Source organism: Cupressus sempervirens, chromosome 8 (genome assembly GCF_028749045.1).
Source record: "Cupressus sempervirens isolate cs-2001-9-10 chromosome 8, ASM2874904v1, whole genome shotgun sequence".
Lineage (NCBI taxonomy): Eukaryota > Viridiplantae > Streptophyta > Pinopsida > Cupressales > Cupressaceae > Cupressus > Cupressus sempervirens.
This window is the reverse complement of record NC_143125.1, coordinates 514,899,877-514,971,965: the sequence shown is the minus strand read 5'-3', so window position 1 is coordinate 514,971,965 and position 72,089 is coordinate 514,899,877. Positions and strand designations below refer to the sequence as shown.

At 36.6% G+C, this 72,089-nt stretch overlaps 1 pseudogene; it reads right to left on the bottom strand.

Moving 5' to 3' along the window:
• Positions 1 to 35,576: 35,576 nt before the first annotated feature.
• On the bottom strand, positions 35,577 to 56,579 carry LOC149543459 (uncharacterized; annotated as a pseudogene).
• Between the last annotated feature and the right edge of the window lie 15,510 nt (positions 56,580 to 72,089).

Genomic DNA, 72,089 nt, shown 5'->3' with positions numbered 1-72,089 from the left:
CATCATACTTAGGAGGTGGACAAGATATAGGATATGGAGGGGAAAAATCTTGAAAGAGATGAAAGGGTGCTCGATCTTGATCTTTCTTGACATTTATAGCTTTTTCTTTTTGAGAGTCCTCTTGACATGGAGCCACTTCTAAGGAAAATGGAGAATGAAGAGTGAATGGAGTAGTGCTTGGATTAGGCATAGTAGTGCGTGAAGGTTGAGGATGTTTAGGATTAGTGGCATGGAAAAGGTTTGCAGCCAAGTGAAGGTTAGCTTGAGTTTCTTTTAGAGGTAGCCCTTGAGGGTACACATATTGCATATGGAAAGCACTAGGTTTTTTGTTTGTTGGAGGCAAGTTGGAAAGAATTGAAGTGTTGGGAGATGCATGAGTGTTGGAAGAAGTGGAGGTATCAAGGAAACCATCACTAGACATAGGTTCATTAATATGATCTTTCTCAAGAAACGTATCCTCATCACATGAGTCATTAGAGGTATCAATAATTCCATTATCAATAAGATTTTGGATTTTATGTTTCAGCTCAATGCAATCTAAAGTACTATGCTCATTATGTTGATGATAAGCACAATAGATATCCAAGAATGAGTTTCCATATGAGCTAGACTTAGGTAACCTGATGAGCTTGGTGCTAAGAAGTGTTTTCAAAGTGTCATCACAAGAATCTTCCAAGGGAGCAAAATTTCTATCAAAATTATGTCTAGAGTCCTTTTTTTGTTTCTCAAGTGAATGGGATGCATCCATGTCTTCATCATTATCTTGGTCAAAGATAGGTCCATCATGAAATTTTGGCATAGGCTCAAAGTAGTTATCACTTTCTTTCTCTCTAAGGAGGTCTTTAGATCTAGAAGATGAAGACATTTGATGTCTTGAAGTAGAGCACGTAGACCTAGAAGAAGAGGATGACCTCAAAGAAGGTGACTCACATGCATGTAAAGACCTTAAGGAAGATTCATGTAATGATGCAATCTTCTCCTCTAACCTTTTCTCAAGTTTAGACTTCATTTTTGTCATGCGCTTAGAGAGATGAAGGTAAGAAAGATCGTTTGTCTCTTCTAGTTCTTTATATTGCGCATATAGATCTTGAAACTCTTTAGTGACATGGAGGATATCATGATCATGTAGATTCAATTGAAGTTTGGTAGCACAAGGTTTAGATCCCATAGTTTTAGATGCAAATCCAAGCATAAAAGAGCCTAGAAGATAACTTGATGTTGAAACTATAGGAGGTAGAGTGTTCACTTGCCAAGATAGTAGAGCGAGATTAAAGCGACTTGTCAAACAATATGTCCAAGAAACTTACGACATGAATGACTCAAGTCAATAGCTAGGCAAGATGCCCAAATAGCCAAATAGATAGAGCAAGCAAGATGACAAGTGAACAACTCTCCAACCCAAGAGTGTAGTCAAGAAATCAAGGCAACCATTTCAACAAAAATATAACTAGCAAGTGGACATAGACCATGAAGATAGAAAGACCAAGAGCACCAAGACCAAAGAGTTACTTTAAGCATGTTCAAGAACTAGAGACATAAAAAATAAAAATCAAATGATGAGACTCCCCTTAGCAAGCAACACAAGAAAATGTTTGCATTTGATGTTTTGACTTGGTTGACAAAGTTTGACAATAGTTGATAGCATAGCAAGTTTGATGTTCAAAAGCAATTTCTTTTCAAGCAAGATAGTGACACATGGAGTATTCTTCAAACAATCAAGCAAGGGAGAAAGCAACCTTGCATGATACAAGAATATGTGATGTCTCAAAAGAATTCCCTAGAATTATTGTCATGTGTATGTTCAAAAGATTTTCACTAGTATACCACATTTGAGAACACATCAAGCAATATCTACCTAAAGGACATGGTTCATTACTCAACAACTTGGCCCACACTTGATGCTCCTTCACCTCACACCAAGTGGTTTCCCACAAGAGATATTGGATTTGTCATGGAAATTCCATAAGCATAACCAAGGGAACACAGATGGTGAGTGTAAAATCTTGGGGTGATCCGGGTAGTCCACTAGGATCAATCCTTGCACCAAGAAGTTGAGCAGCTAAAAAGAATAGTTACTAACTTAGGGTGTTTAGATAGGGCTTCTATTCATAGTTTTCCTCTTGCTCCCAATTACAGGACACCTCACCTTGCGATGAGTAACCGATCTCGTGACCACAAGAGTACCTTAAGAATTCTTGCCTAGTGATCTCCCTATGGTTGAAATCTCATACGCGATCACACTAGGCGAAGACAAACACTATGTCTACCAAGGTTTTGTGTCTTTGATAGCCTTGAGTTTATAGTGGGTTTGAAGAGCCGGGTAATCTGTTTGTCCCCACTTGGGTCGTTCCTCTCAGGTTGTTCGAGAGCAGGCCCTCTAAAGGATTCTAACTGCACAAAGTGTGGATCAACTTTTGGAAGTCAAGATTTCTGATTCACCACAAGGGTGAAGAGCATACTCTCCTATTCCAATCATTTTCTCTCAAACATGCTAGAAAGATTCAGTTACCTCTTACTCTTGAAATCAAATGGTAAGTCAAGATTTTTGATTCACCACAAGGGTGAAGAGCATACTCTCCTATCACCAAAAGATCCAAATTGTAAGTTTTGATGTGCCTAAAAATAAAAAAATAGTATATGCCGCACATGTAAAAGTAAAAAAAACAAGCAAAATTGGGTTTTTATGCATTGGGCAACCCTGCAAACAATCCTTAGTAGCCCTTGTGCATTTGAAGCTTTGACATGCGTTCTTTTTATGCAATGTTTCAATTTTTTTCACAAAGATGGCAACCTGCAATCACAACTTGTTAGCACCACAAGTTAGTATGAAATAACATTAAAAACTAAAATAAAAAGTGGTTATTTGCCTCAAATATCCAAGTTATCTTCCAATCAAGTGCATGCAAAGAAAGGGCAAACTAATCACAAATGCTCTCATTTTTACTCTTTGCTTTTGATCTAGTCAACAAGATTATACTTTTTTGCTATTATTTCGGATCCAAAAATAAAAATGAAAAGAAGAGACCCCTACTAAAAATCAGATAGCTTTCCAAAAATGCAAGAAATTCAAAAAATCCTCTTCATTTGCTCCCTAGAGACTAATTTTGTTAAAATAGGCCAAATTTATCAAATCAGATTTTTGATCCCTAATACAACCTCAAAAGTCAAAACAAAAAGAGAGTACCTCTCTTAGAATTCAAAAAAAATTTTGAAAATGTAAGTTTTTCTGAAAAATGTGTTGATTTGTGATCAGAAATGGCTTTTTATGAAAAATAAAGAAAAAATCATAACTCCCGCAAATCACATCAAAATGCTTTGAAAATCGAATTGAGACATTTTGAACACATACCCAATGTGAAAAAAAAATTTAGAACCAAAATCCAAGCTGTTTAAAAGATATGATCAAATCTTTAAACCAACTAAGTTTTTGGCCTTAAAACCAATCTACTTATGGGTTGGCCTTAAAACCAAAGTGATAATTCTAAAAAAGTACTTGATTAGATCCAATATGCTACTGTAAAAAATTAGAGATAAGAAATGAAAGCAAATGGAGCTAGAAACTTGATTCAAGCCCCACGATGGGTGCCAAAAATGTACACTCGAAAGTGTCCCACTCTAAACCCTTCTATCCAAACGATTCCATGAGTTTGGAATGCTTGGATGCCGGCTTAGAGCTCCCTATCCACGAAGTGTAAGAGAGTATATTTCAAGAATAAGAAAGCTCTCATATGAGCCTTAGAGATACTCTTCTTGCTAGTAAACCATGCAATGGGAGGTTCCAAAGACAAGATGCAAGAATGCAAATGTCCCAAGGAGTTCCTCAAGAATGCAATGCAACTAAAGATTAAACTAGAATGAATATGAAAAGTGCAGCTATTCTAAGCATGGATGAGAGTGTTGCAATCCAACTATTAGACTATATGATTTAAGCTACATGTAAAAATGAAAGCTAAGCTAAGCTAGAAGGCCATTGAGAGAATGTAGACAAGAAAGAGAAGTTCTCCACAAAGCTCCAAAGAAACCTGTTAGAAAACCTGTAGCATAACAATATTCAAATGATGGATGGATCCTTTGAGGGGGAAAGCTCTCTCCCTTTTAAAGTTGTATGGATGGTAGAGATCAAGATGAAGATGGTGGATGATCAACGGTGGAATTTGAAAAGAGGAGTGATCCATGTGCACACACAAGTCAACCAATAGAATATAAGTTGACTTGTCATATAAGACAAAAGTCACAAAGCCTTTTCTTTTAATTGCAAAATAGAAAAAGGACTTTATGTGTGCACTTTAAGTGGTGCACTTTAAGTGGGTTAGAAGAATGAGGTGTTTTATTTAATTAAAAGGGGACATGTTCTTTTAATCAAATAATGAACTTAGGATAGCATAGTCAAACTATAGGTTATAATCAAATAAATTGATTATTAGCAATTTGGTCTAGGTAAATGATTAAATTAGTTTAGCCAAAATGTTGAAAAGGGGGCTAATAGTCTAGATGACCATTTTTAGGTGATTATAGATACATGCTTATTATGTGACTTTTTAGCCAAAATATGTCAAAGATTCTTTGGAGAATGACGATTGGATCAAGGAAAAAAATGAAGAAATTGAGAAAATTGAGAAGAACGAGACATGGAAACTAGTAGCCAGACCAAAGTATAAGAATGTGATTAGAGCAAAGTGAGTTTTCAAAAATAAGCTGAATGAGAAAGGTGAAGTCACTAGGAACTAGGAAAGACTAGTTTGTAAGGGATATCCACAAGGAGTTGAGTTTGGTGAAAATTTTACCCCAGTTGCAAGATTAGGAGTGCAAACTTTTCTTGCATATGTTGCCTAAAAAGGATTCAAAATGTACCAAATGGATGTAAAATTTAAGTTTCAAAGAAGATATTTCTAGCATAAATTTTTGTTGATGATGTCATATTTGGAGGAAAGGATTCATTGAGTAAGTCATTTGCTAATCAAATGAAAAAGGAATTTGAGATGTTAATGTTTGGTGAGATTAAATTTTCTTTATTGCAAGTGTATCAGATGAATAAAGGTATTTTCATTACTCAATCTAAGTATATCAAAGAAATTTTGAAATTTTTTGTATGGAAGACTCAAGACTAGTTGGAACACCTATGGTGAATGGACACAAATTGTCAAAGAAAATTTATTCTACTAAGGTGAATCAAACATTATGCGGGTCAATGATTGGACAACTACAATATGTTGTTCATAGTAGACCTGACATTCCATTAGTTGTTGAAATTTTTCCTAGATTCCTCTACTAATCCCAGACAAAATCATATGATGGCAAAAAAGATGATACTGAGATACCTAAAAGGAACAAAAGATTATGGTTTATGGTACAAGAGAAGAGACAAGTTTGAATTGAAGGTTTACACAGATGTGAATTGGGTAGGAAATATTAATGATAGGAAGTGTACAAGTGGAGGACCTTTCTTCTTGGGTAGAAGATTTATTTCTTAGACAAGAAAGAAAGAAAATTCTATTTCATAATCTACAACAGAGGCTGAATATGTTGTTGCAGTAGTGAATTGTTCAAATATTGTATGGATCAAGAAATTATTGAAAGGAGTAAAGGAAGAGGTAACTAAACATGTTGTGATATATTGTGATAATAGAATGTTGCAAACTACAATTGGAGTCATTATTATGTTTTCATTGATGTCAAACCTATCGGTAAGACAAAGTGTCAAAACTACTAGAGAGACATTTCACTAATAGTGTAGAGTGTTATATCATTTGATTGATGGAGAGGATTTAAAAAGAAAAGATCATGAGATGACCAAGTGAAAGGTTGAATTGAGATGTGTTAAGTATCATGGGAATACAATGCACACTTGATAAGTTAGTCCTTGAAAAGATAATGTGTTATTCAATCAATACATGGAGCGAACAAGATAGTTGGATGAAGCTCAAAGTTAAAACAAGTCATATGGATAAGCTTGACTGAGTATCAACATTGCATGGTCAATGAAGGAGCTAAAGAAGAAGATTAAATAACTTAAGTAGAATCTGAATGAAATAGTTCAAGCTAAGTTTTAGTTATCGCCAAGAAAACGTATGAAAAAGTGTTAGTAGAGACTAAGCATAAAAATGACTAAGTGAGCCTATTGATGTCGAGTGAGAAAGTATAGTGTATGTTGATCTATATAGTGATGACTGAGCTAAAGAGCATGGTCATTATTGAGTGAAAAAAAAAGTTATAGTTTGAGAATGATTTAAATTTGAGGCTGACATAGTTGGAATTTTGAGATAGTCAAAGTGCACGGAAGATAGTGATTGATGAGATAGCATATTTAATGCATGAGAATGATTTGTTAAGTGATCAAAGGAAAGGATTTGATTAGAATTTTCTAGAAGAAGAAGGAAGGATTTGATGAATTTGGCCTAACCCTAAGATCAGTGTTGATGTTTAAGTGGAAAAAGATCAAAATTACCTGTTTGAGGGGGTATAAGGAATGAATTTGAAGGTTGGTTAGGTTTTGATTGGTTATTTTAAGGAGAAGTTGTGTAGAGAAGAACAAAATAGGTGAAGTATGAAGAGTTTGGTGAAGAGTGATTGCTTGAGGAGATGCCAAGAAGATTAGTGATGGAGATATAAATGGAGGCAAGTCAATTAACTAGCACATGAATGAATGAAGATCTAAAATTGCAAAGCATGTTGTACTTTACAAATCAAACCTATTGTCACAATCTAACAATTATTTCAGTAAAAATCCTTTAATCAAGGTTGACCTAATAGTCATTTTGTAAATCCTTTAAATAAGGTGACATTCTAATAGAATGTTCTAAAGTCCTCTAACAAGGTCACTCCTAATAGGGTGATTAAATCCTTTAGCATGTATCATTTAATAGTGGATTGTATAACCTTTAACAAGGTTAGCTCTTAACTAAGCTAACTTTAGAAGAATGAAGAATTGGTAGCATATTACTTAGTGGTTTTTCTCAAATTTGGGTTTCCATAAAATTTTGACCCAGGTTGGTCAAAATTTTGACAAAGTAGTTCGTGGTAAATTTTCTCATCAAAATTTCCACCAACCTACAGGTTGGTCAAAATTTTCACCAATATAGTCATCTAAAATTTTTAATTTTTGCTAGCTCTAACTTATCATTGTTGGTCAAAATCTCCAGCAATGTTTGGTCAAATTTTTTTAGAATTGGTGAAAATTTCAACCAATTCTTGGTAGAAAACTATCAAGAATTGGTTGAAATTTCCACCAATGTTTGGTCAATTTTTTTATAATTGGTGGAAATTTTGACCAAGTCTTGGTAGAAAACTATCAAGAATTGGTCAAAATTTCCACCAATGTTTGGTCATAATTTGTTTATAATTTATGGAAATTTTGACCAATTCTTGGTAGAAAACTATCAAGAATTGGTCAAAATTTACACCAATGTTTGGTCAATTTTTTTTTATGCTATATCAAGAAATTGTTTCTAATCCAAGCCATTTAATTTGCAATCTTTTAAACCTCTGCAAAGATAAAGTTGTAGCAGGAGAATTTTTCTTCTCAAAGGTGTCCTCTGATTGTAAAGCATCCATTCCATTATCTGTTGAACAATCAGATAATAGAATGGACACTTTACAATCAGAGGACACCTTGAGAAGAAAAATTATCCCACTCCAACTTTATCTTTGCATATATTTAAAAGGTTGCAAATTAAATGGCTTGGATAAGAAATAATTGCTTGATACAGCATGGAATAATTGGACATTTATGCATAGGGCACCATCAACTATGTGAGTCATGCAGATGTAGCCAAAAATTTTTGAATCAAAGCCACCAATTAATATAAGGTTTCTAATCTCCACGAGGTCGACATTGTGGTTGTAAGGGTTGTGCAGAGGTCAATTCTTCATTGTCTACTTCATCATTGATTAACTTGCACCACAGACTAATAGTCTTCGTCTTTGTTATGGGCTCCTATCTCCTATGTGAGTGTTGATGTAGAAGCCAAAGTGGAAAAAATAAGTGAAAGTGTGTTGAATAAGGTTTCCAATCTCGACTTTGTCAACATTTTTTATTTAAGGGCTATGGACTGGGAAATTCTTTAATGTCCAATTAGGGGTAGCATTACATCCTCTTTAACTATTACATGTATAGCCCCAGGAGGAAATAGGTTGTTGGCTACTTCTTCTGGCCTTGCACTTTCTTCTTTGTGGGTTTTTCTTAAACATAGCTCTACATCCACCCTAGTTTCGAGCGATTTAGCAGTGCATCTATTTGTTGCAAAAAAAAAAAAATACCCATTTCTTGTTTTAGTTTCTAATAGGTCTTGCTCAACTCTTTCAATTGGAGAAAAGGTTTTTGTCATGGCAGCAACACATAAAACATCTCAAGGTAAAACTAAAGATGAAAATGAATACAAGCATACAATTGACTTACCTCAGACAAGCTTCACCCTTAGAGAAATTCAATAGCATGTGAACTAGAAATATAGAAGTTGTGGGATGAGAAACAAATATTAAATAGTGTAAGAAAACTCAGCAACTATGCACAACAAGTAATATGAAAGGTAAACTTGGAAAATACTATGTAAGGAGCAAAGACAATCCATAGCTACAATTTGTTGATAATAAACAACAATAGTTCATATATTTAGGGAAGCATCTATGTTTACTACTAAAGGAAATATAATTTGTTGACCAAATTAGCAAGTTTGATTAAGTTACTTTAAGAAGCGTGATTTTTTGCATGAGACAAAATGGTTTGATGTGACTTCTACCATCATGCCTCCTAAAAACATATTAAAGAAGACTAAATTACTTCTCAAAGGACATCAATTGCATCTATTCATATTTACACACCATAATCAAGCCCTTAAGGAGCCTTGTTTCAGCCAAGAAGGGTCGTATTGATCCATAATTATCAAGATAAAGAAATGCACATGCATCTAGACTCAAACAGAGATAACGTCACAACAAGATCATCACATAAACAAGATGGACAATAATCAGAGATGGTGATAATAATATTTGTAGATTCATAAAAAGATTGCTATAAATAGAAATTGCATCAATAATTCATTTACCCATTCATACATTCTCAAGTTATAACATACTTCTCTTCAGATCAACCATCATATCAGGATTATTGTTTAGATAAAAAATTGTATTCATCCAATCCATTATCTGAAGTAGTCCAAATATAAGGTTTATATAGCTGATATTTGTTTGATCTAGATAACATCCACCAATGTTAAATAGTTAGCCTCTCATATGGGAGTCTTGGGTTCGAGTCTCCTTGAACCTAACACATAATAATAATTAATTTTAACAAATAATAAAATAATGAATAAACTAGACTTCATCCCATTACCTATAAAAGAAAATGGTTATATTATGACAAGTGAGGATATAGGACAAGTGTTGAAGTTCTTCAATTGTTTTACCTACCCATGTGTCTGCCTAAAGTATAAAATAATTACAAGGATGTATAGTTATGGCTACAACAAGTTGGCAAGAAAAAAAGTGTATTAAGATTTGATGATGTTGAAATTCTTCTTACTAAGGACATGATGAGGAAGAATCATGAAACTTCATTGGGAGACACTTTCATAAACAACAAATGGGGCGAATCACAAGGAGGTAATCATTACCAAGGAGAAATGTTTAGATGACTGTTCGACTTCACATTCAATAATAACCACATTATCTATCATCTCAAATCCATTTATAGAGTGTCACAATGTCTATATAGAGTGTCACAATGTATATATAGAGTGTCACAATGTCTATGACCTTACTTGTTTTTGAGAGTTTCTTTTCAAGAGTTAAGGAAATCCTATATATGTCTTACCGTTCAAAAACTAAGTTTTATATTTCTAAAACTTGATCTAGTGCCTTGAACAAAATAGGAAAAAGGGTGTTAGCTCCAGTAAAAGATAAAGTTGTATTCCCTTGAGAGGACTAGATCCAAAGGCCACAGTCAAGAAGTTATTATAACAAATGATGTTCAACAATGGCAACAAAAAAGAAATAGAACATAGAATTATTGCAACTATAGCTATGGTGTTCACAATTGATAATGTATGTACATATTTTTTTATCAGGTTTTGAATGGAAGGAAAATTGTAAGAGAGGATAATGTGTATGCAAATATAGAGTGATTAACAATAGAGAACAAGCACATGTGGCAATGCCACATGATTAATAAACCTATGGAAACTTTTTGAAATATCGAGGTGGCCTATTGGACCTTTACACAACAAAAGGCAGTCTGAACCTTACAAAATTGGGCTCAACCATACCTATAAATAGAAAAATTATAAGATTTTTTTGGCATCATGTGGATAAAGAGATTAGCTTAGCCCTTGAAAAAATTCTTCAAGAAAGCCCACAAAGGTGTAATAGATAGGGACTTATCTGAGCCTTAGTCTCTTTGTGGCTAGGGACCTTTCAATTTTTTAAAATTACAATACAAATAGGGTGATCTCATCAACCTTGGACCACGAAAACTATTATGTTCTCATTAAGTGATGAGATGAGATAGGTGGGGCTATTTCACTACAAATTGTATTGGTAAAGAAAACCACAAAAATTTGAGTAGAATAGAAGAAAAGTGATGAACTGGTTAAGCTAAAGAAATAGATGAATTCCCTACAGACTATCCATTGGTGATCAGGATAAAAATATTACATTGTTGGTAAGCAGCAACAAATATTACATATGCTTATATTTAGATGAGAGTACTTAGATGTTAGATAACCAGGTAAGTACAAAAAATAGAAATTTATTGTAAAAGCTAAGTTGAGCATATAAATTTCTTTCTATAGTAGAACTACCTCCAATTAGAATGCAATGAGAAAAAGATTTATCTATGATCCATAGTTCCTCTAGAATTTATATTCCTTACATCATCAAACAAGAGATAACACTAAGATAATAAATCTCATGAATCATGAAGAGAGATATGAAATCATAAAGTCACTGCCTTTACTTGAAGTGTACAGTAAGTGCTAAGTGAATACAAAAATTCCTCACTGACATTTTCTATGATTAATTTTGATATGGCTTTAGGATTCAGATTGAGTATCTACATATAATTGATTTGAATCATAATATTACAATCAAGTAGAACTTGAAAACCATCAAGAAATACTATCCTAATCATTTCAACAACTCTATAAGTAAAAACTACAATGATCCAAACTCTAGTAACAATAGGGAGTCAATCTTGCTCCTTTGAAATTAGTTGAAACAATAATGAAGAAAAGAAATATTATAGAATGTTAATTGGGTACCTATGGAATGTAGGCCACAATATGATCAACCATGATGTTGTGTTCTCTATAGTAAGATAAGAGATTTAATTCATGGAATTTTACCCTTTCAAGCAGAGTCTTCCCCTCATCATCATAAATTGGGAACCCATTCTCATATAAGGAGTTCAGATAGAAGTTTATCTAGGCAACTTTGATAGCTCTGGGATTAATATCAAGACCATAAACCTATAAAAGGAATAAATGAATCAATTACAAATATATTAGACATGCATAGGTGTATAAGTTCACATTATTATACACACAATATACATTTTTTTGTGCAACACAATAATCTCCAATACCAAAAAATCCCCATATGATGTTAGAATTTAGTTGCAGCCTAAGCAATAAGAAAAGAGAAGCATTTAACATAGGAAGGATTAACAATTTGAATTAAATTAGGTTTGTCCAATTAAAGTAAAGGTAAATTAGAGATCTCTAATGTTGTAACAATAAAATTGGTAGAAATGAGCATTCAATAGGAGCTTGCCTTCTAAGGGGACCACCTTTCAGTTAATGCAATGGATATCCATCCATTCCCACAACAAAGTTTAGTCATTGTTTTGTCCTTAAATATAGAATCAGGGTACTTGTTGATTCCTTCAAAAAATGTAAAGGACCAATCCTCTAGAATAAAAATACTTGGAAGCTCCATCATTGTCAACTTCTTCCTATTCTACTAAAAACCTAATTAACAAAAAATACTTTTTAGTTAAAAGATTTAATATTCTTTTTAAAGCAACAAGTGCTCACAATAGAGAATAAATGAGCAAAATGGACTTGATAGTTCTTGTTGATGACTAGTCAATGTCATTAATTAATCAACATCTATCAAGGCAATGGCATACCTCTAACAATCTTCCTCCAACCTTACCATTCAGTATAAATTCATTAGATCTTCAACCAACATCCATTTAATAAACATGATCTACCTGTATACACACATATTATTAGTGATAATTAACCTTTTATCATCATCCTTAGTATTTTCACATTGTCCTACACACAACACAAATATATTTGCATTATCTATACCCTACCCTTATCCTGTAATACAAATACACTTAGTAATCCTTTCTCTATCAACATCCATCTTACATTACTCTTCCACCAAGCCTTGTATGTTGCTCACATCAACAAGGACTCATTTACCATCCATATCAATATTTGGGAACAATCATTAGTTCCATCTATAAATATTGACCAAAATCATGAGAGTAGAGTTCTTAGATATTCTTCAATCATAAGACACATGCATAATAGAATCATACAACAATGATAGCCAAGAAGAAACCAATTCTGGTTCTAATAGTATAATCGATAAAGTCCTCAATCATTTCTGTTGTAAAGATCTTGTGTAATTTCTTATATGAGGAGTATTCATTTCCTTTGTTTAATATTGAATGTCTTAATCAATTAGCATTTGAATACAAATAGTACAGTCATAATTTGGTTTTTCATATGTTTAAATAAGGAGGGAGTTTTAGCTTGTGTATTCATGATTACAAACATCGAAATATTTGCTTCTTCTAGGTAATACAATTGAGTCACTACTTTTTGATGTCTGGTGCATGAAGTTGGATGAGATCTCTTTAGTTGTATAAATGGGATGCTCACTATCATACAGACCTAACTATAGGAGCAAGATCCTCATGGAAGGATGGACTGTCCCTAAGTAGTATATAGTCTCACAAAGTTCATTAAGGAATTTCAATAGAGGAGAAATGTGATCTATATGCGCAAGTGAAAAATGAGCATATTCTTCTTCCACTTCTGATGTGTGTAATGACTACTTGTGAGAAATAAGGGATAACTAGTTGGCAAAAATTTGATCCTTGTATCACATGAGACACCTAATAAGATCACCCTAATCTTGTGATGGTAGCCGAGGAGCTTTCTCCAAATATCTCACGACTGAAACAATTGTATTAGCAAGTTTAATAGAACCAGCTTGTCAACACACTAAAAGTAACACAACAATCAAAAGAAAATTAAAATATGGTTTGAATTGATATCAATCCTATCTTGTTTGAATTGATATTATAAATCTGCCAATGTTGGTTCTACTTCTTCTAATTTCTCATTTCAGGAAGTTAATGTTCGGATTTGAGGCCTTGAACTTAACACTGTTTCTTTCTCTTTAGACTCCCATTTTTTAGTTGCTCATATTGTCCATTTTTTCCTTTGTTGCTTTTCCCAAAGGCATTTACCATGGTGTGAGTTAACATAGCTAACAATTGTGCCAAATTGTGTTAAGTGTCTTCTTGCTCTGCAAATAATTGATCAACCTTTATCTTAAGATCTCCTACTCCACACATGTTTTTCTTGACCTTGGAGCTTTTTCTTGATATTTTGCACAAGTTTTAAGTTCTTTCAACTTTAGAGGATGGAAAGAATATAATATCTAATACCACTTGTAATGTCCCTTTTTGTTACAACTAAGGAAAAAGGGACAATTAAATTATTAACTTCAATTGCAAGAGACTTCTTTCAATGAAGTCTCTAGGTATAATATATATTTAAAATAATGATAATCAATACTTCTCAATATAAGAATGAAAGATTCAATACAAAATTGATATTGTTTATATTATATGATTAATATCAATATCACTGCTATGTCAGACTAATACTTAGATATATGCAGATGATTTCAATCTACATATCTGCACATACTACAATGCAATCAATGTGAAGATTATTACTGCTCTCTCTGATATGTCTAATGGTAATTATGAAATGATGAGATCTTAATGTTTAAAGAACCTAACACACAATGATGGATTTTATTTCCTAGGCATCAAACAACTTATACTCAAGGGATTCTAAGACTCTGTTTCGATTTTTGTGCTTCCAATACACAAAGTTCTTTCAAACTATTCCAAAGGCCTAATAGGTTGTCCAATAACCCTATCGCAGACTTAGGATGGCAATAACTTCATCTTCTCACCAAATACTTGACAATATTATAGCATTTCTAGACACCCTCTTTAGAGTTCTATTACATATCAAAAACTTTTGTACGCTTTTTTTGGATCAATATGCCTAACCATGACTGACCCTCTATTTTCAATGCATAAAAATGACCAATTTTTCAAAGGAAGTATCAACCAATGACCTCCTATCAACCCTAACTCTAGGAAAATGTCTTCTTATGTCTTCAATTTCTTAATTCCAAAAGGAATTAACTTCAAATGCTCTATAACCTAGAAAACCCCAAATTGTGCCCTCAAATGTTTGTAATCTAGGGCTTCCTCAATCTTTCAGTTCTCCACACTTATAATCCAAATTGATGATGTATTTACCATCAAATGAACATTTTACAATGTTTCCAATCACAAAATAGGTCCCTTGTTTGGGTAGAATTCTCACTACTATACTTGAGCATCCAATTTCAGTGCTTTCCTTATTGTTCTTGAACTGTGAGCACCTAAATCCCACTTGGATCTGCATATGCACAATTATAAATCTATAATTCATGTTAAATTAATTCATTCCATAAATATCAAGCCTTCATATTCATGGAATTTTCCCCATTATCCTAAAAATCCTATTGTGCCAGCAAAATAGTTAATAGAAAGCCACTAGTTTGTACTTAGCGCAACAGTAAGTTCAATCCCAATAGAAACTCATCAAATAGAAAAATGATTGGTTAACAAAGCTCTCTCTCTCTCTCTCTCTCTCTCTCTCTCTCTATATATATATATATATATATATATATATATATAGATTAACAAATTCAAATTTAGATTCTAGAACTGAATACAGTTACAGAAAACATGGAAAACTTTATTATTTAAATGTTTTCCAACTTATACACCAGTTCTTTGTTGTCCCCCATAACAGAGACTTCATTAGAATATATAACTTATTCAAAATAATCATTCCAACCAACTATCATCATTGAGTTGGAAGGTTAAGAATTAAAAAATAAAAAACTAAAAGTTTCTCTCAATTTCCTAAACTAGTCATTTGTTGTTTAAATATTTGAATATTTAAACAGCAACAATGTTTAATTAGAATGTATAACTCTTTCCTAATTGTTTCCTAGACTCATCCCCACCTATCTTAGACTCCTAGAGACTTTATTGAAAATATTATTGAAATTTGGATATCATTAGTCCATTACAACCAACTATTAGTCCATTAAAACCAACTATTTATCAAATGCATAAAAAGAGTTGGGCAGTTGGTAAAAAGCATTATTGAAAATAAATTGAGTTGGAAAAAGATGAAGAAATGAAGTCAAACATGATGAGAAGAGAGAATGCTAAGGGACAAAGAGAATCTCTACAAGCATTAATGAAGGAAGGTGAAGTAGACTTGAGAAGACATTTCCTTTTAATTAAAGATTTGATGGTTTCCTCAAGATTGAATCAGATGAATAAGAGGAATAAGGCACACTCAAGTAGAGAAAGAGAAATAAAAAGAATGGTTTTGGAATGCTATCAAGAAGAAATCAAGATAAACACATATGAAATGGCATTGCTATGAATATATTAGCAACGTGATTTTATTGTTGGAGCAGTAACATAATGATGTTTGACCAATTCTAGAAGATATTTAGAAGGAATATTGAATACTTTGCATTTCTAAATGATAAACAAATATGGAATGACATTGCTATGAATATATAAGCAACGTGATTTTACTATTGGAGTAGTAACAAAGAGGGATAATGATGTTTGACCAATTCTAGAAGATATTTGGAAGGAATGTTGAATCCTTTGTATTTCTAAACCATAGATTATGTAAAGCACTCCAACTCAACTCAACTTCTAAAACTTGAGTAATAATTTTGAAGTCAAAATATATGCAAATGTAAATAACACGATTAAAAAAAGTTCTAGTCACTGAGCTCTATGTAACATTGTTGAGCTTGTGTTATAGTGAGTTTGAACCATGGAATTTCTCTTTTCATTAATAAATATTAATAGGAAGGTGTTCTGAAGATGCTAGCTAAGAAGTGTACTATGTAGTATCTTTTTTCATTTGAAGTAGATTCTACAATGTGGCATGGTTTGATGGGCTACAATCTATACCTTTTGTCTTGTAGAATCATTTATGGTAAATTTTGTTGTCTGATGGTCTTAATAACGTGTTACCATGTAGTTCATAACTCTTATTCCAAATGAATTAGCAATGAAACTATCTGTCCTCTTTCAAGGAACTCCATACTAGAGACTTTTTTGTGTCTAAAATGTTGCACTTCATGCATCAAATAATTTATCTTCTTTCCAACTGTATTTTTTTGAAATTTTGTTGTTGTAAGTGATGCATGAGCATCCCATGGTGTAAGGGAAATTTTTCATTACCCAAAAAATTGTATTTCCTTTTGTTTTGTAGGTTTGTTTAGGTGTTTTGGAGCCCACGATGACACTTACAAGGTGTAGGACAGTTAGAAGTTTGAAACAATGTAAAAATCACCACCATTTTTAGTAAGTCAACCTATATGGGTATGTAAAGACAAGAAAATTAACCCCAAGAACCAAAATGAAGAAACCTCAAAAGTATGATGCCTATCTACATGCAATTGTGATAGTACATCTAAACTAGATACAACGTCATTTCACAAAACAGTCAAAAGAGAGATTCCTAACTAAATTTCAATGAGATCAAAATGATGGTGATAGATGGTATGCAATGCTAAGAGGGCTAGTTCAAGCTTGTCTAGTCACCATCCCTCAAAGCTTGGGATTTTTTTTAGAGGATCTTCTACAAACACATGAAGCTTTCATAAGCGATTAACATCTGCCACTTAAAAAAGTAGGTTAAACTGGGAATAGTCTATTAAACTTATAATATATTTGGCATAGAAGCCACTTTCAATCTTATGCTTGTATGAGAAGTACCATTTATGGGGCTTGAGTATTAGTTATCATCCTAACATTTGTTCCTAAAAATAAAATAGAACTAATCCATAAAGTATAAACCAACCTGAATAAGACAAAGGAGACTAAGGAGACCCCATTATACTTGTATTGCTAGTTAGCAACATTTATAGCTTTGGTATCAAGTAGAAACTATATTATCAAAACAAGATAGAAATGGGTAGGAAAGTAGCAAATACATAGTAGGAAAGAAGAAAAATCAACATAAAACAATATGATGAATAACTACTTTAAATAATAAAGACTTTAATTTATTTGCATAACAGATATGATAAGTGCTCATTGATCAGCACCCAACATTATCTAATTTCATTCTGGACTTGACCTAAACATCATAAACTTTGAAGAGAATCACTAGAGAGGGATGGGCACGGTGAGAGAGAGCGATGGAGCGAGCGGGAACTGCAATTCAAATCACGTTGTTTCAAATCTGGAGAAAGGCGGGAGACAGGAGAGCACGTCTGTAGGAGGGCATGCAGCAAGGCATGCAGCAAGCGCAGGGCAGGAAACGGAGGGGAAAGATGAGGATGCCTCAAAGGATGGGGACCCATGGGTTATGATGCCCCATCCAGGTGAGAAGATTCCCCCTCCCCCCCATGTGGGCAGTGGGCCGTCTGGGGCATGGGGACGCTGGTCGAATCTATTCGGGATAAAACCATCAGGTAAATCGTCTTTCCCAAAAGTCATTGACAAATCTGATAAGGAGAAAGGTATTTTTTCTCTGGAAATCCCTAGGGAAATTATTGACCACAATATCCTAAGCATGGCAAACACTCTGGTAGGAAAATTTGTAGGGCCAAGACCTAATATTGATGTAGTGAGGACATTTACCAGGAGAAAATGGGACCTTAAAGGGCATGTAGAAGTGACTGCTATGGCCAAAGGCTTCATGTCTTTCGAGTTCTCTTGCTCGGAAGATTTTTCCCGTATACTATGTGCTGGGAACTGGTCTTTGGGCAGATCCAACCTAATATTGCAAAAATGGACATCCAACTTGGATTTGAACAAGGATTTCCAATCTCAGGTTCCAGATTGGTTAAGACTTCCGGAACTTCCTTTGGAATATTGGCATGAGGATGTCTTTGATGGCATAGCCAGGACCTTTGGAGAGCTCCTCTCCATTGACCCTATCACAGCAGCTAAGAAAAGATTGAACTACGCAAGAATCTGTGTAGGAGTCATCGAAGGCCAGGACATGCCTCAAGTTTTAGAACTACAATCTCGTCTGGGAAACAAATCTCAAAAGATTGACTATGAAAGTGTGCCTTTTGCTTGTTTCCATTGTAAGAAGGTTGGCCACAAGGCTGGATCATGCCTACTTTTCAAAGGGAAGAGTACGGTGGGAAAGGCTCGTCCACAAGGGGGGATAAAAGATTCTCTAGATCCCAAAAAAAATGGAGGAAAAAAGCATCGCAAGTCAAGGCAAATGGAGAGGCAGAAGGAAAAACAAATAATGCTCCTAATGCGCCCCAAGAGGAATCAGGGCCTCCTCGGGCGAATGGAAACGTAGGAGGGGGAGAAGAGAAAGGAGTGAAAGATGATTCAACACCTCTCCCCAATGCGAAGGAATCTGAGAAGAAACCTGAGGAGACAGGTGAAAATATGACTCTTCCCCTTCTGGATTCTCAGGAGGATGACTTGAAACTATCCTTTGTCCCGAACTCCATGGAAGAACTAAAGGAGGGGGAACCCATGTCCCAGGACCCTAACTCGGTGTGTTGTCCCCCCCCTTCAATAGTAAACAGAATCATAGAGAGGCTGTCTGCATCGACAATGGAAGATTTGGCGAGAATAGATGCTTGGCTGGACAAAGGACTAGAGGGAGAAGAGAATCCCTAGACAAAAGTCAGGAGTAGAAAGAAGAAGAATAGCAGGGACCCTTCTCCGGTATCTCCCCCTTCTACTAGAAGCATGGCCAAGGCTGATCTCGGCCACAAATCTAACCTAGTGGGAAGGAAAAACAAGAATGAAATCAGGAAAGAGGAAGCCAGAAGAAACATTAAGGATGGTACGCAGCGCACCATCCAGGAAGCATGTTCAGTAGTTAAATCATGAAGATCTTATCTTGGAATATTCGTGGACTCAATGGAATCCACAAGCAAGAATTTATTAGAAATATGATAAGGGACCAAAGGCCTGATGTGTTTCTAATCCAGGAAACTAAAATGAAGAAGGAAAGGATGGAAAATATTAAGTTCAACAATAGCATGAAGGGCATAGCCTCTAACTCTGAAGGAGCGTCTGGAGGACTGCTGTTACTTTTCAATGATAAGTATTTCAATATAGTAGCTGAGTATGATGAAGATAACATTCTTTTCTGCAGAGTTCAACATTTGCACACCAATGATTCCTGGTTTTTAGTGAATATTTACGCCCCCAATAATAAGAGAGATAGAAAAAACTTCTGGACCAAAGTTGGTAATATGGTGCAAGATTGTGACATTAAGAAAGGTATAATCATGGGAGACTTTAACACACTGCTAGAAGATAAAGAGAAAAAGGGAGGTATGCCCCCGGATTGGGAAAGTAAACAGGATCTTTCTAACTTCATAAATAATTTGGCCCTTATGGACGTAGAGCTTAAGGGCAGATCCTTTACCTGGTCAAACAAGAGAAAAGGCCATGATTGCATTCAGGTTAGGCTGGATAGAGCTCTTATATCTTCGGACTGGCTTCAATCCTTCGGCTGCAGACTATCTCTGCTTCCCAGAATTGGTTCGGACCACTCTTCCATTTCTCTTTTAGTTTCCCCTCTGGTACACAGGAGATACCATCCTTTCAGGTTTGAGAAAATGTGGACCTCTCACCCTGACCTCCTGGATAATATCAAGAAATGGTGGGGGATAGAGGCGAGGGCTCAGCCATGTTCAGAGTCACCAGAAAACTTAGCAATGTGAAGAGGATGATTAAAATTTGGAACAAATCTGATTTTGGTCATATCTTCCATGAAAAGAAAGAGTTATTTGATAATCTAACTATTATCCAAGATTGCATTCAGAAGGAAGGTTACACTGAGACCAATAGGGTTTCAGAGCTCAAGACCCTGTCTGAAATTCATAACATTATTAATAAGGAAGAAAAATTTTGGAGGCAAAGATCGAGGATCACCTGGCTAAAGGAAGGAGATCGAAACACTAAGTTTTTTCACCTAACCACCCTCAAGCACCGTGCTAGTAACAGGATCTATGGTATCAGAAAGGGGCAGGAGCTATTAACTGAAGAATCTGCCATCTCGGAAGAAGCTGTTTCTTTTTTCTCTAGCCTTCTCTCTGAGGACCCATTGCTTTCCAATTTGGACCAGGAGGATTTGTTACACTGTATCCCTCAGCTCATTCAACCTATCCATAATAAACAGCTCTGTGCTATTCCTAATGCTTCGGAAGTTAGAGAGGCTCTCTTTTCTCTGCCTGCTGACAAGGCTCTAGGCCCGGACGGTTTTCCCACTTTTTTCTTCCAAAGGTTCTGGCCGGTGATCATGGGAGAGGTTGTTCAGGCTGTCCAGGAATTCTTTGGAGCCAAATCTATTCTCAAGGAGCTAAACTTGACTTTTGTGGTTCTCACTCCTAAATCCCCTGGGGCGGACTCGTTGGACAACTTTAGACCTATTAGTCTGTGCAACTCACTCTACAAGATCATCTCTAAAGTTCTCACTTTAAGAATGCTCAAGATCTTGCCCATGATAATCTCGCAGCATCAATCGGGTTTTGTTCCAGGGAGACAAATTTTGGATTCTGTCCAGATGGTGCACGAAGTCATCCACTCTCTTGAGGCATCCAAACGGGAAGGTATGTTTCTCAAATTGGATCTTTCTAAAGCTTATGACAGGGTGGACTGGTCTCTCCTTGGGAAGGTCCTCTCGACTTTTGGCTTTGACAGTAAAGTTTGCAAAATTATCTCTCAATTGGTGTCCACCTCCTCCTTGGTTGTTCTGGTTAATGGAGTCCCTTCTAACTTTTTCAAACCTTCCAGAGACCTCAGACAAGGAGACCCCCTTTCGCCCATTTTGTTCATCATTTTAGCTGAATGCTTAGGAAGGATTATAGACTATAGAAAGCGTGAGGCTTGTATCAAAGGGATCCTTCCCTCCTCTAATTGCGTTCCCTTCACTCATCAACAATTTGTTGACGATACTATCTTGGGGGGGGGAAGCTTCTGTCAAAGAGGCCAGAGCCCTGAAGAAGATTCTTGATACTTTCTCCAGTGGGACGGGTCAGCTGATTAATTGGAACAAAAGCTCGCTCTTTTTCATCAACACCTCTGAGGTTAGACAAAGAAAAATCGTCAGGATTTTGGGTTGTGGGGTAGGCTCTTTCCCCTCTACCTATCTTGGTCTCCCTTTGGGATCCTCACCCCCGAAGTCTTTTTGGAATGGTATTTTGGACAGATTCAACAGGAAGATGGCTGGTTGGAAAGGGGTCTCTCTTAGTCAAGCAGGGAAATGCCTCTTAGTCAAATCTTCTCTTCAAAATCTGCCAATCTACGCCCTGAGCCTCTTTGGAATTCTGGGGAAAATAGCTGAAAGAATGGAGAAAATCCAGAGAGACTTCCTTTGGAATGGTAATGAAGGGAAGAAAAGATACCCTCTTGTTGCTTGGGAGAAGGTTTGCCTCCCTAAGAGGTACGGAGGTCTGGGCATTAGAAAGATCACCCACCTCAATAAGGCTCTCCTAGCTAAACAAATATGGCGGATCTTCAGTAGCACCGGTGAATGGAGGGACACCCTGGTAAACAAGTACCTTAGAAGACCCACTCTTCTTTTCACCCTTTTTAATGAAGATATCCCAAAAGGATCGAACATTTGGAATGGGATCATGAAAGCCAGGGACCTGGCTAAGGCCAGGATATCATGGAAATTGGGAAATGGGAAGGACATCCAGTTATGGTCAGATAGATGGCTTTCCCAAGATCCACTTATCAATAACCCTGTTTTTGAGAGATGGATGCAAGCTTGTACTGATCAAATTGGGTCCAAAGTTTGTGATTATTGGAATGGCCAGGAATGGAGTGACCTATCCCTCATCTCTGAGGACTTGACTCCTATAATGCTTATGCTCAATTCCATGATTCCTATCAATTTGGGGGATGAGCTGGTCTGGAGGGATAATCCCAATGGAAGATACTCTGTTGCCTCAGGCTATAATTCCCTTTGGAGCTTAAAAGAGAAGGCCCCTTGGGCGGAGGCTTGGATTCCGGGTCTCACTCCAAAGATCAACATTTTTTACTGGCTGGCTCTTCAGAACAAAATCCTTACTCATGACAATCTCATGAAGCGAGGACATGTTATGCCCAGTAGATGTCCCTTGTGTAAGAATCAGGCTGAGACCGAAAATCACATTTTCATCTTATGTGACTATGCCAGGGAGGTGTGGAATGTCATCACACATGATAATGAAACCCTCTGGTGCAAACCGGATAATCTCATGGATTTTTTCCATTAGTGGAAAGGTCTTTGTAAGATTGCTAGTCGGCAGGATCACTCGGACTAGATTTTACCCCATTTTTGCTGGGGAATTTGGAAGGAAAGGAATAATAGAATATTTAGAGACAGAGAGGATCCGGCTATAATCCTTGGCAGGAAGGTCTCGAAGAATATAAAGGAAAATCTCCAAGTGCTGAAGGAGGAAGAAGAAGAAGAAGGGGACAGAAAGATAGCTAAAGAAAAAGACAGGAACCTCAAAAGGCAGGATGCTAGCTGGCTTCTCCCCCCAGATGGTTGGTCAAAAGCCAACTTTGATGGGGCTTCTAAGGGTAACCCAGGCCCTTCAGGTTGCGGTGGAATCATAAGAAATAGCTATGGGGAGGGAATAGCTGCCTTTGCTTCCCCGCTGGGAATCCAGACTATTCATCTGGCTGAAGCAAGAGCTGCGAGTAAGGTGGTCAAGTTGGCTTTTGAAGCCGGGATTACTAAACTCTGGCTTGAGGGGGACTCCAAAAACATTATTAATACCATTAATGGTATTTCCCCTCCCTCGTAGATGATTGCGAACATAATTGCTGAGACTTGTGCCACTCTCACAAAGTTCGATAAGGTCCACGTCACTCATGTTTACAGAGAGGCAAACCCAGTCATTGATTGGTTTGCTAATAAAGGGGTTAACGCCACCAATAATCTGACCTGGCATGCCGAAAAAGATTTTCCAGCGGAGGCAAAGTTGCTTATAGACCAAGATAAAATATTGGGAAGGACGGCTCAAATCCAATGCAATTATGGATAATAAAGATTGCTTAATAAATGGTAAGTGCCATTATTGGAATCGTGATTTTCACCAGCAAAAGGGGTTTCCTCTGACATTTTGACACGTTCAAAAGGACGATACCATTATTTTCAGAAAGGGGTATATTCACGAGTATCATAAAAGAAACATCACCATTTTTTCGAATGCAAATAACTTGCACAGTTCAGAGTTCATGAGAATTGTGGAAGTTGATCAGGTAAACATGACGGGTGAGAGGACCAGAAAGGAGCCGGTGGGGGAAGTTCAGAAGTGGAAGAACAAGGCCAAAGTTTGGAGAGAGCTGGAAAAGGGTGGGGTTACTAATTTCTTCGAGAAACTTCATGGCTCGGATCCTGAGATCACTAACAGCATGGTGAATTCATGGAATAATGGTAAGGTTAAGGTGAACGGGGTCTACTTTCAAATTACTGAGGATGTGGTTGCTGAAGTCACGGGGATTCCGATGGAGGGGCATAAATTCTTCAGAGACAAGAAGATGTCTTCTAATGCAATCAAGGATTTTGTGAAAAACACTGAAGAGCTGAACAAGCTGGGCAAGAAAGAGGCATTTTTTGTAACGGATACTATAAAGAAGCTCTGGAGGTATGTTCTCTACGCTGTCATTGAATATATAACCCTAGACCCTAGGTTTGATAGGGTTAGGACTCACCATTTTGTGATTCTGAATCATTTTTGCCATGGTAGTAAGATCTCCTTCCCGTATTATCTTTTTAACTCGATAAACAAGGCCATTTCTAGTTTTAAAAAGAAAGCTACCGTCAACCCGACCCTGCATGAGGGTCTTCTGCTGCTGATTCATGAGCATTTCCACGCTCAAACCATTAGCAAAAACCCTATCCAGGGGGCGGATGTTGACAAGAGCAGCTCCAATTTTTCCTCAGATTTCGACGATGTCGAGAGCATCAGCTCTGATGAGGTTTTTGAGCATTCAGGTAAGAAGACTAAAAGCCATAAGAAGGATTACCCCTCTATCAAATTACCCAGCAGAAAGAGCCCTAGAGGTCATACCCCAGCTAAAACTGGCTCTGCTGAGGTGGAGGAGGAAATGGATACTGATGATTCTGACAAGGTTTCGAAGGAGGAGCTGGATGAGGAGAAACTAAGAAAAAGACAGAAGAGGGAGGGAGAGAGCATGGAGCGCTCCAGTAGTCAGGGAAAGGATTCTCTGCCCATTCCCCTCTCCCCTATACATCCTCAGCCTCCTTTGGAGGAAAATGACAACTCTGGACAGATTGAGGGGGAAGTGCAAGTTAATAACAGAAGGAAGGCTTGGAAGAACTCCAATGTGAGAACGGCCACTATGGGAATCTACAGAGAGGTGATGAACCCCCAACTCCTGGTGGACGACCTCGAGAAGCCTAGACTCAATGAGCTAATTAACCCGGCTATGGTGGCTATTTCTGATAATGCAAGAGAAATGGGCATGAATCTGTTGAACAATGCCCGCAATAGCATGATCGACAACTTCAGATCAATTTGGCTTTTCCATGAGCTTGAGGATGTCAGAGATAGGGTTTCCCAAATGGAAAAAATCAAGAGCAAGACAGGTGCAGAAAGCCAAAGCGACCGGAACAGCTGGGAGACTCTGATGGAGAGGAGAGTAAAAAATATTGAGAACTACAATCACAACCTGGCAAGTCAAATGATCTCCCTCCTCGCTTCGATCAACGACAACATCCTCTCTCTCTTGGAAAATCTCAAAGACAGGAACCAGATGGAGGAAGATGATAAACAGAACAGAGACAAAGATAGGCTGGATGTGGATAAAGCCAAGGACAGTACTATGGAGCAGGATTTGACGAACGCCCAGGATCATAAGGCAGAAGAGCAACAAGAGTGCGCTGAAGCTGCCCAGACCATGCTCGAGATGGAGAAGTAGTCTGCTAGGTTGGGTCTCTGTCCTTTGGTTTTTGTTTCTCCTGGCTTTTGCTTTTTGTCTAGTCTCTGTTTTTCTGGTTGGTTCTCTGGCCTTTTTAGTGGGCAATTGTTTCGGGCTGGGCCTTTGGGCTTATTTTCAGCCGTAAGGCTTATGTTTTGGATGGGTGTTTTTTCGCTTATTTTCAGCCTTTCTTGTTGTTAAACTTATGGGTTTCAGGACCCCTTAAAACCTGTTTACCTTATCAAAAACATCATAAACTTTGAAAGTGTAAACAAGTACAAAGGCAATCCTAACCACTGGTGGTGACCAGAGCATGTAAAAATTTGCTAGTATGAACAATCATGCATTTCAAACAATAATCATATTCATGCTCAATTCAATTCCCAAGCTTACCACATAATTCAAAATATTGAAAAATGTCATTGGAGAAAGGAAACATTGTTCATTTACTTGTAAGGAAAGTTGTCCTTCAAAACACATAGAAAGTGCACTTTTCAAGGTTAACCAATTACTATGGAGGAAAGCCAAATCATTATTAATGTGGGCCAGTTAAATCAAAGCATACCAAATGAAAGATCAGATATTAAACAAAATGCACCATAACTAGGATGAGAGAAACCTTAGTAAACAAACCTGACTTCTTGCAATAGCTTCCAGCAATGCATCTTTTTCCTTGTAAGAAAGGAGGCTTTTTCAGAATTTTAGCATCTTCTGGCCTTCAGGCATTTCCTATATAATGAAATGATTTAATTCATCTTTCCACAATATAACCTTGTCATCTGTCACTTTCATATTATTCCATGTTCCAGGTTATGCTACAATAATATCTGAAAATATTGTATATCGAAATTGATAGGTACAATAATCTTCTATTTAAAACTCAACATAAAACCCAAAAATTATTGAATGCCAAACTTAATAGATGTTTTCATATTCTATTTATAACCCACAATCATTGTTGCATTTAAAAAACAAAACTACTAGTTCTGAGCTGATAGATTAGACCCCAAAAAAAGAGCTTATAAATTATAAGCCTACGTTGCCATAAAATAATGTGTGCAGTGATTAGCAAAACATAATTTGGGAAAAAGAGCTAATGAACAAGCTATCCCAAAATTTAGTCACATACTCTTTTGTCACTTCATTGCAGAAGTCATTTAAAAGGATTGCAACATTTGCAATGCTAAACCATAGCACAACCTGTTGGTCTGACTTTTTCTGCAGTAAAAAATTTTTCAGTTAAACCATAGAAAAGTCAAATGTTCTATGTCTAAGTGAAGCATAGGGTTTTGGATAAACCATCTATAAGAAATAATCGCCATATAAACCCTATATTCATCCCTATTCATAAATTGTCGGGCGCGAAATTTTGAAATTTCAAAAGAGGCGAATATGCTTTCATATTCCTTTTCCTTTCTCCCCGGTTACCTTTCTTCCTATTTGTCCCAACCGTCGGATCTGATTAGATCTACCGCTGGCGTTACCTCGCTATTGAGAGTTGCATGCTCATTAAGTATAGCGAGATAGCGAGTATTGAGTTTTTTAAGCGGTGGGACCATAAAGTGAAGATGCGGCGATCGGAGATTTGCTTATTAAATGTTTTATTGTGCAGGTACACTTTGCAATTCGCCATCCAAAAAAAGGAGAGGGACCCACTAGAATATCTGACATTAGAGCCGAAATGTTGATTTTTCCGGAAGTTCCGCCACCTCGCTATCAGAAAATTCAGGCACTTCACCGTTAGCGAAGTAGCGAGGCCACGTGAAAATCTAAAAATGATGACATTGCATCTTGCTTGTATCATAATTACACCAGGTGGCATGACCAGTCATAAATACCGTTGTCAGAATCAGTTTTAATTAACAAAAGTAATTACTGGGTAACCCTTGCATTTTCCAGCACGAAATCCTTTTAAGTGTCGGAGCTCGCTACCTCGCCATCGAAAAATTCAGGTGCTTCACCGTTAGTGAGTTAGCGAGGCCCCGTAAAATGGCAAAAGATCGGCAAGATCTTTGATGACGTGTAATGACAGATGACTGTGATAAATTTTGACATGTGCCAGCTATGCAGAGATTCGATTCTCATTAATACCTATCTGACTGAATGTACAAGAAATCTTGAACGTCAGCTTGAAGTGGATCAACGGAGCTCGCTACCTCGCTATGAAGAGTTGCAAGGAAGATAATTACAGCGACATAGCGAGTTGGGTCCGCCGCCTTCTTTCTTAAGAAGTCCTGTAGCGTATCTTTCGATCATTTCTTAATCCGATCAACGGTTGTTGCCGCCTCGCCATGGCAAGGTGCTTGTTCTTTATGCATAACGAAGTAGTGACATGCTGACACGTGTTCTCTGTCGTCAGTGGGTCTAAATATAAGCGCCATCAAAAGAAAGAATTCTATACGTGGCAAGTTCTCATTGGGTAAAATAACTGACATGGCAAATATAACTCCTAGTTGTTCTCTTTGTACCGCATGATCGTAGGATCTTTGAAGATCAACGGCGCAGTTTTAAATGAAAAATGTAGTGCCACTCTCTGTATTAATTAGACAAGAAAGCTTCATCCGTGAGGAAAAACAGAGTATAAGACAGAGAGATTTCATCAGTTTCGTTTCACGCGAGAAATGATTTGAAGCCATTCTTGTGCAGAAGCCATTACTGAAAGAAAAGCATGCCAAGGTTTGATAAAAAAAAAATTGTCAAGTTGTCTGTTTGCGAAAAATTTGCAGGAATACAGAGGAGAATTGAGACAGAATTCAAGTAAGTAAAACTACCATCATCTTCGTGAGCTTTTAAGTTTTAAAAGATAGCCCAAGATGCCTCCTAAGAAGGGATTTACAGGTGCAATAAACTACCTGGATAGAAATGTGCATGATGATTTGCTTGAGTTACTTCCTGAATCTACTGTAGAAACGGTGCAAGTTAAGAGGTTAACCTCACTCAACCCTAGGCTAAGGGTAGCTGATGGATTGTATGATAAGGGTAATTGGGTCCGGGATGCTCAAACTTCTCAAACTGGTTTGAGTTTATTCAAAAAATGGTTTGCGGAAAGGAAGTTATATGCCCCTCATGCCAATATATGGAATTTTGATCTTGGGAAGCTTGTTGTCCCCAGCGTGTTTATGGATTTCAACCTGCTTGAAGCTATAGCAAAAAACTATGACCAAGCCACTAAGGTAGTGAGAAGAATGGATGGTGAGGCTTTAGTTACCATCAGTCCCGAGGAGATTAGGAAGGTTTTCAGTCTAGGACCCCTCACCATGTATCATGTGCCCATTAATTTGATAGATTTAGAAAAAGAATATATATCCAAGAGGGATGTAGTTAGACAGGGTGCACTGAAAGCCCACATAGGCCAGATTGGAGGCCTCCCAACCATAACATCATCTTCTAAAAAACCATTCAAGAAATCATGCTTTAATGCCAGGGCAGTGGAGATATATAGGACCCTGTGTAGAGTCTTCGAAGAAGGCGAAGAAGATTTTATTCCGGTGAGCTTCATGTATATGATCACCCAAATCTCTTCTTTTGGTGTGGAAATAATTTTTGATTTTGCATCTTACTTGGCAAATGAGATTCATCAGGGATTGGTGGGGATTGCACAGGGCAAGGTGGAAAAGGTTTGGGGTCAGTATTCCTTATTGATGCATATGTTTCTTTTTAAAGGGGCCACTTATTTTGGTAAAGAAATGGTTTTAAATAGAGAACAAGAAGGGGAAGCACTGCCAGTCCAATTATGGAGTGCAGACATGACCTGGGAAGCAGAAAATGCTAGCTTCGTTAGATTTGATAGGCACTTTGCCTCCAAACTAAGGTGCCTCATATTGAGTGACAATCCCAGAATCCCTAAGGCATTAATGCACCTTGTCAAGCCTATGGAAAAAACCCATAATCTAAAAGTTTCACATAATTGGAGAGATATTATCCCATATTCAGTCTCAACAGTCATCAGGGTCTATGGATTCAAAGGAACACCCCATGTGTTACCCTATCAGGTACCTTTAAAGGTAGGGATAGCTGAATTTTTGTGGCAGTTGGGAGGAGTGGAGGAGGCCTTTTTGCACAAAAGGGGGACAGGATCAATTTTTCCTACTTGTACTATAGCCCACCAGTTTGTGATAACTAAAGAAGGGTGGGTCTTTCTCCATAAAATTTTGGATCAATATAAGATGGCAGTGTCTCACTCTCATTTTTGTGATACAGAAGGTTTCTTTAACTCTGCCCTTAGATTGAGAATCAAGCTTCATCCAGTTCAGCATGAATTCTATTTTCCTGAAGATATAATAAGAAATGAATACTCTCTCCATGAGCAAGAAATAAAGAAAGAAAAATGGAGAGTCTATTCAAAAGTTTTGGAATTCATTAATTGTTTTGACAAAGATTTCAGTCCTCTTAGTAATGCTGCAAACAATGCAGATAAAATACATAAGCTCATGAGTACTTTCTCTGAGATAATGGAAGTAATGAATGAGAAGAAACAACATTTTATTAATTCTTTTCCAGATAAAGCCAAAGAAATTATGAGAAAATTGGGTTTCACCCCCAACATTGGAATAGGTCCACTGGTGGTACGAAAGAAGACAGGATATACTATTGTCCGACAGCAGGTGCCCGTTGTACATAAAGAAAAATAGATAGTTGAATCCACTAGCACTGTCCTAGAAGAAAGACCCCCTGAACCTTCTCCCAAAAGAAGGAGAATAATAAGGGAGGAAGAATCCCCTGATGAAAGTTGCTCACCTTCTCAAACCCCAATAAGAATTGAGGAAGAACAGCTCACCAATGAGCAATTCGAACAAATGGGGTCACAAGGAGAAATTTTTGTTACACAAGCAGAGATTGATGAAGGGAACCCTCAGGAACCCCCTGTACCAAGTTTTGAATTAACTACAGCAGATTTCAGAGGAAGGGAATTGGACCTTGTTTTGGAACAAGCCAGTCAGCATTTTTTATCTGATAACAATTTTGTAAGATTTAGGGCTTTCCATCAGTTTGCGTGGAGAGTAAACATGCACATTTTTGAGCAAAGGTGTAATAATATGAAAGCAGAACATCCAGAAATGGATGAGACCTCCATTCAAAATATAATAAAGGAACAAATGGTGCAAGAGTTCCAAAATATAACCCCTAATGAGGGAAGACAGATGGTAAAAAATGCTAATGTTTTATTATTGCCCAATTGGGACATTGATGACGCATTAATTTTTAATTCTGTTTCAAATAATTTAGGACTCTAGGATCCAAATAAAGAGGAATTCTTGGGTACAGCGTTCAGCAATGATCAAGCTGCCCTTGTTATGTGGTCCCTGAGAAGAGGATCCAGAATTACTTCATCACAGCCTGATGATTCAGGATTAACAGGGAGTATCATTGTAAGAAGAGTTGCTGACACTTCAAATGTACAGGCAGCCCACATGAAAGTGGATTATTCTAAATTTGCCTTGCCTACTGTGGAAAGAGGAGAGAGGGAAATGATTGATATGCATAATAAATATGAAATAGTGGTGGAAGCCTATAACCAAGAGGTAAAAAGGAGAATTAAGTTAGAAAATAGGGTATCTCAATTAGAAAAGGTACTTGGAAAGAGAAAAGTGGGAGAATCCAGTACACTGAGAATTGCATATCCCCCACAGTCATCTGTGGGATTAACCCCTATTATTGAGATACCTGAAACCCCTGAAAGACCCCAATTCTATACTGCAGAGGAATTTGAAGCAGAAAAAACCAAATTACATGAGTGGCAGATAGAATTTAGAAATCAGCAGGAAGAGAAATGGAGGTAGGGTGTGACATATTTGAGGGATAAAATACAATGGTCAACTTTTTATGATCAGTTGACAAGGATTGTAACCCTCATGGATGAGTTAAATAAAGAAAAGGATGGACTAGATTCTCTTGCACAAAAATGGAGACAAAGAAACAATGATGTTACAATTATTTGTATATCTACAGTCCAAATGCCTTATCATCAGGTTGAAAGGATTTTTGATTTATTGAATCAATTAGATAATTTTGAGAATAAAAGAGATTCTTTACAGAGAAAATTGATACTCTGTTTTTCAAAATATCTTGCTAAAAAATTCACCCTATTTCCTTGTGCCTTAGAATCTGTTGATACAGTAAAGGAAAAAGACAAATGGAAAAAGGAAATGGATGAATTATTCGATAACAGAATAACAAACATCATCAGTGAGACTGGCCATTGGTTTTGGGCAAAGACAAATGAAGAGCTGGTAAAAATACAATTATATTATGCTGATATAAGAAAAGAATTCGATGATTTAGAAGAAAATGCCAATTCTTTAATAAAGATACAAAGAGAAACCCTAAGTTTTGATTGGCCAGATGATGATACTTTTAACAGATGGAAAAATCAGTTTAGTGAGCAGATGTCAGGAGACGATGACGAAGAAGATGTAAGAGTAATAGTTACTTTTGTAGTCAGCAATGATGACATAGAAAATCCCCAGGTTAAAGTGAGTTTGCATGTAACAGAAGATGATACATCACTTACAGACCTTATGGGTATGTACTTGAAGATGAAGAATGATTCTGAGATCAGATCATAACAACCAAGAAGCATAACAGAAAGGGACCCGCCAAGAATTGCTGTTATAATCAACCTTTTTGTTATTCTTGTTTTTGTTTTTCAAAAGAAGGACACCTGTCACCTTCTGTAGCCTGAAGCTTGTTGCATCTCACATTATTTAAGTGAGATCCCAAGGCTAAAGATGGGTCCGAATTTGGTTTTCACTAAGTATTGTGCTTAATTCTATTTTTGGTCCAAACATTTTGGGAAAGAAATTTATAGTATACTTTTTCTGTCAAAATTTCTGAGATATAGATGAATGTAGAAAGAACTGTGCTTCTTCTCTGAAGGTTTTTCTGGGTCTTTTGTAAAGGATATACCATTTTCAAAGGAAATGAATACAAATTATGAACTGTCCCCATATTTGTTCTTCTCTGAATTTTGTCTCCTTTTAAATACTTAGCTACCTTGATGTTGTGTGAGTAAAAGCTTATGCAATTGATTGCAATATAGTAAGACTGTACATCCATTTGTTATTGTTGTTAATTCAATGGATTAAATAAAGGCTCTGATGAATGTGATGAGGTTGCTTGGGTGTTAATAAGGATTTTGAATGATAAATTCTGGTAAGAATTGCTGATGAAAATTTGTTGCAAAGCAACAAATTAGATCTAAGAATTTACTTGACTCTGAATTCCCAATGGATTAGGCACTGATCGAAAGTATTTCAGCCAAAAGAGAAGTATATTATAACTAGCTTTTTCAAAATACATCATAAAATCAATTTTTACTTATATTTCCTGTAAGATTTTCAAAGTTGGCCAGCACTTGCCTGCATGGATTGTTTTAGCTTCATTTAGCCATTGCTGTTGGAAACATCTGCAGAGCTATAGAAGATTTCTTGGCCATATCTATTCAAGGGATGTGTTTATCAATTCGGTAAGATTTACGTATATGTTTGAGGATTTAGAGATGAGAATCAAAATGAAACTAAGAATAATTCTCATACAATTGTTCCATCTTTGAACCATCCCCGGGTGCACCCGCCCTGGTTTTTACAGAGCCAAAAGAGTAGAAAACCGTCTAAGGTTTTGTTGGAGTTGGGTCCTAGTACTTTGCATATGCAAGTGATAATGAGAATTGGCTATTCTTTAGGTTGTGTATGTACTGATATCTAGGTACTAAGCCTTTTGTCGCCTAGTAGTTTTAGCACTGTGAACATCAAAATAAAACACCAACACAACCTAGGCAATAGAACCAATGAACAAGGTATTAGAAGAGTTATCATCTATTATTTTCTCACTTCATTATAGAGATCATAGAAAGGATCGTATTGCCTTCATGGTCAAAGGCATAGGAATAAGAAAAAGAAGAAACTAAGCAAGAAATTAGTAATTGGTTAAGAAGTATAATTTTCATAATTTATTTTGGAATGCAAAAGAAAAAAGACTTCTACAACCTTGTGAATGTTAAAAAACTTATAAGTAGTTACTTTAACATATGATTTTCAAATTACATATATTTGATTTTTAATTAAAATGACACTGAAACCTACTAGGCTCGCTACTTATTCCAAATTTCAATACTCCTGCACTTAGGAATGCTTTCAAGGATAGTCTTCCTAGAAATTTTCCATGCATCTTGCTTCAAAAGCCCATCTTCATTACAAATTATGTTGTCCTTTGTCTCATATTTATGAGCATTAGGAAATAGGTGTCGACTATTCTGTTTACTAACAAGATATTGTCGAAGAAGATTCTTGACTCAGTTTTTTGTCCAAGAGGAATTACAACCCAGAAAGAAAAAGCGAAGATTTCTACTAACATTGACATAAAAAAGAAGTGGTTTTTTTAAAAGAATCTTTTAATTAATCAAACTTGATAAAGTGTATATTAAGGTTGAGAAACTAAAAACTTTCATTGTGGACGCATCTCATCTAAATCTAGTTTGTAGTTGGGCAATGGGACCTTGCTTACAACAAATAGTTTTATATATTGCTAGATGAAATACAAATTTCAATTTAAATGTTTCTCATTCATCTCAATGTCTAAATCATTTAACATTAAAATTTGTACATAAAAATAGAAGAAAAAGTGAAGACCAAAATGATACAAGTGGAAAATGAAAAAAGTTACAAAATTGTATTTGCTACCACCATGCCTCTAGCTCATCTACACCTAAGGGCAAATCAGAATTGGATTCTAAATCTGAGTCACTACCAACATAAGGAACTATCGTGTCCAATCATACCACAACCAATGTCCTTTTTGCCTCCTCAAGGTCAAGATCCTATCATGCAATCAAAGTCTATCAATCTTGAAGCAGTGAAGCACCATGCATTGCCACCAAATTCTCCACACATTGGAAGATATGCATATTCCACTTGAATAAATAAATGAAGTTTTATGTAAATTAGTTCATATCTTCAATCAAGGAATTGGTAGCCTATAAATGGAGGCAAATGTCAAGTGTTTGCAACTCTAGAGCATCGTTCCCATGCCAAACTCACTATGTAATGAGTCTGATTTGAACTAATTCAGCCCTATCTAAATCTTCCTATAGTTTATTAAATATTGGAACCTAAATATTACCAAACACAAGCCACTCTATTCAAAGAAAAGTTGACTCCTTATCATTATAAATCTTTCAAATTTCCTTCATGAAACTTTTCCACAAATTTTCATCATCAAGAAGGGCCACTTTTCGAAGCCTTTGCATATTAATTAGAAATTAGAGAAAAAATTATTGTATGAAGTAAGATATTCATAGTGTTCTAGCTCCATGCATCGATGGGCCCAATATGCTCCTCATATAATCCCACATCAAGATTCCTACATTAAATAGCTTGGTTCATCTACTCAAACATGTTATCAAATAATTCTCCTATATCAGCATATCTAATGACTCACACAACAGAGCATGAAAGAGAAAATATATTTTCTTACAATATTTTTTTTTAAAGGAGACTCAAATCACAAAGACTAAAGTACTACTAAAAATGAAGAAAATCTATAAGTTATATACACCCACAAATCATCATAAAGGATCGTCTGCTTCACATATCCCTTCAAGTATGTTCATTTATGAGAATACCATAAACATGCAACCATTATGGAAATATTTGAAATCTCATTAACTAAAATAAACAATAATTGTGGCATTTTCTTATGTAGGTGGTTTCCAAATGAAATCAATGCTAATGATTCCTTGGGACATTGAAAATTAGTAGAGGATTGTAGAGCCCTAGGTTATTTGTTGTGGGCTTTGTAATGCAATAGGGAATACAAGACTTCATATGGTGATCAATGTTTTGAGCATGGAAGACCCCAAAAAATTGTTGCAATACTACTGCTAGTGACTTGTAAAATGAAGTGAATCTATTGTCAAAGCATTTTCTTTGAATTAAATTCTCACTCCCATATATATGAGTCTACAATTGTTGATGTGTAGTAAGATGTCCAAGGAGGTGGTTGGGTGGCATCCAAGATACTTAACATTAGATTGTAATCCCTCATGCAAGGTTATAGATGCAAGATTGTGTGGTTGACTTGCTTCATTTGATTGTTTGTTTATGAGGCAAAAAGATAATTTATTTTTGTAGTAGTGCAGCATTAAGTCATCTACTCTACAGAAATTATCATTATCAACTATTTAAAATCTACCATAATAAGGTGAGGAATAATAGAAATAGAAGTTAGTTCTGCCATTTATCTTAAATTGATATCAAATAGGTTAGAATGAGTCATCATCTCATAGAATGTCGAAGAAAATTCAAGACTTTACATTTCTCTCAGCTTGATCTCTTTGAACTTGCATATCACATTCATTCTTTTTAGCTAATGTCTTGGCCTAAAAGTGTAGAAAATGATTATTAGATAAATAGCCAAACTAAATAAACAATTGGTAAACAAATTATTTTCTTGAGCAAATGTACATGCTAGAACATCATCTTACATAAGCATAGACACCCCAGGTAGAATATATCTAAATAAATCATACATGTTCACAATTATATGTTACTCTATGTGATAGGTATCAAAAATATATTATAATTAAAATTCAAGATCCCTAACAACAATGCTCCTCATACTAATAGGAAGAATATCATACAGTCTATTCATAGGTGTGCTGATGTCATTCCAACCTAGTTATCCTCCTCTCCTCAGTTTCTCCTTGCACCTCTTGAAACTCATCAACTGATGGAGTGCCTTGAGAAGCAAACATTTATCTTGATAAGAAATCCAATATGGTAAGAGATAAAATCTACTTTGGTTAAAGCTAAAATATTGCAAACTATAAGTTCTTTGCATGGACAAACAAAATAAAGTAGGCATTCTAATCTTTTGTCCTTACCAAAAAGATATGTCCAATCATCAGTCATGTTTGCCATAGAAGATGCTTTCCTAAGACTAGATGGAATCCCTAAAGATGTTTTATGGGGTGCTTCACAATAAAATCCCTTATTTTGAGTTTGCCCATTATAAAAGGCATCCCGTCAAGGAGCAAATCTCAGTCAATAACTGAATGGTGTGTATTTTATTTTGCTAGCTACATATAGAGAGCAATCACTATAGACTACAAAAAAATTATATAATCACATAAATTATTTTAAGACACCTCACCGGCATGGTTGGTCTTTGTTTAGGGGCACTACTTGGCCGAGCACCCATGCTGAAGAAAGATTCAAGATCATTGTCATTTCTCATTTGCCTCTCTTTTGCTATAGTAGCCCTCTTGGCTGATGTTCTTTCTACAAGACATCCTCAAACTTCAGTAGTAGCCCTCTCTACAATAGCATGTTTAGCTCTAAGTATTACCTCTATTGTAGCTCTCTCTACAGCAACCCTATCTACTCTTTCCTTTGCCTCTATTGCTACTCTTTTTGTTGCCTCTGCAGCTGCTCATTCTGTTGCCTTTGTAGCTGCCCTTTCCCTTGCCTCAGTTGCTACCCTTTCTCTTGCCTCTATAGCTATTTTCTCCACAACTACTCTCTTTGGTCTTTCTTGTGCTTCAACAGCTGCCCTCTCACGAGCCTCTCTAGTTTCCCTCTCAACTGTAGCTCTTTGTCCCTTTTCATGTGCATCAATAACTACTCTCTTACAATCCTCCTTTGTTGCCCTCTCCACAACTATTTTATTTCTCTTTCTCCTTTTCTATTTTGAGTCTTTCACTTTCTTGTTCCTCTTTTTCTCTCTCCTCTCTCTCACAAGCCTCCCAAGCTGCCCTTGCCACCTTTTCCCTTTCTTCATGCTTAATAACCTCTTCCACTAGTCTTTCTTCTCTCTCTTGCTTTTCACTTTGCTTGACCTTGACCATATATTCTTCCTTTTCCTTCTCTCTCACTTTCTTGATAACTTTTAGTTTTGGTTCAGCCTTGACCATGGCATCCTTTATTGTAGTTGTTTTTGAATTGCTACCAATGTCTTCTTCATATGATGATTTATCCTTTCTTTATTGAGCATAACCTTGAGACCTACCCATTGCAAACTCTTCAAGTTCATTGATTGAAGAAATGACAGATGGTTTTTCAGAACCAAATTCTTCTCTATATGATTTTGAGGGCCCCTACTTGATCACTAGAGGAGGAGGTAACCTTGATGGTGGTTGGGTTGATGTAGGTTGCATAAAAAGTTAAATATCATCCACATTAATCCATCTATCATAGACAATCTTTGAGCTATCATTAGGCTTTTTAGGCAAAGAAGCCTCCTTTGAATTTAGGTTACTAGAAAATGCAGTCTTCATGTAAAGAATGGTTTTTGGTATTTGAAGAAGATTTTATGGAAACATTGGCAATGCCACTTGGTCTATCAAAATCTGCTAAAGGGTCACTTGAATATATCTTGGCATGATTTTTCTCTAGGTTATCTATCGAGACTTTCTTTGGAGATTTGCTTTCCATAGCCTCACTACTATACTTAGTTTGAGGACTCGAGAATTGGTTTTTCTTCAATGGGTTTTGGTCTTTACCAAAATTCTTGATGGGAGATGAGGTTGGGGAAACTACTTGAGAAAAGCCATCAAATATATCATCAATTCCAATAGTTCCATTGGTGGAAATTTTTTTGTCATTCATACTAGAGGACTCAGTTGGCATGCCAAATTCTTCAAGAGGGTCATGAAATGTAGTTGATGATGCATTTGAGGAAAAAGAATCTACTTCTAAAACTACAACAAAAGAATTAGTTGTAGGCTTCTAGGAAGAATCATTGGGCTGCTGGAGCTTAGTCTTGGATGTGGCCCTACAACAAAATGCAAGATTATTTGCCTAAAATGACTTCTTCCATCAAAACATACTATGTGTCTCCTATATAGACATAAAATTAGCAGGTGTTAAATCTGTTAGTGTTTTAAAACTATTGAACAACAAAATGCTCAATACCAAATTGATATTACTCACACAACCTAAGGATTAGCCAATTCTTATTAATAATTACATGTGCAAACCAAGGATGGTTTTCTACTCTTTAGGCTCTACAAAACCAGGGTGGGTATACCCAGGGGATGATTCAAGGCTTGAAGCTACTATATGAGAATTATTTTAGTTTCATTTTGATTCTCGTCTCATATTCTCAAATACATGCATGATTTTGACATTTTGGATAAAACACATCCCATATAACATATTTGGTCACAATTCTTCTATAGATTTGCAAGTATTCCCAACAATAGTGGCTAACTAAGGCTAAAACATTCCATGCAAACAAGTGTTGACCACCTTTTGAAATCTTCAAGAAAAGTAAATTAAAGCTAATTGTGATTTTAGATTTGAGCTTCTTCATAGTATACCTATCTGTAGACTGAATAAATTTTGATCAGTGCCTATTCCATTGGGATTCAAAGTCTACTCTAATTTGTAGATCTAATATGTTACCTTACAACAAATATTATCAACAATTCTTACTGAAGTTCATTCTTACAAATATCCTTTCTATTATCATGACAATCCTATAAAATTCATCAAAAACATATACTTAATTCATTGAATTAATAGCAGTAATGAATTGACATACAACCTAAATGAATTGCATTCAATTAAGCAAGCTTTACTCACACAATCTCAAAGGAACCAAGTAACAGAAAAGGAGACAAAATTCAATAAAAACTGATATGGGGAAAGCTCAAAACTTGTATTAATTTTCCTTGAAAATTGTATACAATTGTAGTAAAATTAGAATGACCTTAGAAAGAGACACAAAGGTCATTCCATATTGATGTATTCTCAAAAAATATGCAGAGAAGATGCACTATAAATTTTTTGCTCAAAGACTAGACCAAAAAAATTCTAAGTGTAATACTAAAATGCATTAGAAATTGGACCATTCTCTAGCCCTAGAATCTCACTTATATAATGTGAGATGCAACAAGCTTTAGGCATAGAGAACTGATAGGTGTCTATTACAAGAGATATTTACATACACCTATCATGAAAAGAAAAAATTATGATTAACAAAAATATTTGTATATCAAAAATTCCTTTTGTGGGTCCCTTTTTGTTACATCCTTTTATATTGCTAAATTTTTGATTGGTTGCTATTCTGATTCTTCCATGTACACACTTGCTATGCCTGCCAATGATGAAATATGTTATGATGATTGAAGATTAACCTCAACCCATGGGTTTTCACTATCTTCATCCTGAACTGACAAAACCACTTTTACCCTTAATTGATCTTCTATCATGTCCACATTTCAGGTCTCTAAGCCTATAGCTGAAAACAATTGGTGGCCTTCATCTTCCTCATCTTTTGGATCTGGTGCTAATGTGTCAATAATTTGCACCTTGTCCTCCTATACCTCATCATCATTTGTACCAACCTCTTCTAACTACTCACTAGAAGCAATATTTGCCATCCATGTGTCAAATTGTGCACCATCTAGCTAGTTGAATTGAAAAATATCATTTTTCTTCTTGAGTATATACTCAGCCTCATTATCAATACTAACAAATTCTTGTTTCAAAGAATAAAAAAACAAATAGACTTTCACCAATTCCTTTGTCGTGGTGGCCCACCAAGCATGCCCTTTTTCATTTATAACCTTATTCATCCTTAGGCAGAATAGGTCATCCAATTCCTTAGCCCATTCATCCTTATTCTTCAATTTATTCTTTCTATTCAAGGCACGAGGAAATAAATCAAATTTTTGATTCTTGTATTTTCTCAAATGAGAAACAACCTTTAGTTGCAAAGCAACTCTTCTGTTATCAAAATCTGACACAATATCATATGTCTTTTCAATATGTCATGGGAAGACCTTATAACAGAATAACATAAAAAGGTAATTTCTTTCTTTCTCTTTCTCCACTTATTAACAATAGGCTCCAGGGCTTCATCATGGGTTTTCAATTCATCCCATATACTTATTTCTTTTGCCAACTAGTCATAAAACATGGGCCATTATATTTTATCCACCAGTTACATTAGAGCCTTCCTAAGTTTATCTTCATATTGCACTTCCATCTCCACATGTAATGCCCAAAGTTTACTTTTTTCTTCCTCAAAATCTTTTGCTATATAATATTGAGGCCTCTGTGGGGTGTCTGGCATTTCTATAAGATGAGTGGATTTAAAAGGCTCCACTAGAGGGTGAGGATATGTTATTCTAGGTCTTATAGACTTGTTCAATCCTCTTTTGAACTTCCTTATTGTAGGCTTCCAAAATTGTTTCATACTTACTTTGCAATTCAAACATGGCCCTTTCTTCCTTTTTAGCAGTGGCCAAAACAAATTGAGATGAATCTGCATTCCAGTGTGCAGCCTGCACATGAGAGGCATCAACCACTCTCCTCACAATGATATTTCCTGTTAATCCTGAGTCATTTGGTTGTGATGAAACAACCCTAGATTCCCTTCTCAATGACCACATAACCAGAGCACCTTGATCTTCACTAAATGAAGTCCTTGCAAACTCCTTTTTATTAGGATCTTGTAATTCCAACTTATTTGAAATAGAATTAAAAATTAAAGCATCAGCTATATCCCAATTGGGTAACAATAAAATATTTGAAGCCTTTACCATTTGCCTCCCCTCTTTAGGGGTTATGTTTTGGAACTCTTGAATCATCTGTTCCTTTATTTGATTTTCTAGGGTTGCATCCTCTAGCTCAGGGTGCTCTATTCTCAATTTGTTGCATCTTTTTTCAAATTTTATCATGTTAGTTCTCCATGCAAATTGGTAGAAAGCTCTAGATTTGACAAAATTGTCATCTAATAAAAATTATTGACTTGCTTGTTCCAACATAGGGTCTAATTCCCTTCCTCTGTAATCTGCAACTGTCAACTCAAAACATGGCACCAAATGCTCTTGGAGATCTCCTTCATCTATTTTTTATTGTGTAATAAAAACTCCCCATTGTGATCCCAATTGTTCAATTTTCTCTTCAGTGAGCTGTTCCTCTTCAATTCTCATAGGTCTGTGAGGGTGAGTATTCCTCAGCATGAGGATCCTCTTCCCTTATTGTCTTTTACCTTTTAAGGGAGGGCTCAAGAGACCTCTCTTCCAAGACATCACTAGTGAACTCAATTATTTGTTTGCCTTTGTCCACAATGGTCCTTTTATTTTCAATAACAATATACCCTGGCCTTTTTTGGACAGTTAATTGACCTCCCCCTATATTGGGAGTAAAACCTAGTCTTCTCATTACTTCCCTAGCCTTATCTGGGTAAAATCTAATAAAGAATTGCTTCTTTTCATTCATTGTTTCCATTATTTCAAGAAAAGTATTCATAATTTTATTTATCTTATCTACATTTGTAACTACATTGTCCAAAGAACTATAATCTACATCAAAACAATGAATGAAATCCAAAACTTTAGAGAAGACTCTCCACTTTTCCTTTCTAGTCTCCTGCTCTTGCAAGGAGTACTCATTCCTTATTATGTCTTCAGGAAAATAGAATTCATGCTCAATTTTTCCAAGCTTAATTCTACGTCTTAGAGCCAAATGATAAAATCCATCAGAATCACAAAAACGAGGGTAAGAAATAGCCATCTTGTAAGGATCCAAAATCTTGTTCAGAGAAAGCCAACCCCCTTTTGTGATTACAAAATGATGGGCCACTATGCAAGTGGGGAAAATTGACCCCCTTGATCTTTTTAACAAAAAGGTTTCCTCCACTCCTCCCAACTGCCACAAAAATTCAGCAACTCCTACCTTCAAAGGCACTTGGTAAAGTAGTACATGAGGGCTCCCTTTAAAGCCATAAATTCTAAATACAATAGAAACAGAGTATGGGATGATATCTCCCCAATTGTGTGAAACTTTCAAACCACTGGGATTATCCATAGGTCTAATTAGATTCATTAGTGCCTTGGGGATTTTGGGATTGTCACTCAATATGGGGCATCTCAAATTGGAAGTGAAATACCTATCAAACCTAACAAAGCTAGCCTTCTCTACATCCCAAGTCATATCTGCACTCCATAATTGGACTGGTAGTTCTTCTCCATTTTCTTCTTTGTTTAACTCCATTTCTTTACCAAAATGTGTTGCTCCCCTAAACAAAAACATGTGCATCAACAAAGAATAATGGCCAAAAAAAATTCTACCTTGCCCTTAGCAATCCCAATTAGTCCATTGTGAATTTCCTCAACTAAGTAAGAAGCAAAATCAAAAATTATGTCCGCACCAAAAGATGAAATCTGAGTAACCATATACATAAAGTCCACAAGCATAAAATCCTCTTCATCTCTCCCAAAAACTCTGCATAGGGTCCTATATATCTCTACAGCCCTAGTGTTGAAGTATGCCCTTTTGAAAGGTTCCCTGGAGGCTGTTATTATTGCTGGTAGAGTTCCAATTTTACCTATATGTGCCTTTAGTGCAGCTTGCCTAATGGCATCCTTCTTGGATATGTATTCCTTTTCTAACCCTTTCAAATCAATGGGCACATGATAATTAGTGAGAGGCCCTAAACCAAAAACTTCCCTAATTTCATCTGAGCTGACTGTAATTAGGACCTCACCATCAGTTCTTCTCACTACTCTAATGGCTTGGTCATAGTTCTTTGCCATAGCTTCAAGAAGATCATAATCCATAAAAACACTAGGAACCACCAATTTTCCTAAATTAAAATCCCAAATATTGGCATGTGGGGCAAAAAGGTTCCTCTCTGAAAACCATTCCTTAAACAAACCCAGACCAATTTGAGAGGTATTAGCATCCCGGACCCAATTTCCCTTGTCATATAATTCATCTACTATTCTCAACCTAGGGTTTAATGAAGTAAGCTTTTTAACTTGTATAGTTTCAATAGTGGAGTTAGGGAGCAACTTAAGCAAATCATTGTGGACATTCCTATCCAAATAATTCTCCTGACTAGAAAATACCTTCTTTGGAGGCATTGTTTATTATAATTTGTAGAACTAAGACACTACAGAGATTATAGTATAATTACTTACTTGAGTCTTTACTCATTCCTTTTTGTAATCTTGTAATATCTTCGCGAACAATGGAATTCTGCTTCACGCTCTTGTCAAGCTCAACACAATCTTCTCAATAATGGATTTTGTTTAGGAAAAGGCTTGAAATCTTTGTTCGCATGAGATGGAACTAAGAAAATCTTATGTATTATACTTTTTTTTTCTTTCACATGCAAAGCTTTCATTCCTCATAAATGCATAGAGTGGCACCACCTTCTTCGTTCAAATTCACATCGTTGATTTTTGAAAAATCCTATGATCTAGGGATGTAGGCAAAGATGACTCGTGTTCCACTTGACATGTTGGCAATCAAACCAATGATATTTTTCCATGTGTATTGTTCCTTCATTGTTGGCATTTCAATTTGGACCCACTGATGATTAGGGACATGTTTCGTTGAGTTGCTACCTTGCTATACATAATGAGCGAGCATCTTGCTATAGCGAAGTAGTGACAACCATTGATTCTGCTTTGATCGTGTGGAGGATATTTGATGCATTACGTAAGAGAAATATGGTGGGCCCTTAGTTGCTATGTCGCTATACATATCATTCGAGCAACTTATCATAGCGAGATAGCGACAATCGTATATTTGAAATTGATCTAAGGGAGAGGAAATTACATGACGTGCATAAGATGTGGTGGGTCCCCTGGTCGCTATATCACATAGAGTAAAAAGTGCACATCTTTCCATAGCGAGGTAGTGACAATCATTGATCCAAGCTTGATCAAACGATCATAATCTTTCATATGTTTTATGAATGGGGTGTGGGTCCACATTATTGATGACGTGAGGATATTCTATACTACTAGCATATAAAACCATATTCTAATCCTAGTCACATTGCCACGTTGCTTGGGTCCCACCATGTGTTCATTTTATGGCTAGGCATTATGTTGCTAATGGCAAGATGCATAATTTTCATGACAGCGACATAGTGACCTCTGGTGCCTTAACTTTTCTCGGTGCATACATGTATCCCACTAGATGCCACTATGTCCCAAAAACTATACAACTGATATCTAACGGAGCATGTGTCTGGGACCCACCTTTTGAAAATGTTGTCGCATTGTTACTTTCCATCAAGGCGCTATGTTGCTAATGGCAGAGATCACAAATCTCTCAAAAATGATATAGCAACCTCCGGTGTCTTATCAAAACTCAGCACCAGAAAGATAAAGGCAAGTCAAGTCATAATCACTCAAATTAATGCTTTTGACAAAATAATAAAACCACATGTCCACCATGCCACTTGGGAAGCTTATGGTCACTGGAAAACTTAAAAGTGACCATTGTCTATATTTTTCATGAAGGCGCCATGTAGCTAATAGTGAAGTGCACAAATTTCCCAATAGCAACATGGTGACCAATTGAAAAATTTTGATTTTTGCTAACGCCTTTTGTACTTCATTTTTTTGGTCCCTTTTATGGTTCTGACAAGTCTGACATGAAAAATTGTGATCAAATACTTCTGATGCAATAAAATCTTCGATCATTGCACCTCCATTTTATGGCACTGCCCTTCAAATTTGTGGTAGTTGCTATGTCACATAGGGTAACATACTTGCATCTTTTGATAGCGACAATGCAACTATTGTTGATCTTGTGTTGATCAGATGGTATACATTAAGAGGGAAAAGGTCATATGGAGGTGCGAAAGATTTAAACTTTTCAAGGAATATTTGCAAAAAAATTTAAAAGGTTTTGCACTCGAAAATTCTAAAAGGAATGAGACTTAGGGTTTCACAAATTTTTTCAAAGGCTAACAAATCTGGAGGACCAAAGACCAAAAGCCCTATTCATCATTAACAAATTCAATTTTTATTTTTTTTGTACCTAGATTGGGGAAATTTTATTTTGCAAAAAATCAAACCAACAAAATCCATGATTAGACATTTAAATAATATATATAAATGAGCTATGCTCAAAATATGTACCAATAGAATCCATGTTATGGCCTTTAATTAGAAGAAGCCACCATTGACAAGAAAAAGGGTATAATAGAAAAACTTGACCGAGAAAATCAAACACTCAAAAATAAAATTAAAATCAATGAATATTGATAGAATCAAATCTTAAATCCCTATTAAGCTCAAAAAGAAGATTAGAGCAAGCAATAAGAGGAAGATAAAGTATTAGTAATACAAATACTTTATTAACATGGTCTAATTATTTTCCTACGTTATGAGCATGAAAAACTAAATGGATATTGTTAAAACAAGAACTTATGCCTGTAACCTAAACAGTGAAGTTGGTTATTAGACTACTGCCAAAAAACACTAATGAAGTTGAAGATGAGCATCATGAAAGAAATAGATTCATCTAATTTGATAACTAGGAAAATATTCAAGAGCTTCTAGGATACAAAAACAAAGTCAGCTTGGGTACTTTATTCATTTCCACCATGTTCAAATATATAAATGATAGTAAATTGGAATAAATCTCATTTCTATATAATCCATCTAAATATGAATGACTCATATCTTATATTTTGTCTAAGTATAGTATCCTTGCTGTGTCAAAAATTTCTTAGCTTTAGTGCAACATTGTATTATCATGTGGATCTCTCTCTCTTTATTCGGACCTACTTCCTAACAACTCTTGCCCAGAAGATTTAGCTTTATAGATTCTCAAAATCTTGTACTACACGATGAGGAGTAGATGCTTTTGAGAATGGAAAGAGAAATATGGAGATTGATAATGCACATGATAGTGACACCCATCCTTTATTTTGCTAAAGGACTGAATTCACCACAAAGAATCTAAAAAAATAAAATGCATGTTTTACCAGAAACACAAGTGAATGAATGAATAGTGATATGCAAAGCTCTAAACACATTTGAGAGCTCCTAGTTTTTTCTAGTATTTGTAAGATGCACATATATATGTTATTTCAAAGCCCAGGCCTCAGTCTTGCATTGATTATGACACATGGAATTAAAATATCACCAAGTTGTAACCTTCAAATGGAAAATCGCACAGATTTAGCTTGTCTGAAGAAGATCAATTGCATAAACTCTGTGTCAGACTTTGCAAGAACATGTAGATTCTTCTTAAATCCAAACAATACACACTTCCACCCACTTGACTGAAACAGATGCCCTAAAATTTATGTTTTCCAATATTAATAATACTACAACTCCAATGCTAGAAAAATGACAACTTCACTAGGAATTATAAAAGAAAACTCGAGGAAGAAAAATAGAGGAAACATACCAAGTAAATCTATGAAATGTGCAATGCTCGCCATAGGATCAAAACTAGGTTAATTAGCTCCTCATTGTTTGAGCATTGAATTTAACAAAATTTGAATTGTGCTTTATGAATTTGTGCTCACAGCAATCAATCATTGCCCCAATATTACTTGCGAAGCCCCAATATCACCTGCAAATTTCCATGGTACCCTAGATGGAAATGAAATAACATAAAAAAATAATATCATGATATGACTATAAGCCCATGCAAATATATCAAGATTAAATTTTAACATACTTTTCAACCAATGTACTTTTAACATATTAAGGTTATGACTCGAGTTGGTCAAAATTTTGACCAACTTGGCAAAAACTTAGGACATTTTTGACCAATACGAGGATGGAAACCAAAAAATAAAAGAAATCATACCTTTGGTCAAAAATTTTGGTAGAAAAACAAGTGCAAATGTACTAGTGTTAAATCTTGGTGTTAAAGTATTAATTTCATGTGTAGATGTTATTATTATGCATGCTATATTTTATAGTACTTTATTCACTGGTAGTCAATAGATATAGAGATAGTGAGTTAAGATATTACATGAAATGCTAAATTACTGATGATATGCTATATAAACCTAGTGGGTATTTGAGATTGATTAATCTTTTTGAAGGTAGTAAAATTTGAATTGGTATATCTAGATCTAAGGATAATGTATTAATGCCCCCCTCCCCTCTTGGTATTCTAACTCATTATAATAATTTGTATCAAAGCTTTGGTTCTTGTAAGGAAAGTTTCAAGGGACTCAAACCAAATATCAAAATGTACAAGAGAGAGATACCTAAATTGAACAAGGAGAACTGCCCAATATGGAAAAGGCTGATGAGATGGCATTTATCTGGTATTGGAGATTTCACATCTTACTACTTAGACAATGAATGCATTGAGGTGCCTAGACCTATGATGATTGAGCTAATGAAAGAAAAGTAGGAGCACAACTAAATAATGATTGAACTTGCACTAGCCCTAATTTATGTAGAATTTGATTATGTGAAGGAATGCATTATTGCCAAGAAAATGTGGAACAAGTTGGAAAAAATCCATGGAGGAGAGAAGAATGTATTGAGAGCTAAGGCAAAAAGCTTCAGAGGAAAATGTGATGACATGAGAATGAAAGGTGGGAATGTTGCATAGTATTGTGATCAAATCAAAGAAGTGATGAATGCTATTAGAGGAGCTAGAGGACAAATATCTGATGAAACTATGATAAGTAAGGTACTGAGGACTTTACTTCCTATCTATGCAATTAGAGTATCTACAATTCAAGAGCTGAGATTTACACTTGGTAATAACCTGATATTGGATAGTCTGATTGGTAGACTTACTGCATTTGAATTGTCAAATTTTGATAGTTATTCCCTTGCTAGTGTTGAATCTACATTCAAAACAACCCTAACCCTTGATGGATCTAAGAAAAAGAAGAATAATGTGTATGCAAAAAGTGACAGTAGATCTGATGATGAACTTGAAGCATTTTTGGCTAGAAGACTTCCTAGAGGAAAAGACAAATACAAAGGTAAACTTCCTATTATACGTTTTACATGTAGTAAAGTTGGTCATTTGTTGCTAGATGTCTTGACAAAGATGACAAGGATGAAAGGTAAGACTTCAAGTACAAAGGAAGGAGAGATTTTAAGACTACAGAGGCAACATAGATAGAAGAGACTACAAGGATAAAGGTTATAAATCTTTCTATATTATGAAAGAAGATGGTTCTGACAATAATTATGATGATCATGATGAAGAAGTTGTTTATATTGCAATGAAAGATGATTTTGATGTAGATGATAGAATTGCACTAATCTCACATGTGATTGAGAATGATAGATGGATAATTGATAGTGTTTCCTCACATCATATGAATGGTGATACATGTAGGTTTGATAAGATAGAACATTATAATGGGAATAGTGTTAATTTTGGTAATGATGCACCATGTTATATGAAAAGTAAAGGATCAATTAAATTTAATTGAAAAGATCGAGTGTAACAATGCATATTGGGTTGATGGTTTGAAATATAACCTATTGAGTGTGGTACAATTGATAAGATTAGGCTATAGAGTTGATTCCAAAACAAGAAAACAAAGATATATGATGTTATTGGTGAACTAGTTGGAAGTGGAGAGTAAACAAGTTGTAACTTGTTATATCTAGATCTATCTCAAGATACTTGTCTGTTTTCACAATGTGAAGATGTTTGGTTATGGAATAAGAGTTTATGTCATGTGAATTTTGATAACTTGGTAAGCATTAGTAAGATGATCAAAGTTTAAGGATTACCAAGACTAATAAAACCTAATAAAGTGATGTGCAAACAATGGCAAATGGGTAAATTACAAAGTTGAGTTTCAAGAGCAAATTTTTCTAATGATAGTTTGGAGTTAGTTCATATTGACTTGTGTGGTCCTATTGGAATATAGAGCTATTATAGTAATAAATACTTTATTATGTTTTTTAATGAATTTTCTAGAATAATGACTATGATGTTTTTTTAAATAAAAATATGATGCATTTCAAATGTTTAGTGGTATCTGGATAGATTTGAGAAGGAAACATGAAAGAGTCTAAAATATTTAAGATCAGACAAAGGTGGTGAATTCATTTAAGGTGAGTTGAACATATTTTGTAATGATAAAGGAATCAAGAGACAAATGAGTGCACCAAGGACACCACGACAGAATGGTATAGTTGAGAGAAGGAATATAGCAATTATGGATTGTGCAAGAGCACTAATAATGGAGAATGATGTTTCACAAAAGTAATGGAGTGAGGTAGTTAGCATTGTAGTCTATAATCCAAACCAAGTTCAAGTGAAGAAAGGAACAAACAAAACACCTTTTGAACTCTGGTATGGATATGCACCAAATGTGAATTATTTTAAAAATTTTGGAAAGTAGTGTTACATTCTGAAAGATAAAAGAAAAGGCAAACTTGATGCAAAAAGTGATGAAGGTATATTCCTAGTTTATTCTACTAAGAGTAAATCTCATACATGTTTGAATTCTAACACTAACAAAATTGTGGAAAGTGAAAATGTTAGAGTTGATGAATTTGCAGAAAAAAATAAAGAAGAATGCAAGAAAGAACCTAAAGATTATATAAAGTTTGTGTATATCTATGAAAGTGAACACAACACCTTACTGAAACCTCAAAATGTAGTTGTTGAGCATTAGAAACTAGACACTGTTGAGGTTCTGCAACTAAGTTATGTGGAGCATCAAGCTACAAGAGCTAAGTTATAGATAGAGAATGTCAATAAATAGACAATGGAAGTCAAGTTACAGCCATAGACAATAGAAAAATATGAGTATGTAGAATCTAGTGAACAATAGAAAGAGGAACCAAGACCTAAACCTGTATTGGCAAAGTATGTAAGAAGACATCATGCACCAGAGCAAATAATTGGAGATAAAGATTTAGAAGTCATGACAAGAAGAAGATTGAGGAATTATGCATGCTTATTATGTGAGTTTGAGCATAATTATGTCAAAGATGCTTTGGAGAATGAAGATTGGATTAAGGGAATGAATGAAGAAATTGAGCAAATTGAAAAGAATAAAACATGGACATTGGTACCTAGACTAAAGGATAAAAATATGATTGGAACTAACTAGGTTTTTAGAAACAAGATGAATGAGAAAGGTGAATTCATAAGGAACAATGAAAGACTAGTTTGTAAGGGATATGTACAAGAGGAAGGAGTTGATTATGGTGAATTTTTTCCCCTAATTGCAAGATTGAAAGGAGTGAGGACTTTTCTTGCATATGATGATAACAAAGGATTCAAAGTGTACCAATTGGATGTAAAATCTACATTTCTAAATGGAATTTTGGAGGAAGAAGTCTACATTGAACAACCTGAAGAATTTGTTGATCCAAAAAAAAGGAATATGGTATGTAAGTTACATAAAGATTTATATGGTTTAAAGAAAGCCCCTAGAGAATGGTATGAAAGGTTACATAACTACTTGGTGAAAATTGTTTTCCAAGAACTAATGACAATAGAACTTTGTATCTCAAAAGAGAAGTTGAAAACAAGATAGTGATAGCTGAATTATTTTTTGATGACATCATATTTAGAGGACAAGATTCATTGAGCGAGTTATTTGTTGATCAAAAGAAAAAAGAGTTTGAAATGTCAATTTTTGGAGAGATTAAGTGTTTTGTTAATTTGCAAATGTATCAGATGAATAAAGGTATTTTCATAACTCAATCTAAGTATATCAAAGAAATTTTGAAGACTTTTTGTATGGAAGACTCAAGACTAGTTGGAAAACTTATGGTGACAGGACATAAATTGTAAGAGAATGATGATTTTGTTGAGGTGAATCAAGCATTGTACATATCAATGATTGGAAAACTATAATATGTTGTATGTAAAAGAGGTGATATTTCATTAGTTGTTAGAATTGTTGCTAGATTCTCTGCTAATGCCAGAGACAATCATATGATGATAGTAAAAAGGATACTGATATACCTAAAAGGAAAATAAGACCATGGCCTATGGTACAAGAGAAGTGACAAATTTGAACTAAAGGTTTATACAGACACTGATTGGGAAGGAAATGTTGATGAAAAAAAGAGCACAAGTGAATGAGATTTCTTCTTGGGTAGAAGATTGATTTCTTGGACAAGAAAAAATAAAAAAATTTATTTCACAATCTACACCAGAGATTGAATATGTTGTTACAACAGTCAATTGTTCAAATATTGTATGGATCAAGAAATTTTTGAAAGGGATGAAGGAAGAGATCATTGAACCTATTGTGATATATTGTGATGATACAAGAATATAAACATATCAAAGAATCATGTGATGCATACAAAGACTAAACATATTGAGATCAAGTTGTTGGCAGTGGGCCAACATCCTTTATAGGATTTATGACATGGTTTAACTGCCTCTTGTGGTTCCATATGACTATTGGTTGTATCAGGCATTAACAAGTCAATCTTTTGGTGTAATGACAACCTAGGCCTTTCTAACAATTGGTATTAGAGCTTGGTCACATGTTCAAATCTTGCAAGACATGATGAGTGATGTTGGGAGGGGGATTGTTGGCAATGGACCAACATCCCTCATAGGATTTGCGACATGGTTTAACTGCCTCCTATGGTTCTATATGACTATTGTTTATATCGGGCATTAACAGGTCGATCTTTTGGTGCAACAAAAACCTAAACCTTTCTAACACAAGTATCCTTACTTGAGGGAGCACAAGTGGAGCAGCTTTCTTCTTGGGTAGAAGATTGATTTCTTAGACAAGCAAGATGCAGAACTATATTTCACAACCTACACTAGAGGTTGAATATGTTGTTGCAGCAGTCATTTATTCAAATATTGTATGAATCAAGAATTTTTTGAAAGGAATGAAGGAAGAGATCACTGAATCTATTGTAATATACTGTGATAATACAAGTCCTATAAAAATATCAAAGAATCTTGTGATTCATACAAAGACTAAGCATATTGAGATCAAGTATCATTACTTGAGAGAGATGGTACAAGACAAAGAAGTGAGATTTGAATATGTGAATACTAAAAATAATTAGTTGACATATTTAAAAAGGCACTACCTAAGGATGCCTATGAATATCTAAGAGGTAAGTTAGGGGTCATTCCCTTACCTAACGCAAACTAAGAAGAGATGTTGTATTGCATCAAATGCTTAAATAAGACTATCTTACACATTGATGTAGGAGATCACACTTTAGGACATTCCTAAAGGTTTGAAAAGTTAGACACTAAAATATGAGAAGATGCAACTAAAAAGAGTTAATGTTGAGATAACATTGTTATATCAGTTAGAGAAGTGACGTGAAGATGTATATACAGTATGTCTCTGGTATTGTTGTTAAAGAGGGAGAAGTTAGCATTGATAAGTTACCATATAGCATCAATTAGTTAAAGAGGGACAAGATTATTAATTTATCAAAAAATGAGAGAGAAGCTATGTAGAGAGAATTATTTTTGTCAAGAGACATATGTTCTTGAACTTATGAGAGATTATATAGTGAATTGATAGAGGAAGCATCCTAAGACTACATGAATGAGAATTAGAATGAAACTAAAAGAGAGAGAACATGGACATAATAGCAGCTAACAATATATAGTATTGAAGCTTTTTGGATTTCATGGTAACTTGTGAAGTATGAGTGGTGTTGCCATCAATGGAAAAGAGGGGGATTGTTGAAAACTATGATTGCAACAATTGTTATGTTGTTATTTATGTCAAACCTACTGGAGAGACATTTTACTAAATGTGTAAGAGTGTCATATCATTTGATTGATGAAAAGGATTTGAAAAGAAGAGATTGTGAGATGACCTAGTAAAAGGTTGAGTTGAGATGTAATAAGTATTATGGAACTACAGTGGGCACTTGATAAGTTAGTCCTTGACAAGATAATGTGTTGTTCAATCAATACATGAAGTAAACAAGATAGATGAAGTTTAGAGTTAAGACAAGTCAAAAGGATAAGCTCGACTAAGTATCAACATTGGTCAGTAAATGAAGGAATTGAAGTATGAGATTAAGGAACTTAAGTAGAAGTTGAACAAAATAGTTCAAGTCTAGTGTTAGTTATTATTGAGAAAATGTATGAATTGTTAGTAATGATTGAGCATAGTAATTGCTAAGCAATCCTATGGATGTTGAGTAAGATCGTATAGTGTATGCCAAGCTACAATGTGATGAGCAAGCATAGTAAAGACTGAGTCCACTGGTGCCAAATGAGATAGTATATTCTATACCAAGCTACATAGTGATGACCAAGCAGAAGAAGATAGTGAATGTTGAGTGACAAAAAAAGTTATAGTTTGAGACAGATTTGAATTTAAGGTTGACACATTTGGAATTGTCAATTAGTCAAAGTGCATGGAAGATAAGGATTGGTGAGATGACATATTTAATACATGAGGAGAGTTTGTTAAGCAGTCAAAGGCAAGGATTTGATCAAAAGTTTCTAGAAGATGAAGGAGAAAAAAATGATGGGAGGATTCAATGAATCTTACCTAACCCTAAGATCTACGGTGATGTTTAAGAAACAAAATATAAAAATTACCTATTTAAGGAGCCATACGGACTAAATTTGAAGGTTGGTTTGTTGTTGATTGGTGATCTTAAGGAGAATTTGTGAAGAGAAAAACAACATAGGTGAAGTGTGAAGAGTTTGGTGAATAGTGAATGCTTGAGGAGATGCCAAGCATATCAGTGATGGAGATTTAAATAGAGACCGACCAATGACTCAGTAGATGAGCGAATGGAGATCTAAATTTGCAAAGTGCTTTGTACTTTATAGATAAAACCTACTCTTACATTCTAACTATTGTAATAGTCAAAATCCTTTAATCAAGGTGAAATTCTAATGGAATATTATAAAGTCCTCCAGTATGGTAACTCCTAACATGGTGATTAAAGCCTTTAAAAGGGTCACATTTAACAATGTGTTGTATAAAATTTAACAGGTTTGGCTCTTAACTAAGCTCACTTTAGAAGAGTGAAAAAATGTAGCATTTTACTTGGTAGTTTTTTCCAAATTGGGTTTCTACGTTAAATCTTGGTGTTAAAGTATTATTTTCATGTGTGGATTTTATTGTTATGCATGCTATATTTTATAGTAGTTTATTTACTGGTAGTTGATATATATAGAGACAATGAGTTAAGATATTACATGAAATGTTAGATTGCTAATGATATGTTATATATACTGAGAGGGTATTTGAGATTTATTAATCTATTTAAAGTTAGTAAAAGTTGAATTGGCACATCTAGACCTAAGGATAATTCATTCAACCCCCACACCCTTAGTTTTTATAAATCATTATAACCCATAATTGGTATAAACATATCAAAGAATCATGTGATGCATACAAAGATTAAGCATATTGAGATTAAGTAGCATTACTTGAAATAGCTGGTACAAGACAAAGATGTGAGATTGGAATATGTGAACACAAAGGAACAATTAGCTGACATATTCACAAAGGAGCTACCTAAGTATGCATATGAGTATCTAAGAGGTAAATTAGGGGTCATTCCCCTACTTGAATTAAACAAGAAGATATGTTTCATTGCATCAAATGTTTTAATCATGATTATATTGATGTAGCGGGTCACACTTTAGGAGCTGCCAAAAGTTGTAAAAAGTAAGACACTAAAATATGAGTAGATGAAGCTACCAAGAATTCATCTTGAGATGACACTACTACATTAGTCAGATTAGTGATATGAAGATGTTTGAGAATAGTTAATGCCTTTGGCACTATTTTCAAATAGGGAGAGAATGCATGAGTTACCATACAACATTGATTAGTTAACGAGGAAGAGTAATATTAGGTTACCATTCATATACTAAGCGAGAGAATTTATGTAGAGAGAATGATTGGTGCAAAGAGGAAGACATATGTTATTGAACTTGTGAGGTTTTGTACTGAACTAATAGAGGGAGTATCCTAAGATTGCATGGATGAGAATTAGAATGAAACTAAGAAAGAGAGAATACAAACACAATGGGAGCTTATAGTATATAGTGTAGACACCTAAATTTGATTAAAATACTTTGGTAATCTAATTTAGCCATCTAAAAAGACATCATTAATTAAATTTCTATTTAATTAATCCTTTGTCATCCCCTAGTTGATTAATTTAATTAATCATCTATAGTCCTAATTGATAAATCAAATAACCTATTATTTATCAATTAAATCCTTTTCTCCTATCTAATTCCAATAATCCCCATTTATTAAATAAATCTATTTGATAAATGAAATCCTCAAATTCAAAAACCCCTAACCTATCTCTAATCCTCCATTTAGCCTAATCCACCCCATCCACCCATACTAACCAAGCTTAGCCACTAACTCACCCACCCTCATTAATGCCATCCACTTACACATCTCTAACATTCCTAATCTAATCCTAAACCCAAGCCTAATCCACCCCCTAATGTTGTCACATTCCTTAAACAATTTTAAGACTTTCCTAATCCAAACCAAAGTCTCCCCTCAAAAATCCCAACCACCAAGTCATGAGTGCTCTTACAAACCATAAAAGACTCTTACAAGCCCACTCATGACTCTTACATCCATCTTTCACACTCTTCCCTCTTCCACACTCATTCCTCTTACATCTCTCTTACATACTCAACCCCACTCATCATGCCTTTAACCAACCCTTTACCCTAACCTCTCACACTCATCCTCCTTGTGACAAGTGTCACCTTCCCATTGGTGTTAAACAAGCACAATCCATGTGCTCTCCTTTGAGTGCATCCTAGCCCTCCTTAAGCCTTCATCCATCCTTGCATCTAAGCCCTCCATCCCTCTACCCCTTAGCCTATAAATTGAATCCCATCCCAAGCCATTTCATCAACAATCTTTGAGCTAAAGTTACCATGCCCTTTTGAGAGCCAAAATCCATACCCATACCCTTATAATGCCAAATTGAGAGCTCACAAAGCTACCAATTTGCTATTATCCATCTCCACCATTGAAGAAACTTTGAGCATTTGAGCATACATCCCCAATCTACACATAGACACATCTCAAAAACAAGAGAAAATCTCATTGAGAGAGCCTATCCATGGCTCACATTCTCATTGGAGTTTGTCTTCTCTTTGTCTCTCTTATATGTTATGTTAGTTTAATGTGTAAATGCTTTCATTAGATTAGTATTTCTAGCACATTAGATTAGTGTATACATTTTGGCACGCCCAGTGGGACCCCACTATGGGTCATTTAATCATCCATTTTCATCTATATGTTATTTTTAGAAACTAACAATCTAATGGTTTATGTTGTTTGAGTTGTTGCAAGGTTGTTTGCTTCTTTTGCAGATTAAAGAACGCACTTGGGAAGAAGACATACCCTCAAAAATCCAAAAATAACCAAAAAAATTAAAAAATTCTAGAAAAAAACCTGCATCCGTCGGTTCACTTCGCGCAGTGTCGTCTCCACAGTTTGGCATCTGCACTTGCAAATTGTTGTCTTCACCGGCTACTTTGTCGTCTGCACAACCAAATCGACGTCTCCGTAGTTTGGCGTCTCTGTCTGGTTTTCTGTTGTCAGCGCTACCACTAGACTGTCGTCTGCGCATCCTCAACCGTCATCTCCGTAGATCCGCGTCTCTGCTAGCTACTCTGTCGTCTCCGCAACCTATTCTGTCATCTCTGCCACCGCCAACCCAAATCGTCGTCTGCGAAAATCTGCGTCTGCGCAAATCGATGTCTCTGCTTGTCACATATTTTCTGCGTCACAAAATTTGACCTGTCGTCTCCGCTCTGTCGTCTCCGAATACTAGCGTCTCCGCATTTTAGCGTCTCTGTAGTTTGGCGTCTCTGCTTGATAGACTGTCATCTCTGCCTGCTTATGTTGCATTTCTATTTTAAAATCAAAATTTGACTTTGAGTGGTTCCGTAGGATTTAGACCATTTTAAGCATTTTTACGCGTAGGAAAAACAGCAAAAAAATTTTTTAAAAAAATTCTCATAGTTAAGCTCTCATTTTTGAAGATTTTGGCTAACTAACTAAATTTCTTTTTTTTGTCTCATTGCAGGTTGGAGCACATATGGAACCACTAACCATGTTTTTTGCAGGTTTTCATGTTGCTAAAAAAAAATTGAACTTGAATGTTTAACCATTTGTCTTTGAATGCGTGTTGCTAAAAAATGAACTTGAATGGTTAAACACATTTTTCATTGAATGAATGTTGCTCAAAACACACTCTTGAATGCCATGGATTAAAATCAACTTTCCTTGGAATGCATGCTTAAAACAACAAATCCAATCTTGAATGCCAAGGATCAATTAACCATTGCAATATCAAACACTTCATTTGGTGCATTAAAAAGAACAAACAAAATTTCTCTTTTGCATGCAATTTGGGCAATGTTTGATTTTTGGACAATTAAGAAACTTTGTTAAGTTAAATACAAATTTGCAAAAATCAATTTGAGTAGTTCTTTGAACTCACCTCTTTTCTAATCACCCATCAATTCAACCATTGGTTGCAATCTCAACGCCATTTATGGGGATGGGTCTACTTGAAAAAGGTGTTAAATGTTCCACAATCTAACTAACTCACTTGGTCTTTGAACGTTTGCTTTAACTTTATCAAAATTCTTAAATGGCCAAAACTCTAGATTAAATCGATCACACTTCAAGTTTGGGCACTAAAATTGAACAACAACTGACGTGGAGAGCCTTCGGGCATGCGCTTGAAATCGAATCTCACACACTTTTTTTTTGGGCTTAAAACAAACTCACACTCAATCTTGAATGCTTTAAAGAAAATTAATCGATACTTGACGTGGAGGGCCTCCGAGCGCGCGAGTTTTCTTTTGTTGACCCTAACTCTTCTTATTGTTTGCATTCTTCGATCGATTTACTTTTGTTGGTGCTTCAAGTTGGAATTAAACATTGTCTCTTAAACATGAGTGCTTGCAAAGTCTAGATTAGCACACATAAGAGTCAGTTGGTAAAAGAACAAGCATTTTTTTTAGCCCAAGGTCATCCAAGTCTTCTCTCCCCTTGTCGTCTTTCGAGGCCATCTTGGGTGCATAAGATTAGGATCCAAAATCTTGTTTCTTTTTAGGAGGCCTACTTGGGGATTTCATCACCCCTTGGATGACCTCAACTCCAGCGTTTCGGCGGAGTACAAGAATCGAGAGGTGAATCGAAAGACACCTCTCTTGGGATCAAGATTTTTTCATTCGGGCTAAACCTCAAGGAAATTTATACCCTTGAGAAGTGAAAGAGGAGAAGTGGGTTACTGCTCCTCTCGGCTGTGTGACATCCTTTTGGTCTCATCTATGGATTTGGGCCTCATGTACCTTGCGTATATCGAGGACTCCCTAGCTAAACCAACTGTCAGCCTTGCAGAAAACCATCTAGGATATTAATGTGTTTGGAGTGACTAATCGAAACATTTGTAGAACATACACACTCCTTGGCGCAAGTATCACATTCTGAGAATCACAAAGTTCTATCTGGGTGTTCCTATCTATTGCTTGATTTTATTTTACTTATTGAATGAATGTTTGCCAAACTTGGTCAATCCTAGCTTAGGGCACACTTAGCATAGTCACTGCCTATTTTAGAAGTTGAACAAGTTGAAGCAAAACAATTGAGATCTCTCAAAGCCAAGCAAATTCAGGAATTTATGTCGGAATAACCCAAACCCAAATAGAAGTTTCACAAAGTCAAACTCAAGCCATCTCTGGCATACCAAGAACTTTCAGCCAAGAGAAAAGAAATAACACCAAGCCCACGAATTGCCAAACTCCACAAAGCAGAGGACAAAGCTACCGACGAAGCACTTCAAGAGGCTTGGTTAGAGCGCACCATCAAATTTAGCCAACATCCAGGAGTTAATCCTGCTTATGCCTTACCAACTAGGCATGATTTCTATGATTGTTTCTCCCCATCTTCTTGGATAAGCTTCACTTTAGAGTCATCTTTGTAGAAAATCCAACCATCTTAGGTTATCCCCATAAGCATTATTAGCTCATCCATCTCATTTAGAATCAAACCATCTAGCCAACAATCAAAAATCTGCACATCTAAGCTTTCAAAATTGTTGTCACCTTGCTAAAAGTTTGCCATTCCTAAAATCTTCCAAATCCACCAATCTCACCAAGGTTATCCCTTTGACAGAGCTTTGTCTAGGGTAATCTAGCTTTGGCACTTGTTATCCCTCATCACCTTGAGCTAAAGGTTGGGATCCACAAGTGGTCAATCTCGTATTCTTCCTAAAGGATCATCAGTCTATCCTTAAGTTGACACAATCACCACCAAGCTTGCACATAGGAAATCAGACCTTTTGTGCTTTGACAACATATCTTTGAAGTTAGAATCCCCAACCCAATCCTCCTTAGGTTTTGTCATATAGCTTTGCCTCAACCTAGGAAATCATTTGCATAGAGAAGCCTTCCCCCTTTTGCATCCATCAGCATTATTGCATCTCATCCCTAGGAGCATTTTTCATGCCACCCGTCACTCGCTTAGCCAAGAAGAAAGAAACAATGGAGCCCTATCATTTGGATCGAACAGCCTCACCCCCCTTGAGCCTTAGCCATCCTTCAGCCCAGAGAAAGCTATGCCATCACCTACTGACATTGAAGCTTTCATGAACCAACCAGGAAATGCAGTATTGGTAAACGCCATTATAAACAAGAACAAAGAGACAATCATGGCTAATTTTCGAAGGGACAATGTAGGAACCTTTGACTTTGGAAGACCCCCTCCATTATCAGATCCATCTCACCCGTTGTTTGGGCAGCTGCCACCACCCATAGGCTCTTATGATCCAAATTATCCTCAATATATGCCAAAAGAAGAGCCTCCAGCCAATCCATATGACCCAACAGACCCAAACATACCATCATCTACCCAAGTTGAAATCTCCATGCCGCAAGCCAACCCAACCACCACCACTCCATCCTTGGTTCATACCTCTCTGCTCCAAACCCCCTTTACCCAAAACACCTCACCGTTCACCCCCTTCACTATTGCTGCTGCTCCCCAACCCATCCTTCCAAATCCACCCATCTCCCAAATCAGTGCTAGCATCTTTGGCCAACCTCAGCAATATACAATAGGGATGCCACCCATGGGGCCAAGTAATCAACCTTTCATCGCCCCCAGCTTGTTCACCACAGCCCAAAGCACAATTCCATCATTTCCATTAGGTCTTGGGAGCTCAATACCGTCAACCACAAATCCACAAGCTACTACCTTCACTCCACAAAGCTATCAAATCCCACAAGCTACTGTCAATTTTCTACCAAGCTCCCAAGTGACCCCAGCTCCCGCCACCACTCTACCAAGCTTCCAAATCCAGCCACCAAGCTATCAAACCCCATCAGTTCCATTCCCAAGCTTTCAATTCCCACCACCTCCACCACCAACTAATCCATTACCTCCAATTACCAACTACTTTTCAATGCCACTTCTAGGAGGTAATCCACCACCCTAGCCAACCACCAATTATTTGCAGATACCATCCCAAATGGGGGCACAACCCACATATATTGGTCAAACCCCACAAGCCCCCCAATCCTTTCCCCAAGCCTCACAACCATCTTATACCTTACCTCCACAAAGCAATCCATTTATCCCACAGCCAGCTTATGTTCCTCAATCCCAACCTCAAATCCCATATCAACAGCAAGCCTCGTAGCACATGCAGCAATATGCGCCACCTCCCCCTCAACAACCCGTCATCCACCATGCAACTGCCCAAACAATGTACAATCCCTATCAACAAATCCCTTACAGCCATCCATATTCAGTGGCCCCATCTAGCGCATACCTACCTCAAGGCACTCCTACATTAGGGGCACCCCAGCCATCACCTATCAATTCAGAATGGGAGCAAATGAAGACAGCTTTGAAAACCATCCAAGAAGGGAATGATCCGAAGACATTCAAGTTTGAGAATGTGTGTCCTTACCCATTTGACAGAGCCATTACCACGACACCATTTTCCAAACACTTTGAGGTACCCAAATTTGACAAATTCAGAGGAAAAGGAGACCCTGTCACACATATCAAAGAATTTTACATGCACTGCTAGGACGTGGCATACAATGATGTCTTCCTCTTGTGCCTTTTTCCCAAAAGCTTGGCTGGACCAGCTCTTGAATGGTTTTACAGAATCCCCTATGGCACAATTAAAAACTTTGTTGAATTATCTGAGGCATTCGTAGCCCAATATGCCCATCTTGTTGAAACAGAGCTATCAATAGTTGATCTTGTCCACACCAATCAAAAAGGTGGAGAAAGCCTTGCTGAATACCTACAAAGATGGCAATCCCTTACCACCCACATATCCTGTACCTTGCCAGAATGCCATGTGGTGAAAATGTTTATTGATAATGCCCATCCTAGTTTGGCTCACCACATGACCATGAACTGTCTACAGACCTATAAGGATATCAAAGAGAAAGGAATGATCCTTGAGCAAGGACTCATTAAAGATGGTGTGGTCAAGATTTACAAAGAGGCCAACCAAAATCAATCACATTCCAATGACAGGTCTAGCTATTGGAACAAAAACAAGCATGTTGCAACAGATGGGGTTACTGACACCAGACATGTGAATATTGTTGGTCCTTCTCAAAACCAGTCTAACCCACCATATCAAACAAACAACCAACAAGCTATCAGTTACCAAAAATGCAATAACCAAAGCTATCAAAACCACAATACAAGACCCAACTTTCAAGGGTCTAACAATCAAGCTAATGCCATCAATGTAGCTGCAGGGCAAAAGCCCAGATTCCAACCTACACCTAGAAACTATACACCCCTTGGTGAGCCATTCGATGTTATTTTTGAGAAATTGGACCAGCAAAACCTCATCAAATTCCCTCCTACCCAGCAAATTAATCCAAGCCAATCCAAAGCTGCATGGTACAAGGACAATGAGTATTGCAAGTTCCATAGGGTAAATGGTCACACCGCCCTCAGATGCATGAAACTGAAAGATTATGTGCAAGACCTCATTGATCGAAAAGAAATCACTATTAGTGCCCAAACCTCTCCCAATGCAGGCTTACAGATTTATCAAAATGCTTTTCCTCCACACAACAACCAAAATCCTAGAAAAGCACCTATCCAAAACAACACCAACAACCGCTAGCCAAACCAATAGCATGGGAAGAACAATGACCACACTTCATCCTATATAGACTATGGTAGCCTCATAGGTTGTATATCTGAGAAAGAGCCTTCTGTCAATGTCATCAATATTCGAAGACCAGATAATGAGTGTGCAGTCACCACTCGAAGAGCGCGATTTAACATCGTAGGCCCACCAGTTTCATCAGCACCATCAGCTCCATCAAAAAGTCGGTACAATATCTTGGAACACCTTGGGAACATGCCAGCCCAAATCTCCATTTTAGACCTTCTCCGCACTAGTCCTATGTACAAAGACATCCTTGACAGTGCTCTCATAGAATCCTGTGTCCCTTCTGATATCAATGCTACTGATTTTCGTAATCTTGTTGGACACCTTTCGTCCTCATGTGCCCTATCTTTCAAACCCACCGACATACCCGCGGTTGAGCCAGATCACACCCTTCCACTTCGCATAGCCATCATGGTATCCAATTTTTCCATGAAAAGAGTAATGATAGATAATGGATCAGCCTTGAACATTTGCACCCTAAAATTCATAAAACAAGCTGGGTATACTGAGGCAGATATGATCAATGAAGTTATCACCATCAAAGCTTATGACAACTTGGAAACAACCACAAAAGGGACTATTTTGCTACCAATCAAGGTTGGGCTAGTCATCCAAGAGACAGTTTGCCATGTTGTTGATCTAAACCTACCATTTAACATCCTCCTCAGTTGCCCATGGATTCATGCTATGAAGGCCGTTCCATCCACCTACCATCAGTGCATCAAATTTCTGCATCAGGGCACTGAGGTAACCATCCATGCCGATCTAGAACCCTTTGCTTACTGCAATGCGGTTGAAGCTTCATATACAAACCATTGCCCTGGAATAGACATCGACACAGCCATCGCCAGCTCGTCCCACACTTGTAATGACGCAGAAACTATCCTCGCCTCCACCCTATCTACCGTAAAGATCAACAACAAAGGTTGTGGAGAATATAGTCTGTCAGATGCATTTGTTGTTGGAGCAATCCCACTTGATCCACATACCCATGGACAGCCGACATATCACAAAGCTAAGGAGATTCCACCTCCTCGATACAAATAGTTTGGCCGAACGACCTTTGTGTCCTCAAAAACCCCTCTTCATGAAGAGCTCACTCCAGATATCAACAATTGGTTACATAAGGATGCACCTCCAAGAAATCAAGCATGCCTTGATCACTTCAGCCAGAAGTATCCCCAAGAACATAAGCTCACCACTAAAAAATGGAACTATCAAGGAGGTGGACTAGGACTAGAAGAAAGGGGCATGCAATGTCCCATTGAAGCACATAATTGGGAAACGAAGTCAGGTCTTGGCTTTGGCATACCCACAACTGGGGGCACCAATGAGAACGGTCATGCTTTTTTGAACATCCACCGCGACCTTATTGAAATTGAAGACATTCCTGAGGAAGTTGAAAAGAGAGCCTACGACGATGTCCCAAACCAAATCTTCCTAGGAGACTCTATTCTCCGAGAACTATCCATCCATCTCATTGACCTACCACTCGCTCATCCACAACTCATAGATTGGGACCAACCAAGTGTCATACATATTGATGAGTTCGCATCAGAGGAAGCACTTCTAAGATTCATGGGAGCCGAAACTCCTCATAAGAAGACAAAGCCAGATTCTGCCTACATCTACAAGCTAGATCCCAAGGGGTATTTTGGAGAAAATCCCCAACCTAGTTTCGATACACCCAAAACTAGAACTAAGGTAAATCTAGGACTAGCTAAGGCAGCGAAAAGAACCCCTTAGCAAGAAAATCCAGAGCCACAAGCAGAACATGAGGATTTAGTATTGCCTCCTCAAGATAATCAACTAGAGGTGTCTTCTATTCTAATAGAGGATACTAGAGAAGTCAACATTGGTTCTTCAGAGATCCCTAGACTTGTTCACATTGCTGTATCCCTATCACAAGACCAAGCTGACCTCCTCTTTGAGGTTTTACAAGAGAACATTGGCCGATTTGCATGGTCATATCAGGACATGCCAGGACTTGATCCAAAGCTTGTAGTTCATCATCTTGTAGTCGATCCAAAGATCAAGCCCATCAGACAAAAGCTTAGAAAAATGCACCCCAAGGTGGCATTACTAGTCAAAGCTGAACTAGAAAGAATGTTAGCTGCTAAGGTTATCCGACCTATCAACTACTCAGAGTGGATCTCCAACATGGTCCATGTCACTAAGCCTTCCGGTGACATCAAAATCTGCACTGATTTTAGAGATCTTAACAAAGCTTGTCCAAAGGATGATTTTCCCTTGCCCAACATAGATATGATTGTAGATCTTATAGCTAGACATGAAATTCTGTCCCTTATGGATGGATTTTTCGGGTATAATCAGATCAAGATTGTAGAAGAGGATCAGCATAAGATAGCATTCACTACCCCTTGGGGAACCTTTTGCTACACCATGATTCCTTTTGGCCTAAAGAATGCTGGGGCTACCTATCAAAGAGTTATGACAACCATTTTCCATGATCTTATCCATAGCATTTTGGAAGATTATGTGGACGATATCCTAGTCAAATCTCACACCTTCATGGATCATCTTGCTGACCTAGAGAAAGTCTTTGATAGGTTGGCCCAATATCATCTCATGCTAAATCCCAAGAAGTGTGTCTTTGGGGTCACATCTGGCAAGCTTCTAGGCTTCATAGTTTCTAAACGAGGTATAGAGATCGACCCCAAAAAGGTCAAGGCTATCTTAGACATGCCTCCTCCCTAGACACTGCGACAGCTTCGTTCTCTTTAGGGAAAACTTCAATCTGTCCGGCGCTTCATCTCCCAGCTTGTAGATAAGTGTACACCATTTTCACACTTGCTCAAGAAGGATGAGAACTTCAAATGGGATCCTTTATGTCAGCGCAGCTTCGATCAGCTCAAGCAGTATCTAGCCAATCCCCCTATCTTGGTCCCACCAGTTCCTGGTCGTCCCTTGATCTTGTACATATCAACAACACCTACTGCTCTAGGGGTGCTTCTAGCACAACATGATGATTATAGCAGAGAAAGAGCCATCTACTATATCAGTAGAACCCTAGTTGGTTATGAACTCAATTACACTCCTATGGAAAAAGCGTGTTTGGCAGTTGTTTTCTCAACTCAAAAGCTTCGCCACTACATGCTAAGTCATACCATCCAACTAGTCTCCAAGATTGACCCTCTCAAGTATATGCTCTCTACAACAGTACTCACAGGTCGGCTAGCAAAGTGGGTTATGCTACTAAGTGAGTTTGACATCCAGTATGTGGATAGAAAGGAAATCAAAGGGCAAGCTATAACAGATCACCTAGCTGATGCACCTCTAGTAGATGCATATCCTTTGCTCACAGAATTCCCAGACAAGCATATCTGCTTAATTGAAGAACAACCCCCATGGAAGCTTTATTGTGATGGCTCATACACATCTCATGGATCAAGGGCAAGAATATTATTAGTTACACCTCAAGGAGATTATATTCCAAAAGCCTTCAAGCTACAATTCCCTAGCACCAACAATATTGCAGAATATGAAGCTCTTGTAGCAGGATTAAAGATCGCTGCAGAATGGAATATCACTGAGTTAGAAATCTTTGGCGATTCCCAGCTCATCATCAAACAAGTCTTAAATGAATATCAAACCAAAGATGAAAAGCGATTACCCTACAAAGAGCTGGTTGATCAGCTGATCCAGCATTTTACAAAGCTTCAGTTTACACAAGTGCCACGAATGCAGAACAAGGCAGCAAACGCCATGGCCACTATCGGCTCGCTCTTGGAAATTCCCCAAGAAGCTACATAGTATGAGTTTTTAGTCGAGCAACTCCTCACACCTACCTATGCAAATGAGGATTCAAACTGTGTTTGTATCTTGGTTGGTCCCCAATCCCCTTGGTACCATGAAATTCACGCTTACCTTAATGATGGTATCATATCCCCTCACCTCACACATACCCAATGCCAGAACCTCATTCGAAAATCATCCCGCTATGTCATCATAGCCAATACCCTATATCGTCGGGGTTATCACGATACTCTCTCTCGATGTTTAGATGAAAATGAGGCCGCAATGGCATTAAAAGAAGTACATTCCGAACTTTGCGGTGCCCACACGAGTGGTATTGTCCTAGCACAAAAAATCCTTAGAGAAGGCTACTATTGGCCTACCATTGAAGAAGACTCTTGTGACTTTGTCAGAAAGTGTCTCCCATGTCAGTAGCATGCAAATCTTGTGCACGCTCCAGCACAGGATCTACAGCCTATTGCACCACCTTGGCCTTTCGCTTGTTGGGGCCTTGATCTAGTTGGAACTATCACACCTCTCTCATCTGATGGACATAAATGGATAATAAAAGCTACAAACTATTTCACTAAGTGGGTGGAAGCAGTCCCCCTAGTCTCAGCTACAGGAGTTCAAGTCTCCAAGTTCATCTTGTACCACATTGTTTGTTGCTTCGGCATCCCATCCACCATCTTCACTGACCACGGAGGTAACTTTGAAAATCTCAACATGGAAGAATTATGCACTTCCCTCCGCATCCATCACCGCTTTTCTAGCCCATATTTCCCACAAGGTAACGGCCAGGCATAGGCAACTAATAAAACCCTCCTCAAAATCCTAAAGAAAGTTGTCAATGATTCCGGCCGCGATTGGCACCTACAAATAAATCCAGCCCTATGGGCCTACCGAACTTCCTTCCGTACATCCACAGGAACAACTCCATACTCCCTAGTCTATAGTGCCGAAGCGGTATTACCTATAGAAGTTGAACTTCCCTCACTACGCATATCTTTGCGAGGGCAAATCTTAGATGAAGAATATAGAGTAGCTCAGCTCACCCAGCTAGACCTCTTAGACGAGAAGAGACAACAAGCCTATGACCATCTCACAGTCTACCAAACTCGTCTCAAAAGGAATTTCAACAAGAAGGTGCTCCACGAAACTTTCAGCTAGGTGACATGGTCCTCAAAGAAAATATGAAGGTCCAAGCAGATCGAGAAAAGAAAGGCAAGTTTGAACCTACATGGCTTGGTCCCTATGTGGTTACCGCCTCCTTTGGCTCCGGAGCCTATTAGTTATCTACACCAGAAGGAGAACTCTTGAATGATCCCACTAACATCATTCATCTCAAGAATTTCTATGCTTGAAGATCCTTGGTAGACCCAGCTTTTGAAAAATACAAAAAAATAGTAAAGAGAAATAAGTGTCCAATGGTGAAAACTTGGCAATTCAAGCGCCTTGGATAGGTACCTTGGTGAAAACCTAGTAATTCAGGCACCTTGTGTACTAAAGACTAATCCATTATCTATCACTATCCTATCCCTCATCCATCCACCCACCATCCCATAAAACACCTGCTTGTTCCCTTGGTGTTCCAACCAAAAAAATCTAAAGTCTAATGGAGCTTGTAAATACCTCCTATACAGCTTGTAAATCTTGTACCAAAGCTTGTATTATACCTTGTAAATCTTGTATCATACCTTGTATATCCAAATCTTGTCCAAAGCTTGTACCATATTCTAGCTTGTAAATAATCTTGTATCCTAGCTTGTATCCTATCACATGCACACAAAGAACCCCATTTTCGCTTAAGCTTTTCACAGACCATCTACCTATCCACCTATCAACTATTATAGACATCCCATCCTTCACAAACATTTCCATCTCACAAAAAACCAAAACATGAACAAACTTGTACATTTGTAACATATCTTGGTCCGTCAGCTTGTACATCCTCTTTAGCTTAGTACCATTGTATATATCCAGCGTTCATGTCAGTTCGTCCTTGATCAGCATCTTGCACACATCGCACACCTTGGTTAGCTATTCCAATGCATCCTTTAGCTAGATTTACTGTCACCAAAGTGTTATCCTTCTTAGTTCAGCTTGCCAGACGCATCACTCATCCCGATCCACCAGCTTAGGTGCTCTCCGATAGGTCCTTGCAGGATATAGCTTTCCTCATGTCTGATCTTGGTCTGTTAGTACCTCGTCCTACCCATCTCGTTGGCAAATGGTTCTCTTTTGGATTTTCACTTTCTTTTGATTTGGAATCTTCCCTTTTGGGTCTTGAAGTATCTTTTCCAAGCAATCTCCTTGTTCCCTCCTCAAGGTTGCCACGATCTTCCATATCATGGTATGATGCGAATGGGGCAATTAGAGCTTAAGGTCTTGATCAGGTCTTTTGCTTATTTTCTTTTTCTGCTTGTGGGTTACCTAGTGTCGTTTCCATGCTACTTCCTCTGGGATTCATGTGTGATACTGGGGCAATCCTTGTGTGTTTGTTTCGAGTCAGTTCGTCAGTCCTCTGGACAGTTGGTGAAAAGGCCTTGATGTTCTTGGTAACCTTGGCAATTAACCAACAGTCCTATAGCAAATCTAGTGCTCAACTACATGGTGGTACTTCTCTTTGAAGTATCCCCCCGCTAAAAAAGCTTCAATGGATTCCCTTCATCTCCATTATCCCCCATTCATATCCTGCATCTCTTGCTCCTACCCCAGCTTATGCATCAATATCTCTTTGAATCACTCCTCACACTTAGCCTTAGGGATCCACAATCCTAGTCTTAGGGATCCACCAATCAAATCAATCCACCAAGCCTCATCTTTCGAAATCCACAATCCTAGTCCTAGGGATCTCTGAAACCCATCTTCCGCCAATCTGACTCTTTGAAATCCTATTGCATCAGCTTTATCATTCCATCATTCATCCCCCTATCGATGGACTCCTTTTATAGCACTCCGCTTCTCCATCCCCCCTAATCCTGGAAAGTCTTAAGCTTGCTTTACTCTTGTGCCTCTAATTTTCCCTTTATCATTCTCCCATAGTGAGAGTTTGAGCTAACTAAACCTCTTCTCTTAAGCTAATCTGAGTCTCCTTGCTCATCTTGGATTCTTGTACTTTTCAAGAAGCCGTCGAGCCTCTTTTATCTCTTCGTCACCTTCTTGAGGGGGCATCATCTAAGTCTAGTCTCTCCTCTTCTTATCCGAGACTGGGGCAACCTTGTTGCTAAAAAATCTTCTTCGTGTTGTCTTCATTCGAACTTCTTTGAAATAGTGTTGTCTCAACACTATGTCAAAGAGGGGCAAAATATAGACACCTAAATTTGATTACACTGCTTTGGTAATCTAATTTAGCCATCTAAAAAGGCATCATTAATTAAATTTCTATTTAATTAATCCTTTGTCATCCCCTAGTTGATTAATTTAATTAATCATCTATAGTCCTAATTGATAAATCAAATAACCTATTATTTATCAATTAAATCCTTTTCTCCTATCTAATTCCAAAAATCCCCATTTATTAAATAAATCTATTTGATAAATGAAATCCTCAAATTCAAAAACCCCTAACCTATCTCTAATCCTCCATTTAGCCTAATCCACCCCATCCACCCATACTAACCAAGCTTAGCCACTAACTCACCCACCCTCATTAATGCCATCCACTTGCACATCTCTAACATTCCTAATCTAATCCTAAACCCAAGCCTAATCCACCCCCTAATGTCGTCACATTCCTTAAACAAGTTTAAGACTTTCCTAATCCAAACCAAAGTCTCCTCTCAAAAATCCCAACCACCAAGTCATGAGTGCTCTTACAAACCATAAAAGACTCTTACAAGCCCACTCATGACTCTTACATCCATCTTTCACACTCTTCCCTCTTCCACACTCATTCCTCTTACATCTCTCTTACATACTCAACCCCACTCATCATGCCTTTAACCAACCCTTTACCCTACCCTCTCACACTCATCCTCCTTGTGACAAGTGTCACCTTCCCATTGGTGCTAAACAAGCACAATCCATGTGCTCTCCTTTGAGTGCATCCTAGCCCTCCTTAAGCCTTCATCCATCCTTGCATCTAAGCCCTCCATCCCTCTACCCCTTAGCCTATAAATTGAATCCCATCCCAAGCCATTTCATCAACAATCTTTGAGCTAAAGTTACCATGCCCTTTTGAGAGCCAAAAGCCATACCCATACCCTTATAATGCCAAATTGAGAGCTCACAAAGCTACCAATTTGCTATTATCCATCTCCACCATTGAAGCAACTTTGAGCATTTGAGTATACATCCCCAATCTACACATAGACATGTCTCAAAAACAAGAGAACAAATCTCATTGAGAGAGCCTATCCATGGCTCACATTCTCATTGGAGTTTGTCTTCTCTTTGTCTCTCTTATATGTTATGTTAGTTTAATGTGTAAATGCTTTCATTAGATTAGTATTTCTAGCACATTAGATTAGTGTATACATATAGTATTGAATATTTTTGGATTGCATGGTAACTTGTGAAGTATGAGTGGTGTTTCCATCAATGCGAAAGAGGGAGAATGTTGGAAACTACAATTGGAGCAATTTTCATGTTGTCATATATGTCAAACCTACTAGAGAGAAATTTTACTAATAGTGTAGAGTGTCATATCATTTGATTGATTAAGAGGATTTGAATAGAAGAGATCATGAGATGACCTAGGGAAGGTTGAGTTGAGATGTTATAAGTATCATAGAAATATAATGGGCACTTGATAAGTTAGTCCTTGACAAGATAATGCATTGTTCAATCAATAAATGAAGTAAAGAAGATAGTTAGATAAAGCTTAGAGTTAAAACAACTTGAATGAGTATAAGCATTAGTTGGTCAATGAAGGAGCTGAAATAGAAGATTAAGGAACTTAAGTATAAGCCAAATATAATAGTTTAAGCTGAGTGTTAGGTATTGCCAAGAAAATGAATGAAGAAGTGTTAATAATGATCAATTGTAGTAATGGTCGAGTGAGCCTATTGATGTCAAGTGAGATAGTATATTATATGCTGAGCAACACAGTGATGAATGAGCATAAGAACAAAGTGATTGTCAAGTGACAACAAAAGTTATAGTTTGAGAACGATTTGAATTTGAGGTTGACAAAGTTAGAATTTTGAATTAGTCAAAGTGTGTGGAAGATAATGATTGATGAGCTAGCGTATTTAATTCATGATAATAGTTTTTTGAGTGATCAAAGGAAAGGATTTGATCAAAAATTTCTAGAAGAAGAAGAACAAAAATATGGAAGGATATCATGAATCATACCTAACCCTCAGATCAACGGTGATGTTTAATTGGAAAAAGATCAAAATTTTCTATTTAAGGAGTCATAAGGAATGGACCAATATTTTAAGTTTGTTGAAACATTGGATAAAGAAATTTAATAGTTAACTGAAACAATACTAAATTATTCAAATTGACATAACAAGGATCACATGTGGTACCTCTTTAACAATTTGGTTATTTGGTGGTATCAGATAAATGAGAAGTAGATGAGTTGACATATTAAGTTCATCGAAAAAATTATTTGCCATGCAAAGTCCATTTGCAAGTGTGGTTAAGTGAACTCTTCATTATTTTTTGCCAAAACCCTAAATCCAATTAGGATTTTTGGCATTACCTTAAGGACTCCCTTAACCTAACTGTCGATATTATTAATTATTCCTATGGATTATAAAAATACTTTTGTTTGCATCGTAAGTATTTTGAGAATAAACAAAACCACTCAAAAATTTAATACACTATTCAAATCGCGACCACATTTTTGAACATGAACAAAAATGAAACATTTTTTACTAATTATGAATATAAAAATTAAACCAACCTTCTATCTTGCCAACATGTTTTCTTTTCGACTCGTCGTGCCCAAATTGCACTACAATTTTGAAACTTAAACTACAAAATAAGGCCACACATCAATTTATAGAAATTTTGATAACTTGTTAAACTTGTTAGTGCATGTTCAAATATTTGAAACAAAAATAAAAAATTTTAAAAATCAATACAAAATGTAAAACCCACCTCCTATGTCATATAAGTGATATGATTTCGACTAGAGATCCCCAAATAACACTACAGTTTTGGCACTATGGTTTCGACATTGAAACTATAGAACATAACTCA